This window comes from Pteropus vampyrus, unplaced genomic scaffold (genome assembly GCF_000151845.1).
Source record: "Pteropus vampyrus isolate Shadow unplaced genomic scaffold, Pvam_2.0 Scaffold129, whole genome shotgun sequence".
Classification (NCBI taxonomy): domain Eukaryota; kingdom Metazoa; phylum Chordata; class Mammalia; order Chiroptera; family Pteropodidae; genus Pteropus; species Pteropus vampyrus.
In genome coordinates, this window is record NW_011888910.1 from 5,105,387 (window position 1) to 5,156,280 (window position 50,894).

The 50,894-nt window shown below is 39.3% G+C and overlaps 1 protein-coding gene across 5 annotated transcripts; it reads right to left on the reverse strand.

The window, feature by feature from the left end:
- Positions 1-22,795: 22,795 nt before the first annotated feature.
- NQO2 (N-ribosyldihydronicotinamide:quinone reductase 2) lies at positions 22,796-46,955 on the reverse strand. 5 transcript variants are annotated; one of them, XM_023534647.1, is made up of 8 exons: positions 46,024-46,261; positions 43,164-43,255; positions 42,241-42,379; positions 40,491-40,655; positions 28,024-28,154; positions 25,795-25,908; positions 24,722-24,823; positions 22,796-23,053 (listed from the first exon to the last, which is right to left on the reverse strand). In XM_023534647.1, the coding sequence occupies exons 3-8, from the start codon at positions 42,245-42,247 to the stop codon at positions 22,877-22,879; spliced, it is 696 nt and encodes a 231-aa protein (XP_023390415.1). In that variant the 5' UTR covers positions 42,248-42,379; positions 43,164-43,255; positions 46,024-46,261; the 3' UTR covers positions 22,796-22,876. The 5 variants fall into 5 exon arrangements, with proteins under 5 accessions (XP_023390415.1, XP_011365370.1, XP_011365369.1 ...); XM_011367068.2 differs by lacking the exons at positions 43,164-43,255; positions 46,024-46,261 and adding an exon at positions 46,864-46,955; XM_011367067.2 differs by lacking the exons at positions 43,164-43,255; positions 46,024-46,261 and adding an exon at positions 46,558-46,679.
- Positions 46,956-50,894: the final 3,939 nt, after the last annotated feature.

Sequence of the window (50,894 nt, forward strand, 5' to 3'; positions counted from 1 at the left end):
TCAAAGTGAAATGGTGCAATATGGTATTTCAAGCAAATGGCATTCAGAGAAAAGCAGAAGTAGCAGTACTAGTATAAGACAAAATAGACTTCAAAATAAAAAAGGTAAAGAAAGATACTGATGGACACTTCATAATGATGATAAAAGGAATCATGCACCAAGAAGATATAACACTTATAAATATCTATGCTCCCAGTCACGGAGCCCTGAAATATGTAAAGCAATTTATAACAGAACTAAAGGGAAAACAGACCAAAACACTATTGTATTAGGAGACCTAAATACCCCACTTTTGGATATGGGCAGATCATCCAAACAGAAAATCTATAAGAAAATAGCATCCTTAAATGACATATTAGACCAACTGAACATATATGACATTTACAGAGCCTTTCATTCCAAAACAGCTACTTATATATTCTGCTCTAGTGCACATGGAACGTTCTCAAGGATTGGCCACACACTGGGACACAGAGATACCCTCAACAAATGTAAGAGGGTTGAAATCATAGCAACCATATTCTCTGATCATAGTGCTTTGAAGCTGGAGATTAACTGTAAAAAGAAAGAGGGAAGAACAACCACATGAAGACTAAACAACATGCTACTGAAGAATGACTGGGTCAGAGAAGAAATAAAAAGAGATCAAAAGATACATAGAAACCAATGATAATGATAGTACAACATATCAAAACTTTTGGGACATGGCAAAAGCACTCATAAAAGGAAAATTCATATTGTTATAAACCTACCTCAACAACAGAACAAGCTCAAATAAACAACCTAACACTTCATCTTAGAAAACAAGAAAAAGAAGAACGAATGAAGCCTAAAGTGAGCAGAAGGAAAAATATAATCAAAATTAGAACAGAAATAAATGAAATTGAAAACAAATAAACCAACAAACAAAACAACAACAACAACAAAAAAGATGGAAAAAATAAATTCAGCAAAGAGCTGGTTCTTTGAGAAAGTTAATAAAATTGACAACCCCCTGGCTAGACTCACTAAAGAAAAAGAGAAAGGACACAAATAAACAAAATCAGGGATAAAAGAGGAGAAATTACAACAGACATCACAGAAATACAAAAGATCATACAAGAATACTGTGAAAAAGTATATAACACCAAGAAAAAGTATATAAAACCTAGAAGTAATGGGCAAGTACTTAGAAAGACACAACTTTCCTAGACTGAATCAAGAAGAAGTGGAAAATCTAAATAGACCGATCAGCAGTATGGAAGTTGAAGCAATCATCAAAAACTTACCAAGAAGTAAAAGTCCAGGACCAGATGGCTTCAGCAAATATTCAAAGAAGATTTAATAATACCTATTCTCCTCGAAGTCTTCCATGAAACTGAAGAGGAGGCACTATTTCCCAACTCATTTTATGAGGCCAAAATTACGGAAAAAAGACAATTACAGACCAATATCTCTCATGAACACAGATGCAAAAATCCTAAATATGATACTAGCGAACCAAATACAGGAACATATTAAAAAGATCATACACCACAATCAAATGGGCTTCATCCCAGGGGCACAGAGATGGTTTCACAAATGCAAATTGATTAATGTAATACACCACACAAAGAAATTAAAAAATAAGAATCATATGATCATATCAATATATGCAGAAAAGCCTTCAACAAGATATGACATCCATTTATGATCAAAACCCTTAACAAAATCAGTATAGAAGGAAGGTACCTTAACATAATAAGGCCACATATAACAAAACCTCAGCCAACATTATACTTAGTGGTGAAAAAATAAAACCTTCCCTCTAAAATCAGGAACAAGACAAGACTGTCCACTAACACCACTGCTATTCAATATAATATTGGAGGTCCAAGCAAGTGCAGTCAGGCAAGAGAAAGATATAAAAGACATCCAAATAGGAAACAAAGAAGTCAAACTGTCACTATTTGTGGATGACATGATTCTCTATACAGAAAACCCTAAAGACTCCACAAGAACACTACTAGAAACAATAAGCAAATACAATAAAGTTTCAGAATACAAAATCAATGTTCAAAAATCCATAGCATTCTTATACTCCAATAACGAAGTGTCAGAAAAAGAAGGGGAAAAAATAATTCCTTTTGCAACAGCAACGAAAACAACAAAATATCTAGGAATAAATCTGACAAAACATGTGATGGATCTATATAACGAAAACTGTAAGACTCTATTAAGAGAAATTGAAGAAGATACAAAGAAATGGAAGATATTCTGTGTTCTCGGATTAGAAGAATCAACATGTTAAAATAACCATATTACATAAAACATCATACAGATTTAATGCAATCCCCTTCAAAATCCCATCAGCATTTTTTAAAGAAATAGAACAAAAAATCATCAGATTTGTGTGGAAGTACAAAAGACCCCAAATTGCTAAAGCCTTCCTGAACAAAAAGAACGAGGCTGGAGTCATCACTCTGCCCAACTTCAAATTATACTACAAAGCGACAGGAATCAAAATGGCATGGTATTGGCAGAAAAATAGACACATAGACCAGTGGAACAGAAATGAGAGTTCAGAAATAAACACATATTTGTATGGGCAAATAATTTTTGACAAAAAAGCCAAAATCATACAGTGGTGAAAGGAAAGCCTCTTCAACAAATAGTGCTGGGAAAACCGGAAAGCCACCTGCAGAAGAATGAAATTAGACTGTTGTCTATCACCACACACTAAAATTAACTCAAAATGGATTAAAGACCTGAATATAAGACCTGAAACAATAAAATGCATAGAAGAAAAGATAGAAACTAAACTCAAGGACCTTGGACTTAAAGAGGATTTTATGAATTTGACCTCAAAGGCAAGGGAAGTAAATGCAAAAAAAAAAAATGAGTGGGACTGCATCAAACTAATAAGCTTCTACTCAGCAAAAGAAACTATCAACAAGGTAAAGAGACAACCATCCAAACAGGAAAATATATTTGCAAGCAAACCTCCGATAAGGGTCTAATATCCAAAATACTAGAACTCATACAACTCAATAACAACAACAAAAAAACAAATGATCCAATCAAAAAATCGGCAGAGGACCTGAACAGACACTGCTCCCTAGAGGACATACAAATGGCCAACAAATATTTGAAAGAATGCTCAACATCGCTAGGTATTTGGGAAATGCAAATCAAAACCACAATGAGATACCATCTCATACCTATTAGAATAGCTATAATCAATGGACAAGTAATAACAAATGTTGGAGAGGATGTGGAGAAACAGGAACCCTCATACACTGCTGGTGGGACTGCCAATTGGTACAGCCACTGTGGAAAACAGTATGGAGGTTCCTCAAAAACTAAGAATTGATCTACCATATGATCCAGCAATCCCGCTACTGGGTGTTTACCCCCAAAACTTGAAACACCATTTCCGAAAAGATGTTTGTACACTGATGTTCATAGCAGCATTATTCACAGTGGGTAGGACATGGAAGCCACCGAAGTGTCCTACAACATACGATTAGATAAAGAAGCTGTGGTATATATGTAATGGAATTTTATTCAACCATAAGAAGAGATGAAATGCTGTCATTTGCAACAACATGGATGGACCTTAAAATAGTCATACTAAGCAATATAAGCCGGACAGAGAAGGTTGAAAATCACATGATATCACTTAAATGTGGAATATAAACCTAAAAGCAAAAAATGAGCAAGACAAATGAACAGAGACTCATGGCCATGGACAATAGACTAGTGGTTACCGGACGGGAGAGGGAAGGGGGGAGAGGGAAAAATGAAAAAATAAAATGTTAAAAAATAAATAAATGAAAATAAAAAATAAAAGACAAAAAAATTGTTCAATGTAAATATGAGCAACTAATTTTCTATTACATTTCAATAAAGCCAGGAAATAAAAAAGAGAGAATGAAAACCCTAAAGACTCCACAAGAACACTGCTAGAAACAATAAGCAAATATAATAAAGTTACTCGATACAAAATCAACATTCAAAAATCCATAGCATTCCTATACTTCAACAATGAATTGTCAGAGAAAAGAAAGTCTCTTCAATAAATGGTACTGGGAAAACTGGAAAGCCACCCGCAAAAGAATAAAACTAGACTGTTGTCCATCACCACATACCAGAATTAACTCAAAATGGATTAAAGACCTGAATATAAGACCTCAAATAATAAAATGCATAGAAGAAAAGATAGATAGATGATAGATAGATAGATAGATAGATAGATAGATAGATAGATAGATAGATAGACAGACAGATAAATAGGACTACATCAAACTAAAAAGCTTCTGCTCAGCAAAAGAAACCATCTTCAAGGTAAAGAGACAACAATCCAAATGTGAAAATATATTTGCAAGCAACACCTCCGATAAGAGCCTAATATCCAAAATATACGAAGAACTCATATGACTCAATAGCAACAAAAAAAACAAATGATCCAATCAAAAAATGAGCAGAGACCTGAACAGACACTTCTCCCTGGAAGACATACAAATGGCCAACAAATATATGAAAAGATGCTCAACATCACTAGCTATTAGGGAAATGCAAATCGAAACCACAATGAGATCATCTCACACCTGTTAGAATGGCTATAATCAACAGGACAAGCAATAACAAATGTTGGAGAGGATGTGGAGAAATAGGAACCCTCATACACTGTGGTGAGACTGCAAATTGGTACAGCCACTATGGAAAGCAGTATGGAGGTTCCTCAAAAAACTAATAATTGATCTACCATGTGATCCAGCAATCCCTCTACTGGGTATTTACCCCAAAGACTTGAAAACTCATATCTATAAAGATATTTGCACACTGATGTTCATAGCAGCATAATTCACAGTGGCCAGGACATGGAAGCAACCAAAGTGACCTATGATAGATGATTGGCTAAAGAAGCTGTGGTACATATATACAATTGAATATTACTCTGCCAATAAGAAGAGATGAAATACTGCCATTTGCAACAACATGGATGAAACGTGAGATAATCATGCTAAGCAAAATAAGCCAGACAGAAAAAGTTGAAAATCACATGATATCACTTATATGTGGGATATAAACCTAAAAGCGACAAATGAGCAGGACAGACAAACAGAGACTCATGGACATGGAGTATAGACTAGTGGTTACCAGAGGATTATAGAGTAGTGGTTACTAGTGGGGTGGGGGAGGAAGGAGGAGGTACAGGGGTTCAAATATAGAGGAATAGCGGGAGGGCGAAGTTGGTAAAGGGAATCAAATATATGGTAGCTGAAGGAAACTGGACTTTGAGTGGTGAACACACAATAGAATATATAGATGTCAATGATAATGTACGGCTGAAAATTATGTGATTGTATTAACTAATGTTACCGCAATAAACTTAATAAAAAAAATGAATTGTCAGAAAAAGAAGTGGAAAAAATAATTCTTTTTGCAATTGCAACAAAAAGAATAAAATACTAAAAATAAATCTAACGAAACATATGAAGGACCTATGTAATGTAAACTGTAAGACCCTCTTAAAAGAAATTGAAGAAGTTACAAAGAAATGGAAAGACATTCTGTGTTCTTGAATTGGAAGAATCAACATAGTTAAAATGACCATATTACATAAAGCATTATACAGATTTAATGCAATCCCCATCAAACTCCCATCGGCATTTTTTAAAGAATTAGAACTAAAAATCATCAGATTCGTATGGAAGCACAAAAGATCCTAAATTTCCAAAGCCATCCTGAGAAAAAAGAATGAGGCTGGAGGCATCACTCTGCCTGACTTCAAATTATACTACAAAGCGACAGTAATCAAAATGGCATGGTATTGGCAGAAAAACAGACACACAGGCCAGTGGAACAGAATCAAGAGTCCGAAGTAAACCCATATTTATATGGGCAAATAATTTTTGACAAAAATGCCAAAACATACAGTGATGAAAGGAATGCCTCTTCAATAAATGGTGCTGGGAAAACTGGAAAATCACCTGCAAAAGAATGAAACTAGACTGTTGTCTATCACCACACACTAATATTAACTCAAAATGGATTAAAGACCTGAATATAAGACCTGAAACAATAAAATGCATAGAAGAAAAGATAGGAACTAAACTCATGAACCTTAGACTTAAAGAGGATTTTATGAATTTGACCTCAAGGGCAAGGGAAGTAAAAGTTCAACATTTTTCTGTTTAAGTATCGAGCCTATAATTAAATCAAGGAAATTATAGTTTTCCAGTGGCTCTCAGATCTATTTTTATCAAATATAACTTGGATGTATTCATTCGATTAATACTCATGAACTTCTTCTAAGGCCAGTTGCAATTCTGGATGCCAGAGCTACAACAGAACAGACAGGGTTCCTATTTTAATGGGACCTTGTGGAGAAAGGGTTGTAAACTGACAAAGTCCTTGCAATCTGTGAGGTCAACCAAGGGTTATCTTGCCTCAACGAACCCTCCTAAGAATGGGGAAGTATGAACTGATTTGGGAACAATGTGGTGTTTCTCTGAGGCAGGGAGTAGCTCATAGTGTGCAGACTGAACTGCAAAAGATCATAGCAGGGTGTGGGTTGGGTGAGGATAATCTTATCTTAGCCAGCAGTTGTATGCTCCTTCATAAAAGCAGCTTGCAAAAATAAAACTCCGCCACTGCTCCATCAGTGGAGAGTGGATAGTTAAAATGACCATATTACATAAAGCATTATGAATATCACCAGTGGACCTCCTGATCCCAACTTTCTGTCTTCTTTCTTTTCTTAATCTCCCACCGTTTCCACTCAGGTATATTTTTCAGAGCTGCGCTGGATGTGGCAGGATTTACCACTTACTGGACGTGGCGGGACCTAACTTTTAGAGTGGGGAATCAATGAGGAAGATGGAAACAAACTAATCATCAAGATGATCAGGTTAATACAATCCAGGAGAAAAATAGACAGGATATCCGGTTGCAGTGGCGACATGAAAGTAGGTAGAGAACTATATTTTAGATACAGTGACCAAGGAATGCCCATCTGAGAGAGGGGACTTAATCAGTGCTATGGTTAAGGAAACTGAGCTGGCTATCACTTACAAGTCTGGGAAAGAATCCTCCCAGGAGACAGCAGAGATCTTGGAGGTAACAAGCCTGGCTTGCTGAGGCGAAAGAAGGCCATCACAGCTCAGAATGGAGACCTGAAGTCAGAGGATACAGGGGTCACATTAGGAGGATCTTGTTAGTGGGTGTAATTATTCTTTTAAAAAGAATTATGACTTAATGCCACCTCTTTCATAAATCCTTATCTATTAGTAATGACTTTGGAACCATATAGGGTAGGGCTCAAACTCACCTAAATTACTTCTTAGCTTATTAGGAAGTCATAATTCTCAGAAATAAAATGAGATTATGAAAGGAAATCCTTTTCTACTTAATTAAAAGAATGTTTTCACATTAAAAAAAAGAATCAATTCGTTGGGAAGGGGTTGATTCACTCAGACCACTTATCAATTTGTGAATCATGTTAAAAAACAAAAACAAGACCATCTAACAATTATCAGGGTAAGCAAAGACAAGGAAGATGTTTCTTAAAATTTTCAGACTTGTCAGGTAAATGGCTTGTTGGAAACCTAAATGATCTTGATAATCTCATCTTGGCAATGCCAGGTCCAAGTGAGTCTGCAGCAGGGCCATAGAAGAATCAAGGTTGGCACGAGGAGGATATCCTTGAGTCACCACAGGGGACAAAGCGCCTTCTAGCCATAGTTAGCCTGTAGACTTGGAATTTAGATATCGTGATCCTGGTGGTTTGGAGTAAGCAATCAGATTTATGAGTACAACTTTTTGATACACTTTACTAAGTATATGTGTGGTACTTAGACTATACTATAATTTGAGGATACCTGGATTATCTTATATTAAGAAATATTAAGTAAAATAAGAGGAAAAACAACATGGAATATCACCAGATTAGCTTCCTGAATCCTCCCTTCCTCTTCATGTATATCTCTGGCTACAGACGTCTTAATATAGTCCCACGTGCATCCAATTTATAACTGCAGAATCTGTGATGGCAGAGAGTTCCTGGGTAGAGATAGGCCACACCTAGATAGTTTTTCCTCCAAACCCAATGGATGGCCCAAGTAAGTCAGAGATCATCTCCACCTGACAGGACTAGAATAATCCTGTCTTTTGAATTCCACATGTGTTTATTGGAGATCTAGTATGTGCTGGGCACCATGTGGTTTCCAGTCCTGGTTCATATTTTCATGATGTGCACAGTATATTAGGGAGAACAGATGGGTAAAAAGGACCTAAAATATGTGTAGCGATGTGGGAAGAAGGAGCTACCTGCTCAGCTAGATACATTTGTCCTGTCAACCATGGAAAATAGAGATTTCAGCCAGAATTATTCACAATCATTATCAAAATCCAATGTGTGAATTGAATGGGTATAGCAAGCGGCTGAATGGGGGGAAAAAGACCCATACATATGCTTCCTATAAGAGATCTCCCCTTCAGACTGAAAAATGCACACAGACTGAAAGTGAAGAGATGGAAAAAAGTATTTCATGCAAATGGAAATTTTAAAAAGCTAAGTAACAATATGTATGCCCGACAAAATACACTTTGAAACAAACTCTATAACAAGAGACAAAGAAGGACCCAGCAATTCCACATCTAGGAATTTATCCGAAGAAACCCAAAACACTAATTAGAAGAGACATGTGCATTCTTACATTCATTGCCTCATTATTTACAATAGCTGAGATATAAAAGAAACACGAATGTCTATTGGTAGATGAATGAATAAAAAAGAGGTGGTACATATGTACAATGGATGTTACTTAGCCATAAAAAAAAGAATGAAATCTTGGCACTTATGACAACATGCATGGATCTAGAGAATATTATGATAAGTGAAATAAATCCTATCGAGAAAGACAAATACTATATGATTTCACTTATATGTGTACTCTAAAAAAAAACAAAATGAAATAAACAAAAACAGAAACAAACTCATAAAGTAAAAATTTTGATATTTGCCAGATGGGAGGGGAATTGGGGGGATAGGTAAAAAAGGGGAAGGGATTAAGATGTGCAAATTGCGAGTCATAAAAACAGTATGGGGATATAAAGTACAACTTAAGGTATATAGTCAATAATACTGTAATAATTATTGTGTCAGAAGGGTACTAGGCTTATTAGGGTGACCACTGTGTAAATTATATAAATGTTTAATCATTATGTTGTATACATGAAACTAATATATAATATTGTATACCAACTAAAACTGAAAAATAAATTATTTAAAAAAATTAAATGTTAAGGGGATGCCATTGGTTTCTTTCTCTAAACCTCCATTCCTTGTCCTTACTTTGCCATTTAATATGTGGTCATAGGTGAACAATTTCTTATGAAGAAAGAAAGGAAATCTTTAAAGGTGGGATTAAAGCATTGATCCAGTAACACATCTTTCCTTGTGACTCTTCGTCTCAAAGTCCATGGCATATAGATTAGAAATGGTGGCAGTGCAGCCCTGCTTGCTCAGTTCATCCACAGCCACTTTCTTCAAGAATCTATTGAAATACCTGTGTTTTTGGTGTGAATAGATTATGAGCACACTCTTAGCTAAATCAGAAAAAGAAAAAACCTCTCTGAGAAAAAAAAATTCCTCTTGGTCATAATTTAAGGAAGAAAACCATTAGCAAATATTTAAGTGCATCACCACCCTAAAAGCTGAGAAATAAGTTTTTAGTGCATATTCTTTTAAAATAGTGATCACTTTGACTGTTTTAAGTGGTAATTTGCAAGGCTCACTTTCACTATTATACAATACATACATTGGAAAATATGATGGAATAAGTTATGTCTTTTCAGGATGAAACTAGCAAACTTTATTAAAAGTCTCATATAATTTGGTTATCCTAGGTAAGAGGTTTTAACCCTGTTCTTGTGAAAATTAAAATAGTTCACATTGTAAGCTGAATGACAGGGGCTCTGACTTTTGCCTTTAGACATGGCCACACCCAGATAAATATCAATCTGTTTATAACAATGGAGTTATCTTTCCTTCTTCTCCAAGCCCACACTTAACCACAGTGGAAAGAACTGGCCTAAAATCCCACAAGCCTGCGACCTATTACACTTTGGATGGTGATACAAAGTAACAGAGAAAAATCTAGAACCAGTGATGGCTCACAGACTGTGCTTACATCCTGCACCCCACTCATCCCTGGTATGAAGTTTTATCATTTCAGATGTCCCTGTAAGATTGTTCATCCTTCTGGAAGGTAAACCAGCAAATGCCCTATGTGCTAGAGGGTTGCAATAAATGTCAAATGCTCAAATGTGAGCCAGAGAAACTACAATTAAATTGATAAATTCTTGATTTTGAATGATCTGTTCAGGCCACAAAGAAAAAGTATGTACATAAAGTTAAAATAATCTGTTTCAGGTAATTCTACCAAGATAGGAATTTGAGAACCAAGCAGTGTTATTGTTGAGGTTTTTAACTCTAATCTCTCAAAACCATATTTCTTACCAGCTATGTCTTGGAAATTGTCTTTTTTTTTTTTTTTTTCTGAAGAAAATTTTATTTATGGCTCAAACCTGAATTTTGCAAAAAGAGGATCTCTTGATAGCTCTGGATTACCTGCCAACCTTAACTTTTCTATCCTGAGATGGCTTCAGCTGGGAAAGGGGCCATTCTCCTTGGAGGAGTTCTGAGAAAGCTCCTGAGGTTTTGGCAGGGCCCTGCACCACCTGCTGCCTGAGCTTGAGGGAGAGCATATTAGACAGCCAGCCCTACCTCACATGTACTCAGAGCCATCTGCCCCAGCAGTTTGGGGCACAAAGCCTTAATTTTTTTCCAGTTAATCCCTAAATGCCCTTATTAACTGGGCTCTGTCCTTCTACCCTAAACTGCGCTAGATCCCTGGGGGTTTTCTTAGGGGCCCTTATGGAATCTGAGGGAATCCACCAGGATTGGAGGAGCCAGTGAGTGCCATTGTTTGCATTCTCCCTGCACTTAGCACAGGTGGGAGCTCTATCCAGTTTCCCTGTCTGACCCCCAAGGCTGTAGTAGTTTGTCCTCAGTCACCTGCCCCACCTCTGGTACTAACTCCAGAGGGGACAAGAGGGCACCATAGCAGAAACGCACAGGGCCCCCCGACCAAGAGTTAGATCCAGTGGGCCCATAAGGGTGCCGAGGCTCTCCCATTCCAGGACACCGCTGTGTGCATTCACTGGGCCGTCCCTTCCAGAGCAAAAGTGGAACCAGCAGGGAGCCACAGCCCACACACCACTGGGCCAACCTGCCTGCCCAGGGTAAGAGGAAACTGGCAGGACACAGAGGTGATCATGTCTGCGGGGTTGTCTAGTTTGGACAGGACCCCCACAGAACTCAATAAAAGCAAAAAAACAGGGTATGGCAGCAGGAAGCCCTGTCAGAGGTAAGAAGGAACCAGCATAGTGCTGCAGGGCAGATGCTCACAGGGCTCCCCAGCCCAGATTAGCAGCAGTCAGTTAAAAAAAATTATGTGACTCATGCACTTGCAGAAGTCAGAAAAACAGGGTGTGCCTCATGCACATACACAGTAGCCAGCCCTGCCTGGACCAGGAGAGTAATCAGCAGGACTTTGCCATGCACCCTTACAGAGCTGTCCCATGTAGAAAGAGGGCATGGAAGTACACACACACCAGGTTGCTCTGCCCTAAATTTGGTTTGGCATAGATGGTCAGAACATCCATGGATGGTCAGGAAACTACCACATGCTCTTGCATACCAGGCTGTCTCACCCTAAACTCACTCTTGGCCAGGCAGCACCATAAGCACTGAATGCACCCACCCAGACTCCAGCTGGCCTACCAAATCCACCTGACACACAGACTACACAGAGGCCATTTCTACACAAGACCACCTTTTTAAGATTGGGAGGGATAGCTATTTTATCTAACTCATAGAAATGAACACAGAAAGTCAAACAAAATGGGGAGACAAATGAAGGAACAAGTAAAACAACAACAACAACAAAACTCTAATGAAATGGTGATAAGTAATTTGCCTGATAAAGAATTCAAAGATATGATCATAAGGATGCTCATCAAACTCGAGAGTAGAATAGAGAAACTCGGAGAGAACTTCAACAAAGAGTTGGAAAATATAATAAAGCACCAATCAGAGTTGAAAAATAAAATAACTCAAATAAAAAGCATACTAAAATAAAGTGAGAGCAGATTGGTTAATACAAAAGAACAAATTAATGGCCTGGAAGACAGAATTGTAGAAATCACTCATCAGAACAGAAAAAATAAAATAGAATTAAAATAAAAGAGAGAGAATAGTATAAAGGACCTATGGAACATCAGATACACTAATGTTCACATTTTATGGATCCCAGAAGGAGAAGAGAGAGAGAGGAAAAAAAAAACAAAAAGTATATTTGAAGAAATAATGGTTGAAAACTTTTTAATCTGAAGAAGGAAACAGACATCCAGGTACAGGAAGCACAGAGATTTCCAAACAGAATAAATTCAAAGAAGACACACCAAGAATTATTGTAATTAAAATGGCAAATATTAAAGTTAAAGAGTGAACCCTGAAATCAGCAAGAGGAAAACAAGTCACATACAAGGAAAAATCCCATAAGGCTATCAGCTGATTTCTCAACAGAAACTTTAAAGCCCAAAGAGAGTTTCCCAGACAAGCAAAAACTAAAAGTTTAGTAGTTTCACCTCCAAACCTGCTTTATAAGAAAAGTTAAAAAGTCTTCTTTATGCAGAAAAAAAAAGAAATAAGAAAATACAAGGAAAGAAATATTATAGGCAAATATAGAATTAACAGAGTGAATTGACCACTTAAAAAGCTAATATGAAGGTTAAAAGACACGAGTCATAAAATTAACTATGATTGTAATAAATAATCAGGAGATACACAAAACAAAAAGATATAAAATATGATGATGTCAAAAACAGAAAGTGTGGAGGGGAAAGTGAAAATGTAGTGCTTTTAGAATGTGTTTGAACTTAAATACCTACCAATTTAAAATACACACACACACACACACACACACACACACACACACACACACACACACAGACTAAACCAAAAAACACTACAACAAAAACTACTACTAAAAAAAACCCAGAAAATATGCTAAACAAAACATGAAAGAAAATCATCAAACTCAAAGAAATCAAGAGAAGAAAGGAACAGACAACTAAAAAAAAAAAAAGGCAATAAGTACATATCTATCAATAACTACTTTAAATGTAAATGAACTAAATACTCCAATAAAAACATAAGGTGGTTGAATTAATTTTTTTAAAAAAGCAAGACCATCTACATGCTATTTACAAGATACCCACTTCAAATCAAATGACACTCACAGACTGAAAGTAAAGGAATGGAAAAAGATATTCTATGCAAATGGAAATAAAAAGAAAACTGGAGTAGTAATACTCATATTAGACAAAATAGACTTTAAAATAAAGACTGTAAAAAAAGACAAAGAAGGGTATAACATAATCATAAAGGGGCCAATCCAAGATGATATAACAACTGAAAATATCTATGCACCTAACATAGGAGCACCTAAATATTTAAAGCAAATGTTAATGCACAGAAAGAGAGAAACTAACAGTAATACAATAGCAGTAGAGGACTTTAATACCCCTCTATCATCATTGTACAAATCATCCAGACAGAAAATTAATAAGGAAATAATGGCCTTAAATGTCACATTAGAACAGATCGACTTAAGTTGATCATATATTAGGACATAATACAAGTCTCAAATTCAAGAAGATTGAAATCATAGGAAGCATTTTTTTTTTCTGAACACAACAGCATGAAACTAGAAACCAACTACAAGAAGAAAACTGGAAAAAAACACCAACATGCTACTAAATAACCAATGGATTAAAGAGGAAATCAAACAGGATTAAAAATACCTTGAGACAAATGAAAATTTTAATGCAACTCTTTAAAATTTATGGGATGCAGCAAAAGTGATTCTTAGAGGGAAATTCATAGCTATACAGGCCTACCTTAAGAAACAAGAAAAATCCCGAATTAACAATTTAAATTTACATTTAAAGAAACTAGAAAAAAAAGTAAGTAGTAGAAAAGAAAGAATAAAGATCAAAGAAGAAATAAATAAAATAGAGACTAAAAACACATCAGAAAAATATCTATGAAACTAAGAGCTGGGTTTTTGAAAGGACAAACAAAATCTTTAAAAACTTTTAGCCAGACTCATCAAGGAAAAAAGAGAAAGAGCTTAAATAAATAAAATCAGAAATAAAAGAAGAAAGGTTTCTTATACCACAGAAATACAAAGGATCATTAAAGAATACCATGAACAATAATATGCCAACAAATTGAACAACCTCAAAGAAATGGATAAATTCTAGAAACATACAAACTTCCAAGAATGAGCCATGAAGAAACAGAGTCTTCAATTGCTAGCAAAGAAATTGAAGCAGTATTAAAAAACAAATAAACAAACAAACAAAAAACAAAAAGCTCCCAACAAACAGAAGTCCAGGACCATACAACTTCACAGGTGAATATATAGTATCATGTCATTCTACCATACATTTAAAGAATTAATATCTATCTCAAACTATTCTCAAATATTGAAGAGAAAGGAACCTTGCAAACTCATTCTACAAAGCCTACATTACCCTGATCCCAAAACCAGACAAAATACTACAAAAAATATTACAGGTCAATATCCCTGATGAACATAGATGCAAAAATTCTCAAAAAATACTAGCAAATTGAATTCAACAATACAATAAAATATTAGAGGCCATGATCAAGTAGGATTTATCCCAGGGAAGCAAGAATGGTTTAATATCAGCAAATCAATTAATGTGATAAACCACATCAACAAAACCAAGGATAACATATCATATTATCATCTCAATAGATGCAGAAAAAAACATTTGAGAAAATTCAATATCCATTTTTGATAAAATCTCTCAACAAAATAGGTATAGAGATAATTTACCTCAACGTAATAAAGTCTATGTATGACAAACTCACAGGTAACATCGTATCTATGGTGGAAAGTTGTAAGCCTTTCCTCTAAGATCAGAAACAAGGCAAGGATGCCCACTCTTACCTCTATTATTCAGTATATTATTGGAAGTCCTAACCACAGAAATGAGACAAAAAAAGAAATAAAAGGCATCTAAACTGGGAAAGAAGAAGTAAAACCCTAAAGACTCCACCAAAAATTATAATTAATAAATGAGTTCAATAAAGTAGCAGTATACAAAATAAATATAAAAAATTTCATCACATTTCCATGCACTAATAATGAATGATCCAAAGACGAAATAAAGAAAACAACCCCAGTTACAATTGCATCGAAAAGAATAAAATACCTAGGAATAAATATATGTAGAACCTCAGAAGACCATTAATAGTGAAAGCAATCCTGAGAAAGAACAATGTTGTAGAATCATACTCTTGGGTTTCAAACTATATTACAAAGCTATAAAACATAAAAACAGACATATAGATCAATGGAACAGAATAGAGAACCCAGAGATTAACTCTTGTTTATATGGTCAATTAATCTATGAAAAAGGAGGCAAGAATACACAATAGAGAAATGGCAGTCTTTTTAATAAGTAGTGTTGAGATAGCTAGATAGATACATGAAGAAAATAAAACTGGACCACTCCTTACAGGATATACAAAAATAAACTTGAAATAGATTGAAGACTTAAATGTAAGACCTGAAAATATAAAACTCCTAGAAGAAAATCTAGGAAGTAAACTCTTTGACATGGCTCTTGGTAAGTTCTTTCTTGGATACGGCCCCTCAAGCAAGGGAAACAAAAGCAAAACAAAACAACAAAAAACCCCCCCAAAACACCCCAAAACCCAAATGGGACTACATCAAACCAAAATGCTTCTTCACAGTGAAGAAGCATTCTATCAACAAAATGGAAAAATGATCCACTGAATGGAAGAATATATTTGCAAATAATATATCCAATAAGGGGTTAATATCTAAAATATGTAAGGAATTTATATAACTCAATAACAATAGAAAAAACAAAAACACAATCTGATCAAAAAATGGGCAGATAACTTGAATACGCATTTCTCCAAAGAGAATATACTAGTGGCCAACAGACATATGAAAAGATGCTCAACATCACTAATTATCAGGGAAATGAAAATCAAAACCGCAATGAGATATCACCTCACACTTGTCAGAATGGCCATTATCAAAAGGTGAACAGATACCAAGTGTTGGTGAGGATGTGGAGAAAAGGAAACCCTTATGCTCTGTTGATGGGAGTGTAAATTGGTGCAGTCACTATAGAAAACAGTATGGAGGTTCCTCAAAAAAACAAAAAAATAGAACTACCATATGACTCTACATTCTACTTCTGGATATTTAACTAAAGAAATACAAATTAGAAAAGCAGTATGCACCCTTATGTTTATCACAGCTTTGTTTATAATAACCAAGATATGAAAGCAACCTAGGCGTCCACTGATAGATGAATGGATAAAGAAGAAGTGGAAATTATTCAAAATAAAAAAATGATTATCTTGCCATTTGCAACAATGTGGATCGACCTAGAGGGTATTATCCTGAGTGAAAAAAGTCATAGAAAGAAAAATACCTTATGATTTCATTTATATGTGGAATCTAAGAAATAAACAAATAAAACAAAACAAAAACAGACTCATAGAAACAGAGATTAAACTATTAAACTAATGATTGCCAGAGGGGATGACTAAAGAAGATGAAGGTGAATGTAGTCAATAATATTGTGAAACTTTGCATGGTGACAGGGGATTACTATGCTTACTGTGGTGATCACATCATAAGGTATATAAATGCCTAACTACTATATTGTATACCTGAAACCAATATTTTGTATATTTACTCTACTTCAATAAATAACAAAAACAATTTCACATATGTAAAAGTAAATGTTATATAAATATGACTTAAAAGACAGTAAAATGAATGCTTGAATATTTATCTTTTAGTTTAAGAAATAGAACAACAATATACCTTTAGAGATCTGTGTGCCCCTCCCATCACATTACTATTCCGAATATTTTATTATAATTCTTCCCAAAATGATGTTTTATTTGGCATGATTTTACACTTAGTCTAAATGATATTCTGTAACCATCAGTTTTTTTTCACTCAACTTTATGATTATGAAATGTATATACTTTGATGTGTGTCTGTAGTTAATTTTTTTTTTACTGGAGAGTAAAACGTATAAATACTCAATTTTACATAGTAAATTTTCTAAAGTTGCATGAATACATCCACTAGCAATGTATATGTTTTCCTGTTGACCCCCATTCTCATTAGCACTTGCTCCTATCTAAACTCAGAATTTTGCTAGTCTTGTGGTTGTAAAATGGTATAGCATTGTGCATTTCTCTTTAAAAATTAAGTTGATGTATTTTCTTATATGAATTGGCCAGGTTTGCATCCTCTTCTGTGAAATGCCTTGCATTTGTGTGCGTGCATATGTGTTCTTTTATCTCTTATATTTGGTATTTAGCTTATTCATTTTCAGTCTTTATTCTCTGCTAGTGAGCATTCAACGATATAAATATCCTTCAAAATACTATTTGAGCAGCAACCCACAAATTTTGATAATGCAATATTTTAATTATTATTCAGTTTTAAATACTTTTTAAAGTTTTTATTATAATTTCAACTTTGATCTATGAATTATTGAAAAGAGGGTTGTCAAATTTCAAATAATGTAGTTTTTTTAGTTATCTTTATTTTGCATTTCTGATTTAATTATATTTTGGTCAGAGAAGGTCTTCCGTATGTTACATATCCTTTGGGATTTGTTGAGGTCATAATTTTTATGATTTTTCCATGAATGTTTGAGAAAAATATGTTCTATTGTTAGGTACAGTTACTTTTATGTAAGTATTAAATCAATTTTGTTCAATTTTTTTATTCTTTTAATTTTGCATATTTGACCTACCATTTACTAGATGTGTGCTGAAATCTCCCACTCTGATAATTGAATTGTCAATTTATTTTTATAATTCAATGTTTGCTTTATATAATAGTCCAATGCTGTTTATTAAATACACACAAGTTTGGGGTAGATATAATTTCATATAGAATTAAAACTTTTATCATTACAGAGAAACTTTCTGTATTACTAACAATGTTTTTTGCCCTATTGTTTGTTTTTATTTGATATTGATATAGTTATCCTGTCTTCTTTGGGTTAGTATTTGCACGGTATACCTTTTTCCATCCTTTTATCCTTAAACTTCCTGTATTTTTGTTTTAGATATATCTCTCTTGCAAACTGCAGGTAGTTAATTTTTTATCCATTTGAAGAGTCAAATGGATATGTATGGGTATCGGTTTTCTTTTATTTATCCTGCTTGAGGTATGTCATACTTATTAAATCTGAGTACTAATATCTTTCATAAATTCTGAGAAATTTTTAGCTATTGTAGTTTTTGAAATATGGCACTCCCTCATTTCTCATTCTAGAAATCCAATTAAAATATTTTTACTCTATTCTCTATGCCTCTTAATCTATCTTCTATCCTCATTTCATTATTTGTTCAGGTCTTTTGGTTCACTGGTCCTCTGATCATCTGTGTCTAATATATTGTTTCACTTAATTCACTGAGTTATTTTTCAAATCTATCTGGTCTCTTTTGAATATTATATATTGTTCAGTGTTTGATTCCATTTTTATTTCTTTAAACATTTTATACATAGTTATTTTGTGTTATTTATCTCATAAAGACATTGTTTGAAGCTCAGTATATTATTTGATATTTCTGCTTATTCTCAGTTATTATGTTTTGTTTTCTCATGTGTTTGGTAATTGGACGCTTATATTAGGCTAATAGTAATCAAGGGGAATCCTGACAGCCATAAGATGATGTTTTTCTCCAGAGCAAATTTATGTTTACTTCTCCTTATGCCAAGGGTGGTCTTCATTTGAGACCACTTTACTTCTTTAGATTTCCTCGTACTCTGTAGATGTGAATAGGATAAATTCCATTCCAAGATCCTATGATACAGAAGAGAAATATTTTCTACCCAGAGCTAAGATAGAGATAGACAAGTTAACCTCCTGTCTCCCTTTAAGGGCAGAGGTAATTTTTCTACCCATCTACTCACAAGGATGGCCCCCTTTATGCAAGGTCTCAATTCAGCTGCCTACACTGCTCGAACCCAACATCTACTCACCTTTATTCTTTTTGCTAGAGAATTGGTATCCTCATTTGATCCTGAGGCAGCCTGTTTCCACATTTGCTTACTATTCTGCTGTCAGCAGCTAGTTAGGTTTCTGTTATTATGGGGCAAGGTTGGGTGGTGGGGATGGGAAAAGAAAAGTTTGGGAGTATACTTGGACATTTCCCTTAGTTTCTCAGGATCTCAACAATGCATTTAAAAGTGTGTTTGTTGTGATTTATCTGGCCTCTGCAGCAGGAGTGTTTTTCAGAAATATTGTCTGCCACAGAGCAGGAAATGAAAATTTCAGTGGGATTTCCAACTTCAACCAGACGTTTTGCAAAAGAATCCTTGACCCTCAAAATGTTAGGTCCTTGTTGAGCAGAGAGCCCCAGCTCAGATTTCTCCTTTTCCCACTATAACGTCCCCATTAGGGTCTCTGAGAGTCATTTCTTAAAAGTAGCCTCTTTTCAGCGCTGTCTCAACCCCAATGCCCCAACTGGATTCTTTAACCTGAGTGGTTTTGAGCACAAACTCTGGAAAAGGCTGCCTTGGTTTGAGCCTCAGCTCTGCTTACTTGTTAGTGATGGCACTCTGGTCAAGTTACTTCAACTCTGTCTCAGTTTACCCATCTGTAAAATGGAGATAATAATAAAACTTACAGATTGCCGCTCATGCCAGGAGAAATCAGCACAAAATACAGAACTTCCATTATTGATTCAGGAGTTCAAGTGACACATGATCTGATTCCTCATAAACTTTGTCCTCAACACATTTTAATGAATTTACATTTCACTGCATCTATCTACTTTAAAGAAAGAAATAGAGGCAAATAGAAATCAGGCATACTAGTGTACACAACTCAAGTCAGGATCAGTCCCAGGACTGGACTATTGGAGATCCCAAGCAGTATTTCAGATTATTTCTGGGATCTCAGGGAAGATTACAACATGACAGGACTGAGGGCCTACTAGTATCTTGCACATCAAGTGGAGTAACTATAGAAGGCCAGACTCCCTTTAATTCATAATGAGAAAACTGAGGCCCAAAGAGTTTGATCAGCTAGTTCAAGGCCTGTCAGTTACCGGCAAAACTAGGACTGAACTCAGGACTTGTGTATGACCCTCTGCTGCATCCTTCAGTTCTCCACAATGGCAAATTCTTCAACTTCTCCTTTTTTGTTCATTAGGCACTACATACCTAACCCATTTGATGAGAAAAAAATTTGATATATATTACTACAAATTTTGTTCTGATTTTATACAACTGTTTCTATATCATCATAATTAGTTTCCAAAATTAATTTGTTTTCACTGGAGTATTTCATATTTCCATGTAGCTACTAACTATGCTTGTTAAATTATTTAGGATTGCTCTAGTTGCAATATGTATGAGTCCACTTAAGGATTGTTCTTGCATTTTTATTAATTGCTTTCGAGATGTACAATCTGTACATATGTCCTGAAAATGTTTTAATTTCCTTGGAATAGTCACCATGTTGGTTAAATTTGTATAAGGCAATAAACTGCTGCTTATTATTTTGTAGATGTGGCATTATGGTTTGTGTACTGAAATTGACATAACTGCTTTTTGTAATAGAATGCTAAATACTTTGAGAATGGATCTTGGATATCTTCTATAGGAGAATTATGTGCTTTCAATGTACATTAGGGCAGTGGTTGTAGGATTAACATTCTTTTCCATAATATATTATCTTGGAAGGTTCTTGTTAATATGTAATACTTAATATCTCCACAATTAACTTCAGAGAGAATTTATAAAAAGTTAACTTCTTATGCAGAGGTTTAAATTAGGCTGTGATTTGATCAAGTCTTTTTAGCATTCGACCTCAAAGGGACACTGTTAGTATGCCTAAAATTTATTTTCCTTTTTTATTTGAAAAAATACATGAATATCATCTTTTTTATTCTTGAATTTCTCAGATTTTAAAGTATATTAAAAAAAATTAATGTCTCTACTAGCATTCTTGCAGCAACTCAATACTAACATGAAACTGGGGGAGGGTGGGGCAGATGAGTAGAGAAATAGATTCATCTCTCAAGCTTCCAAAGCAATTTTATAAATGGAAAATACTTAAATTATGAAACAGCTTGATATAGTGTCAAGGTCGAAAACTTTTTTTTTTATTGATAATAAAATTGTTGTTTAAATATTTGAACTTAATCTAGAAGAGAGACGTATAATAAAACATAAGACATATTATAATGCTATGCTGCACTACTTAAGATTATTGGCAAATTATTTGATAGATTGTTCTTATGATTACAGAGAATGATTGTGAGTGTGGAATAAATACTGGATTAAATCTTTTAAAAAAAGAAGAAACCATTTATGAAAAGATATTTGAAAAAACAGAAGATGGGGAAATTTTGAAGAAGATGCTTCTAAAAATGATGCTAAAGAACGTGGCCTCAAAAGAGTCTAAAGAAGGCAGTTCTGAAAGTCTGAAGAGAATGGTCTCGAAAGAGAACCTAAAAAGAAGCTCAAAAAAGATTAAGAAGATAATGGCTTTGTAAAACGTCTGAAAGTGACCCTGAAAAGGAATCAGACCAAAAAGGTCTGAGAATGTCTTGGAGGAAAGAGAACCTGAAGACTGCTCTGAAAAAAAAAAAAAACAGTTTGAAGGTGGCTTCAAAAATTAATTGGAAGAAAATGGTGTTGAAAAAGTTAGGAGACAATGACTCTGAAAAATTAGAATTTGAAGAAGATGGTCCTGAGAGAATGCTGAGGAAAGCTCTGAGAGTAAGAAGGTTCAGGTGAAAGGGAAGAAGATGCATATGAAAAACCATCTGTTGATGCATCAGATGGAAAGAGGAGGAAGAAAATAGATAAGCAGCTAGATAAGGGTTTGATGATGCTGAGGAAGAAGAGAAAGATGTTGTAGGTGAAAAGTGCTTCAAAAATGAGAATTCTAACAAGATGGTGTTTGATGAGGAGGATCCAGTTAGAAGTATAGGCCGAGTCTGATGTGAAGGGGCCTGTGGGGGTGTTGGGAATAAGGAAGAAGGGCCCCTTTACTCAGCAGTTACGAGGAGGAGGAGGGAAGATGAAGGAGGAGATTTAATCTCTTAAACTTGTTTTTAGGGAGACACCTCCATCCATCCATGCCTCTGCTGTGCAGTAATTAGTAGTGTTACATGAACACATGCATAGTGATAGGACGGCATCAGACTACTGTTTGGAAATTTTCATTGTAATCGGCACTCAATGATTTTAAATATATTTTAAGTGGCTGTTCAATTAAAACTTCGTAGTCATAATGCAGGTAAAAAAAAAAAATGGAAGAAATAAGTCCAAATACAGCAGTAAAACACTAGCTATGAAAAGATTAAACTTTCCTATGAAAAAGCAGAAACTCTCAAGTTATGAAATCAAACAAAACACAAAACTAACAAATCCAGCTTCATGTGAAGAGAACTATCTGAAAATAACATTACCCATGAAGACTGAACATAGAGAAATGGAAAGAAATTAGAAAAGAAAGCCTAGGTGAAAAATATTAGTCGGAATGAATTCAGTGCAACCAGCTGATTGCTGACATATTGGATCTGGCTGTGTAAAACTCTGAAAACATTCACGCACATCATTAAATAAATCCAGTTAACTTTGTTGTAATTTCATTTTATTACAGCATCATCTCTTTGCGTGTGCTTGCATGTCTTATGACGTGTACATGGAACAAAGTGTTACTCTCCAAAGTACCAAGGGGGTGTGCAGTGGATGGGCTCTTCTTTCCAGATAGTTTTCAGCCTCTGGGCCCAGGATGCCACCATCCTCTTTCTTTCTTCTTCTGATGCAAACTCAGGAGCAAAACTGATCTGAGGGGCAAGGACTTTAAATCCACAGAAGTGCAATGCACCATGCTATAGCCAGAAAGAAAGAAAATAAATGATTAGAAGCCACGCTCTTTACCTATCATTCAGTTAAATAATTAAAGGGGGGAAATGGTATGAAATAAACCTTTAAAAAATAACTGAACAACGTTAATGCTACTGGGTAACTGAAAACAACTGAAGGGCCCTATACTCTTAGGATGCTGGCCATTACAAGTGAAGTAAAGAACTCTGGGTGGCTGGAAGTTCCCCGTTCTGATTCTTGAGATTAATCTGTAATCTTTGCTACTGATTCAGACACTATACTTTATGGTTTTGATTGATTAGGCAAATTATGGTACATTCATAAAATAGGTTATTCTAGAATGAGATTATTCTAGCTAAAAAATGCCACCATGGAAGGCTGTTCAAAATACATGTGAAATGAAAACAAGAAATATGAAGCTATATTTATGGCATAGCACTTATGTAAAAAAATAAACATAATATACCTAATAATAAAAAATATATATGTAAGAATTTATATGAGCCATAAGAAAATACATCAAATCATTAAAAGTGATTATTTTTAAGGTATGATTAGGAGGACTGAGTTTCTATTTTTATATTTTACAGTCTCACTTTTTTCTATAACACGTACTTTTGCAAACTGAAAAAATATAAAGATTTTTAAAAACAAGAATTTAAACTTGGCAAATGGCACGTAAGAGATTGGTTGGCCTGTGGAGAAAGAAGTTCAGGCTTGTAACATCATTTCCTTTGGCAGAGCATCACTAAATGGAATCTCTGTCTCATCTCCTTTCAAAGAAGACCACTTATTTTCTAGAACTATCACTCTCCTCCCTCTGTATTCCTTCCCTTAAAACCCACACCCTTGTCTAGGCCTGCTCTACCAGGGGTTGGTCAGAGGGCAAGAGGCCCACATACCGCTGTCTACGTTTTAAAAGAGCGCTCACAAACTGTTAAATATGTGATCTCCTCCCTCCGCAAACATCCCTTCTTAACTACTTGGAAGAACAGTCCCCATCTCAGTCTGGGCCTCCCTGGAGTTCTGTACTAAGATGTGGTGGCCTGACCCTTTTCTCCCTAACCACAAGCTGCTTGAACATGCCTTGCCCACTGCTTTCTCCTTTGCAGAGAACCATCCTCCGCCAACACTCGGGCCTAGGGGTACATACACAGACAGCCTGGCCTCCGCCTGGGAGCACGAGCCCTGAGTCCTCAAAACCTGGAGTGGGGGTCTCTGGGGAGGAGGCACAGCCCCTGGCTCCATGGACCTCGCCTGTGGGGGGTTCGTGAGGCTCTCGAGAATGCCTGACCCAGGGCACCTCTCACCAGGGTTTGAGAACGATGTCGCCTTCAAGAGACACGGTCTGTGGAGGTCGCCACACCTCTGCCAGTGCTCAGTGCCTGCACAGGGCCACATGGGGCGATTCTGTTTACCACGCATGGAGTGGGCTTCGGCTAACCAGGTTTGGCTTAGCTTCCACCCAGACAATACCAAAGGCTATCATTATAATACGTGTTGTCCTTATTGGCCAACCTTTGCAGTACTGCTAAGTAAAAAATTAAAAAGGGTAAATTGTTATAATTTTCTGTATCCAGGTAGAGTCAAAATGGTCTGAGTTTCAGGCTTCTGGAGTATCTCTGGGGGAGCTGTGGGAGACCGACGGGTAAGGGTCGGGGTGCAATGGGTACCTGGAGGGGCCACAGGAAGTACTTAAAATGTCCACTGACTCCAGTTTTTGTGTACATCTCTGCCGTGCCCCCAGTGGTTACTGAAAGAAGGGCAAATTTATCCTGCGGAAGGAAAAGCAAATGTGTTTGCATGGATTCCAGAGGTAGAGACAAACAAATGCTACTGTGACTCCAGCACAAAGCCTTATAATGACTAAAAGGGAAAATCTGAGGTCAGTTCCCTCCAGGGACGGACAAATATAACATTCCCATTTCTAGGAAGCCCAGCAATAGGTGACAAGTACATCCAATGGGAAGAGGGGAGGAAACAATCAGAAAAAGTGTATTGAGCAACTCCAGAGCTCAGATCTGTGCCAGCTTCTGGTAGACAGGGGACTTCAGTCATGTGGGGTAAGAAGAGGCGAAGTCAGAGGCGCTGACCTGGGTGTCTGTGAGGGCTGCAAGAGGCGATGAATGGTCTGGACACATGGCACTCACTAAATGATGGCATTACTTATGGTCAAAGCCAGATCTTTGTGACTCAGCGTTTTCCTTATTCGTACTGTTTTCTGAGGCTTTTAGAATTTTTAAAAATCACGTATTTTAGTAAGAAATTCATATCTACCATGTATTTGGTATGTAGCAGCTTCTATACAATCCTCACCCTATATGTAGGTGTCATATTATCTTTTCAATGGGAATGGGAAGCACTGAGAGGTGAACTGGTGTGAGGCTAGAGCTCTATTTTGCCTCTCGGAGCCAGGGCTGACCACGTATGGCCCACTTCACTCTCCCCTGACACCATCCCTAGGCCTTTTGGCCATGCATGTAGTTAGCTGTGGATGTGTCTGTATCCCTCACTAGACAAAGCTCCATGACTTCAAGACAATGCTTTTCTCATCATGTACAGCACACAGGGCTTTCTTTGCACATAGTTGATGCTCAATTGATATTTATATTTATTTATTTTCCCCTCTTTAATCCCCCCTCCTGCCCTTACACAGTATTTATTTTTTAAAAAACAAACCAGAAATATAACTTAATGAGATGCCCCCTTCTCTCCCCTATAGTGATCCTTATCCCAAAGCACATACCTTGAGAAAACCGGAATCATAGAATCCTGGAATGTCGAAGGCAAACCCCTGGCACAGCACCCTGTCCATCCAGCCCTTTAGGATGGCTGGCACACTAAACCAGTACAGTGGGAACTGGAGACAACACCAAGGACAAAAAATGAGGCAGTTCTCTCAGATTTAGTAGTTTTAGTCTATCTGGTGACTCAGAAGGAATCCCACTCTCCTTCTCTTCCCAGGTGACTGGGCAGGAATGTAACCCACATGGCAGCATGAATAAGGATATTTCATCCCTTTCACTCTGAGGCATGCAATGTGGACATAGGATGGTGGGATGGAGTGAGGCAGAGCTGACAATGGTCCTGGTTGCTGTTACAGGTTGTTCATCATCCCCCAGTGACAGCCCCCTAATGCTGGTCCCTGAGTAGGCAGGGAGGCACTGGGAAGCTCTGCTGGCTCTGTGGCAGCAGTCTCTGTGATGGATCCAATCAACGGGACAAGAGGAAGGGTGTAGAAAAGTGTCTGCCTGGGGGGTGAGTTGCTGGCATCTGGGAGTCGGACTGAGTTAGGTTCTGAGAAGACACAAACTAAAGCCTTATCTTCAGATTCCATACACCAGCAGTAAGACTTACCTGAAGTTCCCTCGGTTCTCATAGGAGCCTTAACACTACATGCAACAATGTCATCAATGAAGAGAGATGGACACAGACACTAATCTGCTACCAAAGGTGAAAGAAGTCCATGTTTTGTGTGCTTTCACTATAAATCTAACTCAGGACTTGGCATTGAAATCCAAGCTCCACAACCTATTGCTGTGTGATATTTGACAAGTTTCTTAACTTCTCTGTCCCTCCTCCTCCTCATCTGCAAATAGGGCTACTACTAGTTGCTAGCTCATAGCATTGTGGTGAGGATTCAGCGACACATCATAGTGCCCAGAACAGAGTAATTGCTCAGTGAATGGTGAGCTATGATAACAATAGTAGTAGTAGTGCTGAATGAAAAAAATAAACTAACGATGCAGACTCTCTATGCAAATTATCAAGAAGAAGGAAGGCAGGAAGAAGAGATGTGAAATGGGGTAGGAAAAAAGAAAATCCACTGTAAAAAGAACAGGTCTTAGCTTGCTTTAGCTACCCAGTTACATGAGTGGTCAGCTGACCCCAAGGAGACAGGAAGAGAAGAGCGAGAGAGCTGAGCATGGTTCTAAGGCCAGTCTTGATATAGCCCCATCATCCCGGTGCCAGGAAGAGGTGGTCTTGTTCTCCTGAACACTCCCAGCTGTCAAGCAGAGCTGGGAAACAGACAACCTGGACCAATCAGATAGATCTTGGAGATTCTGGGTCTAGAGACACCAGTCCTTGGTGTACAGCAAGAGAAGAACAGAGCCAGCATGTGGAGAAAAGAAAATAAGACCCAGAGAAAGAAAGAGCAGACATGTCCAAGCCTCTGTTTCCACTCTCCCTTGCCATGGTCTGTCCTTGGGTTCCAGAAGACCTAAGTGACGAGGGCCCTTAGAATAAATTCCCCTTTGTTCTAGTTTGACTTGGATTTCGATGACTCCCGAAAAGTACTTGCTTATTTTGCTGCCAGGCTATGGTCATACCCATGACTGCAAGTCTGTCTAGCTGTGCCGGGGAGAGGCCTGGGTGAGTTAGAGCCCTTACAAGCAGTGTCCTGGGCCAGTTCTTTCTGCAGAGAATCCACGGCGCTGGGACAATTTGTGAATGAATACAAGAATAGTGAGCAGGTGAGGCAACAAATGATAGGCAGAAAACAAAAGATTTTCCTCTTAATGATCAGGATATTTAATGATCAGGAACTGATCATTAAAGATCAGTTCCTGATATTTAATGATCAGGAACTGATCAAAAGATTTTCCTCTTAATGATCAGGAACTGCACTTGATTAAAAATCTCTGATAAACACTGGTGTAGACAAATCTGGTTTTCATGCAGCCTGTGCCTGTCTGGGGGTGGGGATCCAAAGGGAATAAAAGCAACATGATATGTATGATTCAGATGTTTCTTGAACCACTGGGCTAAAGGGAAAATCATTCTTATTTACTTGCAAGTCAGGATTTTGAATGAGTGATACTGGTTACATACATCTCTTTACCCAACTAGACATAAATAAGTGTGCAAATATGCTAAAAACATCAATAACACTTCAAGGAGCATAAAACTCAGTTTTTAGAAAGAGTTTTTACTTAGAATGAATCTAATTATAGTAATTAGAGGAAAAACAAACCTGAAAAATCACTAGATCAGCCTCCTGAACCTTTTTCTGCTCGTCAATTATGTCACTGGTCAAAGACCTCTTCTTGCAGGCTTCATATGCTTCCACTCCATAATTGAAGAACTCAGGATTAGAGAGAGCACCTGGAGAGGAAGAAGCCAAATGTTCTCATTCTTACGGGAGCATCCACGGCCCATCTCGGCCAATCCCAATACTGTTATTGTTATTTGGACACTCTAAAGCAAGTTACCAGACATAGTGAGGTCAGGCTACGGAAATAAAAAGAGAGGAATCTACGGTCCTACCTTCAAGGGACCCAAAGTCCAGTAGGAGTAGATAAATAACCAATGATTAACATACAAAACAGGATGGGTCAGCTGGCTCAGTCTAATGTTGAGGCCAGATCAGCCTCCACAATCAAGATGTATGTGTTCTAACCCTGGAGTGTGTATTAAATATAGCAGTGGTCCAAAGGGGCAATGATCAGCTCTGTTTTGGTGAGTTAACAAACACATCCTTGGGGATGAGCTTTCTGAACTGGGTTTTGAAGATGGAGCAGGAGTTCACCAGGCAGCCTGGAACACTAGAGGGAAGTGGAAGGGCATTCTGAGCCAAAGACAGGGCAGTGTGTCTGACAAGCTGGCTAGCCCAGAAAACACCACCAGGAGTGCATCTGAGGAACTGGGGTGAAAGGCCAGGAGGGATGCAGGTGATACAGCAGCAGAGATGGGCCAGGTCTTGAGAGCCTTGCTCAGGAGCTAGACCTTTTCCTGTACATGGGGAGCCATACAGTTTAAGTAGGATAAATAAATTCATTGATTTGGGTTTGAAAAAGCTCACTATAGTAGCAATGATTCAAGAGCAAATCTGAGTGGGAGGTGAAGTCAGGTGGCAGCAGTGGGTGGGAGGAAGTGTTTCGGGTGTAGAATTTACAACAGCACTATCTACAGCAACTAAAATGAAAGATGTTATTGTGATCTACACCTTTAGTGAGGTTCTTCTCAACCAAAATGATTCATCAGAAGGCATTAATCAGCATTAAAAACAGGTTACCATTTATTGAGCACTTCCTACTTATCAGGTGCTGTGCTCTACACACATTTTCTCTATCTTCATAAGAACTGATGAGATGAGTATAATTCCCAATCTACCAAAGAGGAAACTGAGACTTAAGAGGCTCAGTGACTAGTTAAATGCCATGGAGTCTTAAGTGGCAGGAAAGGTGGGAGGACTGAGGTTCAGGTGTGAATGACTCCACACTCAGGGTCTGAGGAGGAGCAGGCAAACTCCAGGCCACTTGAGAAGAGCCAAAAGGAGAACTGAACTGGTAGTCCTTTGATAGATGCATAATTTTAAGACATTTCAGTGTTCTTTGCTTCTTCTTTTAACCTACCTATATTTCATTTTCATTCAAAATACATATATAGAGTGCCTTCCTTACATAAGGTTCAGTTTTGACAGGAAACCCTGAGAGTAACTGCTGTAGGCAAGAGGTTATGTTCTCACAGGGAGGTTACCAGGTAAGGTTTTGGCCATTCCCAGTCCATAAGACCTCTAGCAGACACTGGGAATGGTTTAATAATCGAATAGACGAGAGACAGATTAGCAAGAGAAAATAATAAAATGTAATACACACATACATATGGGAACCCTGAACACATGAGAATCAGAGACCCCACATGCATGAAAAGTTCAGAGACATATAAGGCATTGTGAGCTAGGGATGAAGGAAGGTGCCTTGGGGGCTTCAAAGGGTCATTGCAAGATGATAGAAAAGTAGTTGTTTAATACATAGAAGTTTGCCCTGTCTTATAGATAGGTAAAAGAGGTTATCTCTAATCTCTTATTTTGGGCAAGTCCCCTAATTCAAGTTCTTTTAGGTAGTTAAGGGAGGGGCAGAAGTTTCTCTTGAGCCCAAAGCTAAAGTTGCCTTTAGCTCAAAACAATCCACATACCATGAAGACACAGCCTGGGGTGACTTGTTCTGAATGCCCACAATGGTAAACAGAGACAATAAAATGTTCATGAGCCAAATATATTCTAGAAAAAAATTTAAAATAAATATTGAAAGGGAGCAGAGTTTGCCACCCCATATACCTCTTTGGAGATCTTATTTTAGGCTGGTTAATTTTAAGAAACAGCAAACATGGGATAAGCTCTGAGAGCTAAGCAGAAGTTACCCTTTGTAATCAGTGGGTAAAAAAGGGGCACTGTAATAAATCTAACTGAAAGTAACCTCACAGGGTGATCTGATCATTCTTCCTAACTGGGCAGGTCATGCACAGTTATGCTTGAAACCTATCAACTCCTGTAGTACAAGGTTATCTTTGCCTCAAGCAAGGCCTAACCATTGCTCTCCGTGTTTAGGTTCACAGAAATAATCTTTTCCAGACCCCTGGAAGCCTTAACCACCCTCAAGGGAGCACATAATCTTGTTAACGATCCTGTACCTCACTTTATTCCACCTTGATGTACTCTTCTTTACATTCTCTCCTTATTCCAAATGTGTAAAAGAAACGGTCATCCTCCTGAGCATTTGAGATATTACTTCCCCGCAATGTCGTCAAGTTTTGGGTCAAACTCTTGTAAAAATTCTCTACAGGTTTGGACATTTTTACATTGAAAGTAATAGGACACTTATATGTGTAAGGGAAATCTCCCTTTTTAAGAGTGTTTCCCTCATTATACTTGGATGAGAAGGATATCTAAATCTCTGAAAACCTTTATCCATGGAGAAGGCTTGAACTTAAGTCTGTACAATCCTATCCTTGTTTACTGTGCTTTTCCTGGTAACCTCCCATTAAGGACTCCCCACCACCAAAATCAATATGTATCTTTAGCTAAAGGTGGTATTTAGGATAATAGCTTCTGACATTTTGGAGAGTTACTGAGATTTCCTGAATCTTTCTCATGTATATAGGACATCTACATGTTATTGAAGTTTAATTTTGTTTTTCTCCTGATAATTTGTCTCATGTCAATTTAATTAGTAGATCAGCTAGAAGAACCTAGAAGGGTAAGGGAAAAATTTCCCTCCTTGACAATATCAAAAGAAAAGGTATCCAAGTATCACAGGAAAATAAAAATATTTTTACAAATGTGGGTATGGAGAGTCCTTTCTAAGCAAGACAGGAAATCTAGAACCATAAAAGACTGACACATGGCTTGAAATAAAAATTGGAAACATAAATAGAAATCAACAGTGAGACTGGTAAGTTGCAATATATACCATGGAATGCTATATCATCTTTAAAAAGACTTCTGAAAGATATGTAAATAAATGAAATGCCATGACAGTGGTCCCGTAGATGAAAAAGGGGCCACACATTAAACCTGACATGCTCAGGGGAGGCCAGCAGGGTGGTCCCTATTGTGCGGGCTGGAAAATTACTGCTTGGCTATCACCCATGGGAACATAGGCTATCACCCATGGGAACATAACATTCTAACATTAAGCTTTTTGCTTCTGTACCCCCACTTGCACAACCGACCTATGGGTTGACAGGTAGTGAATAAGAGAAAAATAGACCTTTGTGTTTAAGACAGAATGAGGAATGGGATTTAGGGCTTAAAAACCCTGTACTTCTACATTTTGGGGCTGCTTAATTTGGGGTCTGCGTACCGCTGGCAGACTCAGCTGGCTGAATAAAAAGCATGTTTCCTATAACTCACTGATTTCTGGTGGTCTGTGTGTCTTTCGGGGGCTGGCGGTTACAACATTTGGAGGCCCCAGCGAGATCTCAGAGAGTGGCCCTGGGATCTAAGACCGGACCGGCCTCCGAAGTGATTGCTGTCCCTGTTACGGATTCAAAGGGGTGGCCAACCTGAAACGTTCCAGGGCCCTTGAATGCTGTGACGGGTCAGTACAATCGTCAAGGACGCAACCTTTAGGACACGCTCTTTGTTTCTGGTCCCGATGGGAATCTGGAATCTCCGAGGCCTCAGTGTCTGGATAAAAGGTACCTTCCTGTTTCTGTTGACAGGTCAGTGGGGGTCCATGGAGAGAATGGACGCAGTCATATCTCCCGGACCATGGCCAGGCCGCGGGACGCCGCCTCCTGTGCCCTGTTGTTGGGTTCTGTTTATTGTCTCTGGTCATGTCTAGGTTGTAGGTGGCGGACTTCTCTGGGTCCACCTACACCCCAGTAATTGTTCTTGACTGAGTGTCTGATTGTTCTTGTCTGAGTGTCTGTTTTCTGTTTTCTGCGCAAGCAATGGGGGGAAGCCTGAGTTCACAGAAGACACCTTTGGGTTGTCTCCTGCGACATTTCAAAGAAGGGTTTGTAGAAGGAGCTGATTATGGCATAAAATTTTCTCCGGACAGACTAAAAACATTGTGTAAAGTTGTGACTGTCTTTTGATGTAAACTAGTCTCCGGAGGGTTCTTTTGACAGGGGTTTAGTGAAGAATGTTTGGAAGATTGTCACGGGAGACCCAGGACATCCCGATCAGTTTCCCTACATCAATTAATGGTTAAACCTTGTTCAGACATCCCTTCCTTGGCTCTGCTGGTGTGCCCTTTCTCTAGGGGTGCAAGTCTTAGTTGTGAGCCCCCCGAAACATGCAGCAGCTGAATCTCCAAGACGGCCCAGTCCCTCAGTCCTCCAATCTCTACCAGAGCACAGTGACCTTCCCCCGCCCTATAATCCAGGACAACAGAGGCCAAATAGCACCACCTCACCTCCTCAGACGCGCCTCACCTCCTCCGACACCTCCTCGACACGGGCAGGTAACCCGGGCGGGGCACCAGCCAATACCACCACCCTGGCCATCCTCCCCTTGGGAGAAGCACCACCCCAGGGGCATCACACAGACAGGCCCTTTATGATTTACGACTAGTGACCTGTACAACTGGAAGGCACAGAATCCGCCTTTCTCTGAGAAACCCCAGGCATTAATAGGACTCTTAGAAAGTGTCTTTCAGACTCACTGCCTCACCTGGGACAATTGCCAACAGCTTTTAATTACTCCCTTCACAGAGGAAGAATGCGGAGGCATTCGGACTGAAACACAAAAGATAGCTGCGGGAGGGAGGAGAGTTGAGGAAGCAGGGAAACAGATTGAGGAAGAATTTCCCTCCATCCACCCAGACTGGGGACACAATTCTCAGTCAGGGAGAACGGCATTAGATCGGTACCACCAGATTCTAATTGGGGGAATTAGGATGGCTGCTCGTCAGCCAACTAACCTTTCTAAGGTAACTGAAGTTATACAGGGACCTCAGGAATCCCTTGGAGCATTTCTTGAATGAGGCTTACTGGGTATACACCTCCATTGATCTTGAGGCCCCTGAGAACCAGCAGGCAATTAATATAGCCTTTGCTACTCAGGCAGCCCCTGATATCCCATGTAAATTGCAAAAAATTAGAAGATTTTGCAGGGATGAACCTGTCCCAACTTGTCGAGATAGCCCAGAAGGTGTTCAACAACAGGGAGGCACCGGATGACCCCAAACGTATGGCTAAAATCCAAAGCTACTGTCATCAACCCAGCCAATCTGTTGCCCGACCCAGACCCCGAGACCCCCATTCATTAGTGCATAGATTTCACTGATGCTGTGTGTTCCTCGTGGCCAGACCTCAAAGATTCCCCTCTGCCTGAGGCTGATGAAGTTCTGTTCACGGACGGGAGCAGCTTCATGCAGGAAGGAAGGAGGTATGCTGAGGCAGTGGTTGTAACTCTAACTGGCACCATCTAGTCACAGGCTCTTCCCCATAGGACTTCTGCTCAAAAGGCAGAACTTGTCGCCCTCACTGAGGCACTAAGATGGGGAAAGGATAAGGCAGTCACAATATACACTGACAGCCGATGCGCCTTTGCCGTTACACATGTACACAGAGCCATCTACAAGGAAAGAGGGCTTCTGACTTCAGCTGGGAAGGACATCAAGAACAAGGGGGAGATCTTAGCCTTACTTGAAGCCTTATAGATGCCTAAGACTCTTGCTATTGTTCTTTGTAAAGGGCATCAAAAAGGGAATAGTCCTGAGGCTGAGGGAAACCGACGAGCCAATGCAGAGATAAGAACAGTGGCCACAAGGCCAGTGGGGCCCCCACTACATCTACTGACTGTTGTCCCTTACCCAGAACTGCCTCCGTCTCCGACCTATACGGCAGAAGAGAACATATATTTTCAAGATAAGGGAGCCACTAGGAACCAACAGGGGTGGTGGACAACTCCAGATGGAAAAATCGGGATCTCACGGCCCTTGGAAGGACTCTCCTCCACCAACTACACCAGACCACACACCTAGGGCGAACTAAGATGCTGCAAGCTTTAGACCCCTACTTTCACTTGTTAAAAGGGAGAAGAACTGCAGAGGAGATTGCCTCACGATGCCCGGCTTGTGTCCAAATTAATCCAAAGAAGGGGAAGATAGAATCTAGGCATAGGGAAAGAGAAACTTATCCGGGGGACCACTGGGAAGTAGATTTCACTGAGATAACCCTGACTGTTGGGGGCTACAAATATTTACTTGTTTTTATAGACACCTTTTCAGGATGGGTAGAGGCCTTCCCTACCAGGAAAGAGACTGCCTTAGTAGTTACTAAGAAACTACTACAAGAAATTCTCCCTCGATTTGGTCTCCCTGGAACTGTAGGGTCAGATGACAGGCCAGCCTTCATAGCAAAGGTATCACAACAATTGGCTAGCTACCTAAATTTGCAATGGAAACTCCACTGCACTTACTGGCCTCAAAAGTTCAGGCCAAGAAGAGTGAACGAATCGGACCCTAAAAAAGACATTGGTCAAGTTAGGATTAGAAACTGGTGGGACCTGGGTAGAACTTCTCCCCTTTGCTCTTCTCCAAGCCAGGTGTACTCCATATATTAACAGATTCACCCCATTAGAGATTTTCTTTGGAAAACCCCCACCTTTAGTACCTAGAATAGAAGATGAGAAAAAGGCAGAACTACGTAACCTTGTCTTACTTAAGCCTTTACAGGCCCTTCAAAGTGTACAGAAGGAGATTTGGTCTGGGGTTCATGCTGCCCACTCAGCTCCAGGGGACAGACTTCCCCATCAGTTTCAGCCTGGGGACTCTGTGTGGATCCGGAAGTTCATTTCCAAGGGACTAGAACCCAAATGGAAAGGAATCTTCACTGTCTACCTGACGACGCCCACTGCAGTTAAAGTAGATGGCATCCCATCATGGATTCACTACTCCCACGTGAAGGCAGCACGAGAGTGGACAGCTCAGGAAGACGGACCCTTAAGACTAAGACTCAAGCATACATAAGTCTAACCCTTTGTTTCTTCCTTTTTATCTTTTTAGCCCAGGCATTCGACCAGCCACAACCAAAATCAGAAGGAGTATTAATAACTTTGCTAACGACAATACACAAGGTCTTAAATAAGACCACCCCAGACATAGGACAAGATTGCTGGTTGTGCCTAAACCCAAAAACCCCCTTACTAAGTCGGGGTAGGAACTCCCTTAAACTTAACTGAGCTCAGCAGGCTAGAACTTCAAGTCGATTTACTAGCAGAAGTAGTCCTCCAAAATAGAAGAGGTTTAGATTTATTATTCTTAGAACAAGGTGGATTATGTATGGCTCTAGGTGAAACCTGTTGCTTCTATGCTAATAACTCTGGAGTAATTAGAGAGAGCTTATGACTAGTAGAGAGAAATTTAGATGCCAGGGAAAAACAAAGACTAGAATCAGATAACTGGTTTCATAGGATGTTCAACTGGTCCCCATGGCTAACAACCCTTCTATCTGCTATAGCTGGACCTTTAATCCTCCTCCTCTTCTTGTTAACTTTTGGCCCATGTTTCCTTGATTTCTTGTTTGCATATATAAGGAAGAGAATTAATTCTATTAAACTTTTAGTATTACAAAATAGAGGCTATGAGCAAATTCCACATGAAGAATCAAGGATTTGATTTTCTGCTAAGGCCAGTGGGGAATGTGCTGGCTGGAAAATTACTGCTTGGCTATCGCCCATGGGAACATAGGCTATCACCCATGGGAACATAACATTCTAACAATAAGCTTTCTGCTTCTGTACCCCCGCTTGCACAACCTATCTGTGGGTTGACAGGTAGTGAATAAGAGGAAAATAGACCTTTGTGTTTAAGACAGAATGAGGAATGGGATTTAGGGCTTAAAAACCCTGTACCTCTACATTTCGGGGCTGCTTAATTTGGGGTCTGCATACCCCTGGCAGACCCAGCTGGTTGAATAAAGACCATGTTTCCTATAACTCACTGAATTCTGGTGGTCCGTGTGTCTTTTGGGGGCTGGCAGCTACAACACTATAAACTCAGAGACTGAAATTAACAACATAGGATGATCTGAACATAAAAATTCCTAACTAAAAAGCAGGTCATAGCAGGTAGTCACATTCTGGGCTGTAGCTTTCTTGACAAAGGTCAATCTTTACCTTAGGTGAACTTCTCTATTATCTTTTTGTACCTAAAATAAAACACCTTTGAATGTCAGAGCAATCCCTTTTTTCCAGACCCCTCCGGGCACAACCCACTGTACCAGAGCAGGAGACCAGGGAATCCCTTATTTGTTATCTTATCTCCTGCATACCATCTCTCTATGCTATAAATGTTAATTACTAGGTCTCTTGTACCCATCAATGTAAAAGGAGTATGTATCCCTCCATTTTACTTTTTATCCAATCCCAGAGATTCCCTTGCTTTGCATTCTGCCACCCCCTTAATCTATCACCAATGAATTTTATGTAACCGTCCTTATACCTCTTCCTTTGATTCTAATGTATAACTGGAGCATTTTCTTAATCTCTGACGCAGGAAAATGTACAAAACACTATAAGATTGATGTTAACCCTTACGGGTGATTGTCCTCAGATATTTTTCATTCCTTGATCAAGGATTGAACTTAAGGTCATATTTAGAGAATTTCTTAAACTCAGGGAAGATCCTCAAAAGTATTGTAAATGGATTACCTCCAGAGCCCAATGAGAGAGGCAAATAAAATTTCACACTGTCCTCTCCTTCCCAAATCCAGACCAATTGGTTATTAATCCTTTTTCTCCCAGGGATAGCTAGTGCCAGTATAAAGGCATGGTTTGGCTTTCTGTCTGCCTGGGCCTTGTAGGCTGTCAGTTCTTTCTTATGGCTATTAGAGTGACTCTGGACGGTAATAACCTTTGCACCCTCTTGAGTCCATTGAATTGCTTAACACTGTCATTACTATTTACCAGTGTCCCAGGTGAAACTTGACAACGTATTTTTAAAAATTTAATTATTATAATAAAAAAATAAAACTATGTACCTGAAGGGGAAGAAACGAATTAGGGGTGATGTAATTAGTTGTGTGGGTAGATCAGTCTGATGTCACTTAAGTTACAAACCAATTCTTTGGGAATACTGACAGCAACTGTCCTTATCTTACAAATCTTAGCAAAACCAAAAATACAGCTTTAGAAGCGGTTCAAAATCCACCTATCTTTACCGTCCCCAATTCGTCCCCAATTCCTAAGACCGAAGGAAAAAAGGGAAACAAAGTTTTTTTAGAAAGCACAAACTGCTACTCTGACTACAAGACTCCCTTATAAGAACAAATACAAATCTTAATTGTCTTCTCCACAAATGTTAACAAGAATAACCTTTACCCATCTGAGCAGATAAAATTTACAACTAGTGAATTTTACATTATCATACCCATCTCGTGTCAGTAATTTAAAAACGAAGGCTAGGAGGTCTCTGTTTGCATCCATCTGTATGTTCATGCGTGTTGTGTGGTATTTTCTATTTCTGGGATGGTATTACTCATTTGTAATAGAGTTCTATTTAATTGGTTTAAGCAAGCACTTATATAAAAATTCTCAAAAATATGATGGAAACTAACCCAATGCTTTTCGGGATCACGCGATCTGGGGAAAAATATTTGACGCTAAATCTGGTTTGAGTTTGCTTTGGTTAAATAGACATGTCTTTAGACATATTATTAGCATTAAATATAATACTTTCATTCTACTTGGCTTTATTAATTAAGGAAATTCATGTTATCTCTGATTGCTTGGGCCACAGGACTAACTTTGGGAACCCACCTGCATTACAGACTCCTGAAATGAGATGTAACAGTTTAATCTAACTGAACTGTTCTCAAGACTGAGACTGGTTTAACAAGATCTGGAACAATGTATTAATCCAACTTTTAAAATGTAAAACTTCTCAGAAAGTTTCAAAGGCAAGCTTGAAGAGATTCAGGACAGGTCTCCCAAAGATGTGCCACTTTGGCATGTGATTTACTTTGAGTTGAAGGCAACTGAGGCCCTGAGGGCTCATGAGAAACTTTTACCTCTCCCATAAAGAATTTTAATTAGGGGCCTTGCCCTCACTAAAAATAACTTTTTATAACCTTTCTATGGGGCAGGGCAAACTTCTAATTACTAAACATCTGCTCTTCTGATCTTTCTGTGAATGACCTTCCTCCCCTGTGAAACCCCAAGGCTTCACATCCTTAGCTCAGAATGTCATGTATACCTCATTTTCCCTTTCCAGCTCTGAACCTCTCAGGTATGTGAGATTCTTATATGTACATCTGTAATTAAATTTGGTTATTTTCTCTTGTTGATCTGTCTCATATTTATTTGATAATTAAACAAGCCAGAAGAACCTAGGATAGAGGAAAGTTTATTCTTCCCTCTTAATAATAGAGCTCATTTATATTGAGAGAAATGCAAATTAGAACTGTACCAGGAGACCTTTTTTTTACCTATCAGATTGGCAATTATCAAAAAATTAGTAACCCTGTTGGTGACAGTGAGGAAATGAGCACTTGCAAATATTGCTGGTAAGAGTGAGTGTAAACTAGTTCAACACTTCTGGAAAGGAATTTGATATTATCTATGAAAATTAAAAATGCAAATTTCCTCACACCAGCAATTCCACTTCTAGATATACTAGCATATGTAGGAAAATACATTTGGCCATGATTAGTCATGGCAGCACTGTTTATAATAGCAAAAGATGAGAAATGACCTAAAACGCCCTTAGTAGGGGGCTACTTAAACTATGACCTCCATACAATGGAATAGTTTGTATCAGTAAAATAGAAAGCGATGTGAAAAACAATGTGTATAATATGCTACCATATTTTTTAAGTGGAGGGAAAATGGAGAATATACTTGTAATTGCTTTATATAGCACAGACGATCTCTGGAAGGATGTAGAGGAAACAGGTAACACTGGTTACCTGGGCAGTAAGAGAAACTGGGGGATAAGAAACAAACTTGCACTGTGGAATTCTCGACTTGAGAATTGTACATTATGTGCATTGATTAGCTTTTTTATTCAAAACTTTCTTTTAATTAAAAAAAACACAAAGAAAGCAAGAAAAGAAAACAAATAATCCAAAATGAGCAGAGGACCTGAACAGACATTTTTCTAAAGAAGACATACAAATGGCCAACAAGTACATTAAAAGATGTTCAACATAACTAATCACCAGGGAAATGCAAATCGAAACCACAGTGAGATATCACCTAACACCTGTTAGAATGGCTATTATCAAAAAGACAAGAAACAAGTGCTTGTGAGGATGTGGTGAAAAAGGAAACCTTTACACACTGTTGGTGGGAACATAAATTAGTGGAACTGCTATGGAAAACACTATAGTTTCCTCAAAAAATTAAAAATAGAACTACCATATAATCCAACAATTCCACTTCTGGGTGTTTATCCAAAGGAAAAAAAAAAAACAAGCCATTAATTTGAAAAGATATAGGCATCCTCATGTTCATTACAGCATTATTCACTATAGCCAAAGCATGGAAACAACCTAAATGTCTATCAGTGGATGAGTGGATAAAGAAAATGTGGTGTGTGTGTGTGTGTGTGTGTGTGTGTGTGTGTGTGTGTGTGTGTGTATGTGTGTGTATATATTCAGCCATAAAAAAGAACAAAACCTTGCCATTTGCAACAACATGGATGGACCTTGAGGGTATTATGCTAAATGAAATAAATCACACAGAAAAAGATAAATACTGTATGATCTTACTTATATGTGGAATATAAAAAAAAAAAAAAGAACAAACAAAACCCCCAAAACAAAACAAGGAATAATTGAGTTCATAGATATATGAATAATAATTGAGTTCATAGAATTGGTGGTTGACAGAGGAGAGGGTGGGGAATGGGCAACACAGTTGAACAGGGTCAAAAGGTACAAATTTCCAGTTATAAAATGAATGAGTCATGGAGAGATGTATGTACAGCATGGTGACCATAGTAAATAATTCTGTATTTAATATCTTGAAAGTACCTAGGAGAGTATATGTTGAAAGTTCTCATCACGAGGAAAAAAATTTATAAGATTGTGAGGTCATAAATGTTAACTGGACTTATTGTGATCATTATTTTGCAATATATACAAATATTAAATCCTTACGTTATAAACCCGAAACTAATGTTATGTCAATTATACCTTAGTAAAAAAAATGCACACACACAAAGAAGGAAGTTTTAAAAAACACAGTGCTTATGTCTCATGACTCACCAATGATATCTTTCCTTGTGGCTCTCGGCTCAAAGTCCATGGCATATAGATCAGAAACGGTGACGGTGCAGCCCTGCTTGCTCAGTTCATCCACAGCCACTTTCTTCAAGGATCCATTGAAAGACCTGGGTTCTTGGTGTGCATAGACGATGAGCACTTTCTTACCTAAATCCAGAGAAAAAAATGATTTCTCTTAAAGAGCAATTCCTCTTTGTCAAAATTCAATGAGGGCTAAGATGGAAATAAAATACATAGGAGCATCGTAGCAGTTGAAGCTAAGAAACATCAACCTTCTTAATGAGTGACAGTTTTAAATCCAGTTATAGCATAATAGCTCATTACCTGAGTTTACTAATACACAAACATACAATGGGTCAAATCATGATTCCTCAAAGATAACAGATCTAAGTTCTTTAAAAGCCCAATCTATTTTGGTTATCATCTATGAGAAGTTGCAGTCCTGTTCCCGAACATCAAAATAAAAAAGTACTGTAACTAATCTTTTGTGCTAACCTACATTGGCAGGCATCCACTACTGACATACAGTTCTGCTTCTTTTCCTCCAACCCCATCAAAATTTCTAACTTAAGTTATGAAAAGTTGGACCCCTAGTCCCACAGGGGCGTCAGGGCCACAAGGAGCCCTGCTTTTGGTGGTGAGGATGACAAGAAGTCTAAGAAAAGTCAGGTCTTATGAGTCCTGGCTGTGTCATTATTACCAATAGCCTCAGAAGCAGTATTTCCCTTGTTCAGAAGATTCTGTGAGATTATGTACTGATTTCTTCTGGGATGCAGCTGTGGTGATTTGCTTACATTTTCCCAGGTAATGTCTAAGACCAAAATGTTTAAACTCTTGATTTAAAATTTTCAATTTAGGCTCTTAAGAAGAAAATACAAAGGTTAGTTTGAAGCAAACAATTTTGTGGCATTCACCTGAGTATAAAGGTTGAATTCCTGAGTTAGATTAATGATTAATATTTTTTATTTTACCTTCTCAGACTTTTTGTTATAAATGAACTCTACTTGGGGGCTTAATAGAAAAATGGATACAAATGAAATACCTACACCAATGGTTCTTAACTAGGGGCAATGTTGCCTCCCAGAAGATATTTCACAGTATCTAAAGACATTTTTGGTTGTCATGACTGGGAAGGGGAACACTACTGGCATCTGGTAGATAGAGCCCCGAGGATACTGTTAAACATCCTACAATGCACAGGACAGTCCTATGACAGAGAATTATCTGGCCCAAAATATCAATAGTGCTAAGGTAGAGAAACCCAAATGTACAATATAATGTGTAAAATAAGGTGGATTTTTATGTTCTGAAATGAAAGGATTTTCATGTTATATTGTCGAGAGGAAAAAAAGATGTTGCAGAATGGGGTGTGTGTGTCATGAGCAGAGGCAAGTAAAGATGGAGTCATGCTAAATTTTTAACCATGGATACTCCTGGGGCTCAATCACTCAACAATTATATATTGAGTTATCGACTATGTCCTGGGGATCATTCCAGAGACCAAATAAGCATGGCCCTTACTTTCGAGGAACGGATATTTTTGGTAGGGTGAAACAGACAATAAACAAGTAAGAAACTATGAAACAAGGTAATTCCAGGTAGCGATCCACATTATAAACAAAGTAAGTTTTCTATACTTCAGTGCTGTTTGGATTTTTTATAACAACATATTCAATTTCTAATTAAAAATTTAATTAAAAAAAAGTTTAACTCCTCCGTAGTTAATAGTCACCTGCCATGTTCTAGGAAAATGATTTTTTTTTCCTGAATTCTGTCAAGAGGAAGGTCTGCTGTTAATCCTGCACACAGAAGATCTCAGTGTGGTTACCCAGGCTTCAGATGTGGTCACTCTCTTCACTGACCTCAACGATCTATAAGAGAAAAACAAACACTTGAGGGTGGTGGGGAGACAAGGTGGTGAGGGCGATGTACTGACTCAAGGCCTCACCACCACTTCGTTAAGGACGTGCAAAAGTCTCAGAAAGAAGGCTTTTCAAGAGAGACAAAGAGCCCTCTGGAGACTTAGGCCTCACAAGACAAATTACAGGGTGTCAAAACCAATACCTTTTTTTCCTTTTTTTTTTTTTTTTTTGAGAGGACTCAGAACCTTCTGTGAGGGGAGCCACAGGGAAAAGGTTTTTGAAAATGAGACATCTGATAGGAAGCAGGAGTCATGCCTCTCTGTCCTCCCTGTCCCTCCCGTGTTTTCCCTCCACATAATCAATGTAGCTGAACAGACAGAGGGCAAGGTATTAGTAGAAATTCATAGTTATCATGTCTACAATAGTCTACAGAGTACCAGAATGGCTGAGAAGAGCAAGAGGACAGTACATACAATGGCTGGCACATAATAAGGCTCTGGAAAAACGTTAGTTAGTTCTCCCTCAATGGCCTCACAGGCATGAGGGAGGTTGAATCTTCACTAACTGGCTTCATTCTGGGGGACGACAAGTGCCTCCAACAAATCTGCTCCCTCTGCCAGACAAAACAGCTCAGAGCCCGTGACCCAGATGATGACCAAATGACAATTTTAATATAAGTGCTTCTTTACAGGATAACAACAACAAAATAAAGAGACAGAAAATGAGATTATCCCCAGCTGCAATGAAAATCTGGAGTAGAGCCCAAATTAGCACCTTCCAGGGTACTCCATACCTTTAGTGTCCAGAGCTAAAGGGCCGAGATATGAAGAATATTGCTAAGAAGTGAAGGTGCAGGGGAATGGAATCTACCCCAGGCTGGGTGTCCTAGGGACAGAAAAGAAAAGAAGCTTAAATAATTGTGGCTGTAGCTGAGCTGGGAGAAGGCAGGGCACTTGAGGTGGAGAGGGAGCAAACAGCTCTGATCAGTCAGAGGATAGGAACTCCATCCAACTGCTCTCATATCTCAAAGGTGATTTCAAGTCCTTTCCCATTCCCTTAAATTGACTATTGATTAAACAGGAACCCACTTCTTTGGCTACCCAATATCCCCTCTCTTGTTCTTTAACAGTCCCTGAATTTATTCAGGTGTCAATGTTCCCAACTAAAGACTACAGTGCAGTTAGAGGTCCAATGACGTATAAGCAGAAGCCACCGGGTGGGACTCCTAGGAAATATCCTTAAAGGGTCTGATTCATAGGGGTTGGGGTCGGGGGTGGGGGAGGGGAGGGGGGGAGAGAAAGAGGTACTATTTTGACCTTTGACACTGGTTGGTGGAATGATAGCTAGGGTTCAGTGAATCATCTTGTTATCCTGGGGGCAAGGCTATGGTAGAGCAAAAATATGAAAGAAATCTGGATTCCTGATGCGTTCTTGGAGCTGCGAGATGGTTCTGGATTGTCAGAGGCCTCACAGTATCCCTGGCCTAATTTTTCCTTGCCCTATAGCTTAACAATAGATTGTCTCTGGTGGTTTGATCCAGAGCTTGGAAAGTCCCCTGCCATAGAAAGCTGCCCTGAAACTTACGACTAATGCCCTTATGCTTACTGATCACAATCCTTCTGGTCTAGCATTCTTTCTAGACTACTCACATCTTTGTTCCTGGGTTGCTAATGCCACCAGACAACCACATTGCCAGAAGAACAGCTCTGTGAAACACAATAGACCCCCTGGAACCATCATGTAGCCCCTGGAATAACGCCCAGATCTTCCTTTAAATACCCTAAGCCAAACTGAGAAGGTAAGGCAGTTTTTGAAGGTGTTAACCTGCTGCCTTCTCAGATCACTGGTGCTCTGACAATAAACGCTTATTCTAAATATCCCAACTCCTGTGACGGTCTATTGGCTGAGCGACGCAGGCAGCACGAGTCCCAGTCTCGGTTGCTCTCCGGTTTCAAGATCAAACTCTAAACTGTGTTTAAGCTGTTGGAGTTGACTCTCTACTATTAGCAGTGAGTGGCACACAATTCTTAACCAATCTAGGCATTCAGTCAGCTGGGTCCCCAGCTTGTAGGAAGACTCAGCCTTTGGCCAGGTGTTGCACTAAGTGCTGCAGCTATAGTCGTGAACAGGACAGACGAGAATGGAACTTTATACTGGAGGGGGAAAGGCAGACAAAACAAGCAGGCAAACAAAGCAACCACAGAATTCTAGATAAAGTACTAATAACAATGTTAATAGTGATAAGAAAATAAAGTACTTTCTCAGATAAAACAGCAGGGATGTGTTTGCCATTTTAGTATAGAATGGTCCATAAAGGTATCTCTGAGCAGGGATAGATGACGCGACATGCACCCAGGCATGCAAAGAGCTGGGAGAACAGCATGTATAAGGCAGGAGGTGGGAACTGGCCTGGAGTGTTCAAGAAAACTTGTTTGACTGACCTATAATTAAAAAAAAAGAGTTGAGTGGTGGATGGTGGGCCGTCAGAGGTGGGTGAAGTAGGACTAGGACAAAGATTTTATTCAAAGCGTAACAGGACAGCCATTGGAGCATCTTTAACTCCATGTGTTTTGTCTCTATTGTTTTGCTTGTCCCAGTTTGCATATTTACACTGCATGCCTGGACAGTGAGGGATTTGAGTTTGTGACTCTGCACCATGTACAATTCTCCTAGTTGTACAGAATAAGAAACTGAGGTTCAAGAAGTAAGCTATTTGTCCAAAATAAAAGATTCAAACTAGGCTTTTTTCACTTGTTGTCCAGTGCTCTTCACTTCCCCATCATTCACCTTCCTTAGCACCCCACTTCACAGCAGTAATCTTTTCTCCCTTGTTAGAAATTATGCACTTACCCAGGTTAATAGGAAAAAGAACCATGTGGGCTCTGAAACTTTTGATGTACACTATTTTACCTTAATTAGCATCCAGAAGCTATTTTATGTTTTCACTTTGCCTCTTTTCCAAAGAAATGGACAGGCTCTGTGCCTGTCATTCTAACAACTAGATAACGTTTCACTCTGTAGCTACACCACTGTCTGTAAACCCATTTGTGACTGTTTCTCTATTCCTGGCACTTAAATTATTTCCATTTTTTTTTTCCCCAGAACAGTCAATAGCACTGCTAGAAGCATTTATTATTTAATACACATTTTCCTTTTCATGTAGGTTTTGGCTGATATTTTCAGAGAGATTAAAGGTTAAAGAAACTAATTTTTTAAGCTTCTGTTATAGACTACCACAATATGCCTGACAAAGGCCCAGCGTGTGGTGAGCAACCTTTATGTCCCTTTACAAACTAATCTTGGGCTGCCCTGTTTCCTTATTTGTAAATTTCCTAGTTTTCTCGTGAGTAAATTTCCTGATTTGTTTCATTTGTAACACGGTTGAGGGCAGATTAAATGGGACAATTCTGTTAAACACTTATACCCGGGCCTAGCATGAGGTAGGGTTTAGGAAGCGGTAAATACAATCTTAATTTCAAAATGGTCAAATGGCCCACGGTAGAAGAACCACGGGGATCACGTGCTTCCATTCTGGCTGGCAAGTGAAAACTGGCAGAGACCTCTTCCGCCCTGCAGCCCCCGCGAGAGAGAAGCACTGCGGGAACTGTGCCTCCCAAGTCCTGGGCATCCGGCAAGTGGAGAAAGACACTCACCCGCTGCCAGGGACATCCCAGGAAAGGCGCGGCAGGACGCGGACCTGCGCCTCGGGAAAGGAAACTCTGGACGTCTGCGCCAGGTTCCGGCTGCAGGGGACTGCGCACTCGTAGCACCACGCAGGCGCCACGCTACAGCTGCCGGCGCCGCATGGGCCACAGGGATGCCAGGGATGTGAGGTGAGTTGCCCAGGGCACTGGCCCCTGGGCCGCTTGGCCGCAAGGCACGGAGCTCCTCCCCCGGCTGCCCCTGTGACTCCGCCCCCAACCCCCTCCAAGGCGACACTCCGCTCCTTCCTCAGACACGCCCTCTGGCCCCGCTCTTGGCCCCGCCCCCGCCCTGTGCTCCTCCGGCCCAGTCTCACTCACTGGGCCCCAACCGGGTCCCGCCTTGGTCCTTCCTACCCCACCCACGTGTGGAGAGCTGGGCTCAAGGAGCGTTTCCGCCTGCTGAGTGCAGCGAGGCGGAGACCGTGGGATGCGGACTCCAGAGATCGAGCCTCGGCGGGTGGGTGGGTCGTGGAGGGGCGGTACCTGTCGAGCGTGGCCCGGGGCGCAGACGCGAGGGAGGAACGCTTCGGGAGTGGAGGGCTATCCGGCGGCCTCGGAACCGTCCGCCTCGCGGCGGTGCTCGTCGAAGCACCCTCCCCCACCCCGCCCCGCCCCACACCACAGCTCCCGCACCTTCCCTCATTCCCCCCGCCCCTCTCCCGGCACCCAGGCGGGAGCGATGCTGGGGTGGGCCTTGGGTTCCACCGCTACGCCGCACTGGCTAGCCCGTTGGTGGCCGGGCCTGGCTTTCAGGGACTCCGAGCCTCGTTATCTTTCAGTCCAGTTCACCTCCCATCGCCGACGCAAGCCCTGGTCTGTCTCCTCTCCTTTCGGGGAACCCCGTGCCCTGCGCTCCGTGACTCATCCCCGTGCGCTGCCCTCTGACTCCTCCTGTCGCTTGCTCTGGTGTTCTGGAACCGCTGCTCCATCTCCCCTCCGCCTTACCCCCGCCTCGGTTCCCAGCAGCCTTCCCAGCCGAGGTCGCATGTTCTGATCCCTCCAGCTCTGGCTGGGGAGACTTGGGTGGGGTGGGGACCCTCCGAAGCCACCAAGTAACACAAGCCTCTACCCTCCTTTCCGCCCCTATTTCTCCACAGCCTGGTAATTGTAGGCTCTTGTGTGCAGGAGTTTAGCATCTGACTTAGATTCTTCCCCATCCATCACTTGGCTATCATCCCTCAGCACCTCTGCAGCCTTTAGTGTCCTCAGATATCCTACACTTATTAATTCTAAGGATCCTCACTGCCCATCAACCATGGACACCCACCCACTCTTGCCCCACATGGGCTAATCACCCCAAACTGCTCAACTGCTCAGCTCCTTTTTTAAAAAGTTAAATTTGTTGGGGTGACATTGGTTAACAACGTTACATAAATTTTTACATTTCAAGTGTACAATTTTATAAATATGTAATCTGTATATTGCATTGTGTTTTCACCAACGAAAGTCTAGTCTCCTATCAGTATATATTTGACCCCCTTGACTCTCTTCAACCTCCCCCTCTGGTAATCATAACTGTTGTCTCTGTCTATGAGTTTGTTTCTTTTGTTTGTTCGTTTGTTGCTTTCTGTTTTATTTCCCACATGTGATTAAAATCATATGGTTCTTGTCCTTTTCCTTATGACTTATTTTGCTTAGCGTGATATTCTCAAAATCTATCCATGTTGTTGTAAATGGCAGTAATTCATCCTTTCTTATATGGCTGAGTAGTATTCCATTGTATATATATACCACAGCTTCTTTAGCCCATCATCCACAGAGGGACACTTAGGTTGTTTCCAGGTCTTGGCTATTGTAATTAATACTGCAATGAACATAGGAGTACGTATATCTTTATGAATAAATGTTTTTAAAATTTTCAGGTAAATACCAGAAGAGGGCTTGCTGGCTCATGTGGGAGCTCTAGTCTTAATTTTTTGAGGAACCTTCATAATGACTGTACCAGTTACATTCCCACCAGCAGTTCTTTTTTTTTCTCTATGAAGGGTTCTTTTTTCTCTATGTCCTCTGCAACACTTGTTATTTCCTGTCTTATTGATAATAGCCATTAACAGGTGTAAGGTGGCAACTCCTTGTGGTTTTGATTTGCATTTCCCTAATAGCTAGTGAAGTTGACTATCTTTTCATATGTCTGTTGGCTGTTTGTATGTCTTCTTGGGAAAAGTGTCTGTTCCGGTCCTCTGCTCATTTTTAAATTGGACTGTTAGTTTTTTGTTGTTGTAGTGTGAGTTCTTTATGTATTTTGGAGGTATTGTTTGCAAATACCTTCCTCCATTCAGTTCGTTGCCTTTTTCTTTTGTTGATTTTTTTTTTTCTGTGCAGAAGCTTTTGAGCTTGATGCAGTCTCATTCATTTATTTTTGCTTTTACTTCTTTTGTTTTTGAGGTCAAGTTCACAAAAACCTTTCTGAGACCAAGGTCCATAAGTTTAGTACCTATGTTTTCTTGTGTGTATTTTATTGTTTCAGGTCTAATATTTAAGTTTTTAAATCATTTTGAGTTAATTTTTACACATGGTGTCAGATATCAAGCTAGTTTCATTCTTTTGCGTGTAGCTTTTCAATTTTCCCAACACCATTCATAGCGGAGGCTTTCCTTTCTCCATTGTATGTTTTTAGCTCCTTTGTCTAAAATTAGCTGCCCATATACATTTCCAGACTCTCAATTTTGTTCCATTGGTCTGCGTGTCTATTTTTTTTTTTGCCATACCATAGTGTTTTGACTATTGTATCAGCTCCTTCTTTAAAACTCTTGTTTGTTATTAATGACTCTCCTAATTCTTTTCTGGCATTTCTGGCTTCTCTTTGTCTTTTTCTCCATTCACCCTATGTATTGGCATTCCTGGGAGTCCCATGCTCTCTCTGGCAAACTTCCCAAACTCCTGACTTCAGCTACATGTATTTGCTGATGACCCCCACAATAACATTGGTGCCCAGACCTGAGCCTTCCATGGAACTGCACCCTTACCATATCAAAAATGAAATTCACTTTTTCCTCCAAATTCAAATTTGCCTTCCTGTTTCCCCAGTCTTGCTTAGTGTCAGCCATTCATCCAGTGGTCCAAGTCAGTAATCTGAGAGTTATGCTAGATTCCTCCTTCCTTACCTACCCATCCAACAATCCTCTGGTCCTGTCCTGCATTCTTCTTAAGCAACTCTTCCTTCCATGCCCTCCAGCCGCACTGCCACTGCTCTGGTTCATCATGTGGTGTCTTTCATTAGAAGTACTACAGCATTGGTACTTCTGTTTTGTTCTCATCCCATTTGTCTGCAATCCTGCAGAGCAGTCTTCCAATGCATAACTCTGTTTATGTGCCCACATAGCTAAGAATTCTTCAGAGACCCTCTTAGCCTAAAGTGAAAGTTCATTGGCATCATATATAAGGCCCTTCATAGATGTCCAGTTGTTAATACAATAGACCCAATGAAAGTTCCAGAATTGAAAATCTACCTCCATAAGTGGAAAGCAAGGAAAGACAGAAGAAGGAGGATTGAGAACTCCAGTCTGGTAATTTATAGAGTTTATTGATGGAAACTTACATATGAAGTACATCTTAGGTGGTTACAAGATGAAGTGGATCCCCTGCTGCTTGTCAGGAGCCCAAGAATTATATAGGGTAAAGGAGGAGGGAGATAGTCACAGGTACTATCCACACCTGATTAAATTACTTTACAGGCTTGACCAGGTCAGGATAACAGCCTGTCCCAGGAGCCAGTATATAGTGGGAGGCAGGGAAGGTGCGATGGTTGATGTCAGAACAAACAATAATTATAATTAGACAGTCTTGAAGGGTGGTTTGCGGGAAGCAGTCTCCCTTCAGGCTCAGGTCCAGCTCACAGGTCCGGCAGCACTTGCCTCATGGAACAATTCCTCTTTCACACCCAGCTAAACCACCTCATGTCAGATGATATAGAAATAGCAAGTTATTTGTTTCCTCAAACATGCATACTTTTGCAAGTTTCCCTGTCTCTAAGTTTGGAATACCCTCCTCCTGGGTCTCCTGCTTAGCTCATCTTCATTCTTTAGATCTCAGCTCGTGTTATGGATTCTGTGACACCTTTCTTGATTCCCCAGCCAAATTTCTTTTTGCTGCTTTTATTTTTCTTGCCCCATATACTTTGTGTCATTATAGCACACATTACATTATATCTGCATATCTGTGTAAGGAAAAACCTCAGTTTTTTCTGAGGTTTTCCTGATGGATAAGGCTGAAAATTCCAAATTTCTAATCATGGCTCAGTCAGTCTGGTGACCAGCACCCATCTAGGAGCCCACCCAGAGTCACCTCATTCAAACAAAAGTAAACGCTATCACCCAGAAAATTACAAGTGTTTCAGGAGCCCTGTGTCAGGAGCAGGGGACAGAGACCAACATATATTTTTTCCTATTATCTCACAATTTCTATCTGGCATCTTGGGACTATGTCTTCTATCATCATATCGCCAGACCTTAGTGAAATGTCTGCCTTTATAGTAGGTGCTCAATAAAAGTTTGTGAATGAATGAAATAATCATACCACCAGTTCGTGTGTCACTGTTATTTCATGAATGCTAAGTAGTCCATATAATAAAGTTATTAAAGCTGATGAGAAAGCATGAATTTATCCAATAATCAGATTGTAAATGAACTAAAAGACTTTGCCCATTATATTGCTTAGATAACTCATGGGATAAGAAATTCCCACAGCCCTTATGAAGATCTTACATTGGTTTTGAAAATGGTGATGGCCTTGTGAAAGAGAGAGAAAGTATGTGTGTTACAGGTTGGGCTTAGGGTTGGGGACAGGAAGGCAGCAGTAGTGACCAAATGATAGAGCACCTC

Coding starts and splice junctions, on each gene's coding strand:
- NQO2 (XM_011367065.2), bottom strand. Junction 28,155..40,490: donor CACAAGGAAAGATATCATTG/GTGAGTCATGAG, acceptor CTTCCTCTCCAG/GTGCTCTCTCTAATCCTGAG. Junction 23,054..24,721: donor ACTTCCTGTGGCCCCTCCAG/GTACCCATTGCA, acceptor TTCTGGCTATAG/CATGGTGCATTGCACTTCTG.